Source organism: Saccostrea cucullata, unplaced genomic scaffold (assembly GCF_032062105.1).
Source record: "Saccostrea cucullata isolate Sc308-1 unplaced genomic scaffold, CSIRO_AGI_Scuc_v1 ctg1786, whole genome shotgun sequence".
Taxonomy (NCBI): Eukaryota; Metazoa; Mollusca; class Bivalvia; order Ostreida; family Ostreidae; genus Saccostrea; species Saccostrea cuccullata.
Genome location: NW_026937969.1, coordinates 597 through 72,685, shown reverse-complemented (window position 1 = coordinate 72,685; position 72,089 = coordinate 597). Strand labels below are relative to the sequence as shown.

General features: G+C 36.5%; 1 protein-coding gene across 1 annotated transcript; it reads right to left on the bottom strand.

Moving 5' to 3' along the window:
- Positions 1-31,766: 31,766 nt before the first annotated feature.
- LOC134249201 (plasminogen-like) lies at positions 31,767-70,350 on the bottom strand. The gene is made up of 4 exons (XM_062731577.1): positions 70,226-70,350; positions 69,965-70,129; positions 32,172-32,354; positions 31,767-32,059 (listed from the first exon to the last, which is right to left on the bottom strand). Exons 2-4 carry the CDS (start codon positions 70,062-70,064, stop codon positions 31,932-31,934), a joined length of 411 nt encoding a protein of 136 aa, XP_062587561.1. The 5' UTR covers positions 70,065-70,129; positions 70,226-70,350; the 3' UTR covers positions 31,767-31,931.
- Positions 70,351-72,089: the final 1,739 nt, after the last annotated feature.

Here is a 72,089-nt window from a genome sequence, read left to right as displayed (position 1 = left end):
AAATGTGGAATGAAGTTTCTAGATAAATAATGGAATCAAATTTTCGTGGCATTATACAAATCCAAACATTAATTTGAAGTGGTTTGGGGGGGGGGAGAGAAATTTTTCTTGAATAATAGGCAAAACTCTTTGGGATAAAATAAACTATGTACAACAGTTTCAGAGGAGTGGTGCTGACAAACTGTTCATCTCTATATTCTAAATATGGCCAAAAAGTCTAAGTTGGAAAGTGTGGAAATTCCTGGAAAAATAAAGGAATTGGAATTTCCTGGTAATATGCACATCTACATATTGTGTCCTAAATATCTACAAAGTTTGACGAAATTCTGTGCAGCGGGTTATGAGGAGTTGTGCTGACAAACTGTTCATCTCTATATTCAAGGTATGGTCAAATGCCTTAATTAAAAAGTGCGGAAATTCCCGGAAAAAATAATGGAATCGGAATTTTCTGGTAATATGCACATCTACACATTGTGTCCTAAATATCTGCAGAGTTTGACGAAATTCTGTCCAGCGGTTTATGAGGAGTTGCGCTGACAAACTGTTCATCTCTATATTCAAGGTATGGACAAATGCCTAAGTTAAAAAGTGCAGATATTCCCGGAAAAAATAATGGAATCGGAATTTCCTGGTAATATGCACATCTACACATTGTGTCTTCAATACCTGCAAAGTTTGACGAAATTCTGTCCAGCGGGTTATGAGGAGTTGCGCTGACAAAAAAGAGGACTGACTGACGGACTGACTGACTGACGGACGGGTCAAAAACATTATACCTCCCGCAACTAGTTGCGTGGGATATAAGAATACACAAAGTAGTGTATTTTTATTATACCGAATAGGGTCATTCTTTAAACGTGAGAAAAAGTACAATCTGCTTGCATATAACGATATATAGATGTGTTTGACAGGGAAATTCTATATTTTTGAGATATTAAACACTCTTTCATTTTTTTCAGTGAAATAAAGGGGGGGGTATTATCCATACTTCAGGTGCCTGTGTAAAATATTCATGATTTGGCACCTCTGAAATACCCAGCGGCGGAGGTATTTGGTCCCTTTTGGACAGTTCTAGTTGGTATAGTCTATCTAAGTTGGTAGATAGGAAAAAGGCAAACCTTCATAGATGAGAATAGGGGAAAAAAATGAGAAATTAAACCAACAAAAACTAATATGTCCACTACGAGTCTTTATTTATTTCTTTACTCTTATAACACAATAGTTTATACGGTATTCGTTCATTTTTAATAATCAATCATGAACAGTATCGGTATCAGGTGTCAATTTCCTGAATATCAGCTCTAAAAAATATTTGTTATAACAAAGTCTTGAATTCGTTTTAACGAATTTAATTCATTATAACAAATTAAAGAATTCATTATAAATTTATAGAAATTGTTATAACAGATTAAAATCGTTATAACAAATTCATAGAAATTGTTATAACGAATTTAATTCGTTAAAACAAATTCTACAATTCGTTATATTGGATTCAAAAATATTTTTCGACAGGTCCTAAATGGGCTGAAATCCGACTTATACTAGATTTTTGATTTGATCTGGCTTTCGTAGATCTGTATACATTTCAAATTGTCAAAAAAGTAATTTGTTTTATGAAATTAATAATTTATTTTAACAAATTATTAATCTGTTATATCAAATTAATAATCTATTATAACTCCCCCCCCCATTTTTTTGCAAAGATAGACATATTCTATGCATTGAAAATTGGGGTTTACCTTTTTTTATTGGTTTAGTTCCCCCCATCCCATACACACTTTCAATGCTTCCGACGCCTAACGTGTTATGCTTCGTGTTTTGTCAATATATCCCCCATTTTTGAAATAGCTCCTTTAAAAATTTTATTCTCCATCATCGTCGGAAACTCACAGGTGATCTCGTCTTTACTTATCAAAGACGAGATCACCGTGGGTTTCCGACGATGATTCTCTATATGAAATCATCATTTTACCGCTCAGCGAACTTCTTGTGACAACTAAAGTCAAGATAAAGAAATCACGATTCCAAAAAGTCGCGCCCTCTTGCGGGAGAGTTACCTACCTTATGTATTGATGACGTCAAACGAGGATAAACGTAAGATTCACACATGACACAATGCACACGATTTGTTTTAGAAAACTTGCATTATTATATTTATACCCGATGTACTCAACGTGAATTAAATGAAGATGTTGACAATCGATGGGCAGGTTAAATCTACTTTCATTTTTGCGCTGATTGTTATGTAAACAATGATACATTACATGCACATAGAAAAGTCTTACTTGGTCATGTTTTCGTGTAACAGAATAACAGAACTGCACTCAACACAAGAGAAAGAGAGAGAGAGAGAGAGCAAATTCACAGTCCACATTACAAAAGGACACGCGACCGGAGGCCACAGGGGAACCCGTCCCCGGCTCCCCAAGAACCACCGCACTCCTCCTCATCCCGCAACAGGGCGTCCCAGCCCGCAAGACACACACAACGGGACAAACTATAATATACAAACAATACAAGAGGCCCATGGGCCACATCAGTCACCTGAGAAGCTTTGGCCATTCTGTTCTCTACCAGATTTCCCCCTTGTAATACATATTGTGACCCCACCCTACCTAACTAATAATAATTTACAAAATCTGAAATCTACACTACCCCAGTATGCTTCCATATAAGTTTCAGCTTTTATTTTCAGATTTTTGCTATATATTTCTATGTAAAACATTGAACCCACATTGTGGCCCTGCCCAACCCCCGGGGGTCATGATTTGAACAATTTAGAATCTACACTACCCAAGGATGCCTCCAAATAAGTTTCAGCTTCTCTGGCTCAGTGGTTCTTGAGAAGAAGATTTTCAAAGATTTTTCCTATATATTTCTATGTAAAACTTTGATTCCCCATTGTGGCCCCGCCCTACCCTGGGGGTCATGATTTGAACAATTTAGAATCTATACTACCCCAGGATGCTTCAATATAAGTTTTAGCTTCTCTGGCTCAATGGTTCTTGAGAAAAAGATTTTCAAGGATTTTTTCTATATATTTCTATGTAAAACATTGATTCCACATTGTGGCCCCGCCCAACCCCCGGGGGTCTTGATTTGAACAATTTAGAATCTACACTACCCCAAGATGCTTCAAAATAAGTTTCAGCTTCTGTGGCTCAGTGGTTCTTGAGAAGAAGATATTCAAAAAAATTTTATATATATTTCTATGTAAAAATTTGATTCCCCATTGTGGCCCCGCCCTATCCCTGTGGGTCATGATTTGAACAATTTAGAATTTACACTACCCAAGGATGCTTCCACATAAGTTTCAGCATCTCTGGCCCAGTGGTTCTTGAGAAGAAGATTTTCAAAGATTTTTCCTTTATATTTCTATGTAAAACATTGAACCCACATTGTGGCCCCGCCCAACCCCCGGGGGTCATGATTTGAACAATTTAGAATCTACACTACCCCAGGATGCTTCAAAAAAATGGATGATTCCATATGATCTTCATCTTTCCTGGCTCAGTGGTTCTTGAGAAGAAGATTTTCAAAGAATTTTTCTATATATTTCTATGTAAAACTTTGATTCCCCATTGTGGCCCCGCCCTATCCCCGGGGGTCATGATTTGAACAATTTAGAATCTACACTACCCCATGATGCTTTCACATAAGTTTCAGCTTAACTGGCCCAGTGGTTCTTGAGAGGAGATTTTTTAATGACCCAACCCTATTTTTGTCTTTTCTTGAATATCTCCCCTTGCGAGGAGATATGTCCCTTCATTTAAACAATTTAAATTCCCCTTCACCCAAGGATGCTTTGTACCAAGTTTGGTCGAAATTGGCCCAGTGGTTCTTGAGAAGAAGTCGAAAATGTGAAAGGTTTACAGACGGACGGACGGACGGACAGACAGACAGACGGACAAAATATGATCAGAAAAGCTCACTTGAGCCTGCGGCTCAGGTGAGCTTTACTAGTAAATGTTAACACCCAGCAGGGCCCATCTTTCACACATGCACATGCATTCACACAACAATAAATCTCTAAAAACCGATGTCTCTACAACAACAAAAATCACAGACCCAACAGTTCATAACACAGTCACTCATCCTCAAAGTCGCCTCGGAACACCACGAGGTCCCCCGCTGTCACCGTCCGATTCCTGTCGTCTACCAAGTGGTCCAACGCCGATACATCTAAATAGGCTCTGCATACTACATCAGGTACAACATCTACAGTGCGGCCAAGAAATCAGGATTATCTGTTCCTGATTCAGGTAAGTACAGGTACATTTTCCGGGCTGCACGTCCCGGCTATAGCATAATTAATCCACAAGGACCCCACCAACCAAGGCCCAAAAACACCCTAAAGTTCTAAAAAACCAGACCCGCTAACAAGGCGACGTTCTGTCCCCTCGCAGCGGCAACTCGACGGTAAAATTCTGCGATGCGCCTAGGGCCCATCGGAGTTTCAACTCCACAAGGAAAGTCGGGACTGTCCGACTCGACTAATGGTCGGTCCGTGGGAACAGCTCTGACAGCTGAACTGCAGACATATCTGCAATCTGACCTCCTATCCCAAAGAACACGGACCTGCCAGAATCAACCCAGAGCCTCACCTGCTCCGGTCCACCAGCAAAACCACGTATAAAGACACACCAGGATAGGAACGAACATCCCGTCCATCAATGTAAGACAATCTTGTGTAGGGACGCGGCCCAAAGAGTCGTCCGCAGTTCCCTTCACAACCAAAATCATCCCATTACTGAATGTCGCCTGGCGGAAGAATTCCGCCAGAACAAACCTCTGACACCTCTGGGTGGCTGGACCCGAATAGTCCAGCCCAATCTCCCCCACTAGGTAGTTCTTACTCCTACAAACTCCTACAACGTGGGCCACATCCGCCTGAAAACAAAGTCCGCAGACTCAGGAGAAATCCCCTGAGCTCCTCTCGGAAACCGTATGTCACACAACCCCCAACCAGCTCTCACGTCAACGGGGCGCTGGTCCTCACTCAATAATTCCCCCACAGTCTGTCCCCTACAAGCCGGGATCCTCCTTGGAAACCATAAACAATCAACAACTTGGACCAACGGGACCTGGGGGTCCGCGGACCAGGAAGGCCGCGGCGCTCCTCCGCTGGCGCCTTCCTCCGGCGTAACTACAACAACAACTGGGGGTTGCGGACTCTACGCTACAACGGTCGTAGTCACCAAGCTATCGCTAGAGCTAGGGAGGCTGTCCGGCACAAGAACCACCTCACTGACCATTGACTCGGGAAACAATTCATCCTCCCACGACTCCGCTACATTAGAGCGTGACCGCTCTAAGTAGTTCCACGTCCCCAGATCAGCTCCATTTAGCAAAATGGCTATAACCCTGGGATGTATATAAGCATCGCCACGTGAGGCAATTCCCCCATCCGCACTCTGCGGATTTCCGGCTCCAAGGGCGGCACAATACCCAAATGTGCAGAGAATCGGATCATCAGGTCTCTAACACATGCCGAAAACCCCCGCTCAACTCTCCCCATCCACTGAACTACCCACTGGCAGAGCTGCCCCAGCAACTCAAAATCGCTGGCTTTCTCAGGGGATACCCTGAGCAGTCGGGCTAACTCAAGAAGGAACTCAAGGAACACTTTAGGATCGTCAACCCCCCCTAGTGTGGTATTCCCAAATGTGAGCTAACATTAGGGTGGCCCCCGAGAACTTCATTCTGCATGCGTGAACTGCACATCTGAGGGTGCCCATAGTTCTAATACGGCGGGCTTCCGCCCCTCCGCACCTGTGGGTAATAACCTGAGTCTTGCATTAGATAACAACCCCGCACGCCCGACACCCTGGGGTCGGTGTGCGCTGGCTTCCTGCGACCTTGCAGGCTCCTGCTCTCCAAGACTCAGCTCTACCATCTCCGCCCAAGGGGGCCCGAGCCGAACAGGCTCTCCTCGCCCAGCTGGCGGCAAAGGGCGTGCTGCATCTGGGATCCCTGTAATAATCCCCCGACCTCTGGGCTCTCCGAGGTACCCTTTCGGCACTTCAGCATCACTCGCCGGTGCGGCCACTTCCGAATCCGCGTCGCTTCGTTCCCGCATCTCTTCCTCGTTGAAGCTTCCGCCCTCGAAGACAAACTCATCTTCCTTAGACATCACTTATGAACCTACAAAGACAGGTAATATAATCAAACCTATGTCTAATTTACTATTTCATGTACAAGCCTCCCTTAACCTGATGTAAACCCAACTGAGACTTGCACATGCTTCCGCATCACTGTGGAAACCTACCTTCTTTACCTAGCCATTGTCGACTCCGACGGGACTGCATTCGGGGCAGATATATTGAGGTACTGATTTGGCATAATCCTCACTTATACCTACACACCCAGGATGAAACCAGTCCCACTGCACTGCACTGCACCATCATCCCCTTGGGATTAGACTGTAAGCAAACACAATATTTTCTGGTTTTAGCTCCCTTAGTGGCTCTAGGTCTCTTGGGCGACTGAGGTTGTTTGGATTTATCTAGTCTTTCCCTAACCCGTTTGCGAGTACCAATACAAGGATCTACTGACTCCTCTGACTTGGGGCTAACTTTTGAGTGACCCCCACTCCCCGGGCTCTCAGGACTTATTCCTGACTCTGCGGTCCCCAGCGGTGCCACCACATCTTAAACAGGAGAACTATCCCCATCTCGGGCTACTTACTGTCTGGGCAACTTATTCTTATACCGTATAGCGGGTTATTTTAGCGGGGTGCTAATTTTGGCTTATTTTGGCGTTTTGAGGGCGGTCCGCTAAAATTTTAATCGCTAAAATAGTGAGTCAATATTTAACTTAGTCTTCTTAGTGTTCATCGGTAAAGAGATGAAACCCTGTGTCCGCAAAAATAAATTACGCCAAAATTATTGGGGTACCTTTCAGCAGGCAAAACGCCAAATTTTACACCCACCAAAAAACGCGCTATACGGTAATTAATTAACCATTTGGGGAGTTGCCTGGCCTCGCACCTCTTAAGCTTGTAATGATGCATGACCTTGACCTCGCGCCGAGATTTGACAACAAATATTGTGTCCTATTTGGCTTCGATCATGATCCCAGGACCCCTCCATACTGACTCTACCTTTTTTCCCGCATTGTGGCGCCAGTAAACCAAATCTCCGACCTTGAACATGCTGGTACGGACCTTAATGTCATGCGACTTTTTCATTGCCCTTTGAGCGACTTTTAGTTTCCCGCGGGCAATGTCGTGCGCAGTTTGAACATTTTCTTCTAGGTCACGTACATATTTGTCGACCTCACCCTCGTCCCCATTTTGAAAAGACGTGGAAGGCGGTGGGGCGAACATCAAGGTTGCTAGTATATTTACTTTTCTACCCAGCATGAGACGATTTGGAGTATACCTAATATGGCGGTTTACCGCCGACCGCAACGCTCCAGCCAATGGGCCTAGGTACCTGTCCCCTGACTTGGGCCGGCCATCTACGTAGCAACGAACCGCGTCCCTCAGGGTGCGGTTATAGCGCTCTACCTGGCCGTTCCCTGACGGACGGTAGGGTGTGGTCCTGGCTTTGTGTATCCCTAACATGGCGCAAATCTTACAGAACAGCTCGCTCTCGAAATTACGACCCTGGTCTGTGAAGATTTCGTAAGGATAGCCAAATCGAGAAAAGAAGTCATTGATAGCGGAACGAGCGGTAACTTCCGCTGTTTGAGACGGAAGCGAAATACACTCTACTCACTTGGTAAAGTTGTCTACCATCATAAGAATGTAATCGTTTCCGCTATCAGTTCGGGGAAGCGGCCCAAGAAAGTCAAGATGTACCCTTCCATCGGGCTTCCGGCTTGATAACTCTTGAGCTCGGATCTGTTCGGCAACGAACCTCGCTTATTCCTCGCACATACTTCGCAAGTTTTGACATATAACTTAATGTCCTTTGTCATGCGCCACCAGTAGAACTGTTGTTTAAGGCGTTCTTTAGTTCTCTGAATTCCCTGGTGACCGGAGGACGGTTTGTCGTGACATAAGTGCATGATCTCGGATCGGAGACTCCGCGGCACTAGGAGCCGACGGGACACATCCGAGTCATCTGGTATTCGCCAAATAACACTTGACTCGTCGAGATAGAAACAGTCTCGCTCCAGAAGATAGCACTTCTCTTCCGGACTGCAGATAATTACGTCACTTTCGGTAGGTAAGGTCCCAGACTCTAAGTACTGTCTCAGGTATACTATAGCTAAATCTGCAGAACTGTATGAAGACAGCGAAATTCCTGCAGTGTCACCTGTTAACTGACAGACTTGAGGACTAACTGTCTCAATCTTGGGATTTGAACTCGACATCCCACTGACATTAATCTGAAAACTGGGTAGTGCAGAAGCACTGGCGGTCGAGGGAGTATCTGTTGCAAAAACTAGAAACAATGGCCTGACGGAGAGTGGGATCTAACGATTCATAGTTACCCTCCTCAGCGGACAGACTTTCCGCTGGCACAGGCGTTTCGTCAAAAAGTTGGGAGAAAGGAATTACATCGTCTATTTCGGTGTTAAACTCAGGCCAACGCTCGTGGGCTCGGCGGCAATAATGGCATCCGCCGCAGGGCAAGTCTTCGACCCTAATTCTCTCGTCGAGTACCCCTGGCATGAATCGGGTACAGTATGTCCCGGGACAGAGCGTCGGCATTCACATGCTTCTTCCCCAGGCGGTGTACGATCCGCATGTTGTACTGGGTCAGTCCTTCGAGCCATCGAGCGATTTGGTTCTGCGGATGCTTGAAGTTCATTAGCCAGACCAGGCTATGGTGATCGGTCGGTCCTGACCGTGAACTCGCGACCTAGCAGGTAGTGGCGGAATTGTCTGTTAAACTTAATAACCGCCATTAGCTCTTTACGAGTAGTACAGTACCTGCGCTGTTCTGCGGTTAGCACAGCACTCCCATACCCTGTTGTTCTTTCTTTCCCACCCTGGACTTGGCTTAAGTCCCCGCCTACGGCATAATCCGAGGCATCAGTATCCTGGATGAAATGACCTGTACCGTTCGGTATCGCAAGAACTGGAGGTTTAGTCATTAACTGGATGAGTTCCGCAAAAGCATTATGCTGCCCCTCGCCCCACCGGAAACCGCTTTTTCCGGTAACCGCATACAGCGGAGCCGCAATTCTGGAGAAGTGAGGGATACAACTACGGTGATAATTGGGGAAGCCCAGAAAGCGCTCTACGCCCTTAACATCACGCGGAACTGGCCAGTCACGCACTGACTCAATGTACTGATCCCCCATCTCAACTCCGTGCTCGCTAACGGTTCTACCAAGGAACTCGACCTTAGTCTTAAACAGCTCGCATTTCCGAGGCTAGAATTTAAGACCATACGCTCGGAATCGCTCAAACACTTGTCGTAGGTTATCAAGGTGAGCCTGCACCAAAGATCCTAGGACTAGGATATCGTCTAAGAAAGCTAAGGCGATCTTCCAGTTAAGTCTGTGCAACACCAAATTTATGGCCCTAGCGAAGGTCGCGGGGGCATTACACAGACCAAACCCCATTCTAGTAAATTTGAATAAGCCGTATTGTGTTATAAAGGCAGTCTTTTTCCGGTCTTCCGGAGCTATTTTAACTTGCCAGTAAACCGCGTTAGCGTCGAGCTTGGAAAACCTGCGGTTTCCCGCTAGCGTGTCCATGCACTCCTCGATGAGTGGCAGAGGGTACTTGTCCTTGACTGTCACCTTATTCAGGGCTCTATAATCCATGCACACAACACTGCAGGAAATCGTAAGGTCCCTTTTCCCCTATTACACTATATACTCAATTTTGCTCAGATTGATTCAAGACCCTGTGTTTCGCTTAAGGTCTATGATGTAAGCGATTAGAGCTTCCTCGTCTGACGTCATAGTAAAGAAAAGTAACTTGAGTGCGCGAATTTTTGGAATCGTGTATAGTAATCATATTGTTTTTTCGACTATAAGAACAATCATTTATTAAACTAGGACTTGTGCCACTTAATTGATCTCGGCAGACTTTGGCACAAGAGCGCTTCTAACGGTTTTGAGTGGCGAAAAGGGCCCAATAGACACCTTTTCTAGGCGTCAAGTTTACCCTTATAATGTGAATATTAGTAAATTAGTTGGATTTTGCGCCCCGACGCCCAGAAACAATATCAGTTGGGCTCTTTCTGACACCAAAAATCATCAGGAGCGCCTTTGAGCCCTAGTGTTCAGGGCGCACAATTGGACTAGGCACAGTTCAGTTCAGTTATGGAATTCCCTCCTGTGTATATAAGGAGCACCGGAAAAGGTTGTTTCATAAAAGACAAAAATTAAACGGAATAAAGTGTTGACAGTTAGTAAAATCTATTCTATATAGTGCTATAAAAATAAAATTAGAGGTGATAGACAAACTAAAAAAAAAGCTTTACACACTGTACATCTCTAAAAGTATTTACATACTCAAACTTAATTTAAAAAAAAAACGAAATAAAAAAATAAAAAAAAGACTTAAAAAAAATTAGGGTCTGTTGGTTGTAAACTGTGTAATTTTTTTTAATAGTTTGAGCTCTGTGGCAATGTAGAGCGAATACCATGTTGCGGCTCGGGTTCTCTATAAATCCCTGTATTTTGTTGTCCCTGGAGGCAATCTATGCCCCATAGTAGCAATTAACACTCTGCCTTTCGACTGGCAAAACATTTTATGGATTTTTTGACTAAAAATAAAAGTTTTGAGAGTTTGAAGCGAGGCACCCAGAAATTAATGGCGGCATGTTATATATACATAAATCATTCATATTAAATGTTGTTACATATTTAATTAGAATTCGGGTGGTTTCGCTCCGATTACGTGTTCGCGCCGAGTGGTTTCGCTCCAATCACTTGTTCGCGCCGAGTGGATTCGCCTCGCATGGGTTCGCGCAACTGTATTACTGAAGATACCGCTATAATGAAAATTAACAAAATTCAAATTATTATATAACATATAAATTGTAAATTGTTGATCAAAAAGATTCCAATGGCAGTTATAATTTCCTATAATATCCTTAATATCGGTATTCTTTAATTCACATTTTGAATGAGTATTGTAAGTGGTACCAGTTGCCAATGTGTACCACTTGCCAATGTATCTGGTTTTGTCTATGTCATAGACAAACCCAGTGAATTTAAACTGTTTTGAGATACACACTCATGAAACTTGATGTGACTGGCTCAAAACAGTTTTACCTAGCACATTACTTTTGTATATTTTAAAATGACATTCTAAAGAAAAAGAGGAACCCGGTAGGGGGACATGCATTGCTTAAGCAATACTTTTAGAATGCTTGGTTTTCATTTATGCTGTAGCTGCAAATCAATTAAATTGCTATTTACAAAAGAATATGCACATATGCCTGGGGACAATAACTGAAGTGCTGTTGCTGATGCATCCAATTTACATTCTGTATGAATAGTGTAAGTGGTACCAGTTGCCAATGTCCCTGGTTTTGTCTATTCTATACACAAACCCAGTGGATTCAAACTATTTTGAGCCACTCACTCATACAAATTTATAATGACGTTGATAAAAAAAACTGCACATACATAAAAATCATACTGTCGGCCCCCAGGTTTTGCTCTCAACGCCGCTACAAAACATCACTGAATCCCAAAATCACACAGCAGGGGAAACAGAAGACAGCCAAGTTCACACAGCATGGATTACATAAAAGGTACACCCAAGATCACTCAGCATGGGTAAAGTATAATTCACGGCGTCCAGACCTCATCGGACAAACACTAGCAAACACCCAGCAGTATAAATAACTGACCAGACTATCTAAAACAAACATGTTCGACGAGTTTACGTTGATAAAAATAGAACAAGTACAACCCAGTGACCAATAGTGCGTAAGAAGGATATGGAAATAACGAACAGTATTCAATCTCAACGTCCATTAAACAAATATACAAAATAAGAGCAGAGCAAACACGGACCTCCGAAACATCAGAGGTGGGATCAGGTGCCATGGAGGAGTGAGCATCCCCTGCCGACCGGTCACACCCGCCGTGTGCTCGTTGTCATAATCAGGAAATAACGGAAAAAATCCGTGGTCAATTCAGTGTATAAATAATGGACTAACAATTGGTATGAAAAACGTCAGTCAGCATTTCATTCAATGATAAATTGTATTTGCTGACAAGGTCATTGTATCGACCATAGAATTTACGAAATGATGACTTTAAACGAGACTGTTGATATTCTTGTTTCATCAACTTGCTTGTCAATAATTTACCTCGTTTAAGAAATTGTTCATACGTAGAGCATGCTCTAGCGTATCGAATCAACTGAGATATAAATACTCCGTATGCAGGTGATGAAGGTATATTGCTGCATAAGTAAGGGAAGTTGACGATAGAAAAGTTAAAGTCATCACGTTTATCATATAGCTTGGTTGTTAGATTACCATTGTCTTTTTCAAGTAAAATATCCAAGTATGAAGCAGAAGTGTCGGACTCTGTGGTATCTTTTATCTCAAGCTCACCAGGATATATCGTGTCGACGTAGGAATGGAAATTATCATTATTAATTGACAATACGTCGTCGATATATCTAAATGTCGAGTTGAAGGCCACAGCAAGTGTTTTTTTCTTTTCACGCAAAAGATTTTGCATAAATTCTGCTTCATATGAATATAAAAATAAGTCTGCTAATAACGGAGCGCAATTTGTACCCATGGGAATTCCAATAGATTGTTGGAATACCTGGTCTCCAAAAACCACATAGATATTGTCAATCAGAAACTCAAGCATCTTCTTGATGTCAACTTCAGAGTACTTATGTGTGCAATCAGAATCTGTTTTAACAAAATAATTTTTCAAATGACCAATGACGAGGTAAGTAAACTTACGAGTTCCATTTTTGTTGAAGAAGCAGCTGTCAATGATATCAAAAAGCCTGGATTTTAATTTGTCGTGCGGAATTGTTGTGTATAAAGTTGAAAAGTCGTAAGTTTTTATGCTGTTGATTTTTGTAAAGTCTTGTGATTTCAAATTGTCCAAAAGTTCTTTAGAATTTTTAAGTATCCACATCTGATTTACACCACTTCTTGAATATATAGTTGTACAGTACTCTTGAAGTTTTTCCTTCACTACTGTCAATATTTTAGTGAGAAGTAACGAAAGAGGCTTGGTTGAACATTTACTGGAACCTGCAATGTATCTTTGTTTGTAAGGATTCTTATGAAGTTTCGGAATCCAATATATATAAGGTAGTTCAAATTCATTTTGGCTCTGTGGAATATTAAAAGTATTCAAAACTGACAGGTGATTTTGAAGAATTTCTTCCTTAGAAAGAGTAGTATATGTATAAGTAGGATTACCACTTGTAGAATTAAATCCAAGTTCTTCTAAAATGCAATTAATATAATGAGCCTTACAAACGAAGACAATGTTGTTACCTGCTTTGTCGGCAGGAACCAGTACGTACTGATCGTGTAATCTATCTAATTCTTTTTTCACTTCTGGTTTATTGAACACAGAAGGATAGATGGTTTTCATTTTGCCCCTCAATCTTTTAATACGTGACTTTAACATGGATCTGATACATTTAATCCATTCTGACAAGGTGTCAATGTCTTCTTTTTCATATCTAGCCCATCGTCTGGCGTAATTTTCAACAGAATCCATAATATTTATGAAATTCCGACGCCAGTTGAAGGATCGGGGTTCCCTATATTTAGGACCTTTTAAAATAAGTGATCTAAGGTCCTCATTACGAACTATATTTACGTCACCTGTAATAACGTGTCCAGCAGGACTATAGTTATAGGGGGAAGAAGAACATGAACACGAAAAGGGATTATTTTTCAGATAGTCGATATCCAGGCCATGTAAAGTATTTTTGTAATTGAAAAGTTTGGAAGCAATGGTCGATGTATATTTGTAGGAAATACAAGGCGTAGTCTTTAACTTGAAATATGGTGGAATACAAGACTGGACTCTTTTGTGATTAAGAATATTACTAATATTTACCGCGTCAATTCCTTTATTGGCATATTGAAGTTTAAGGAAAAGACGGATTGTTTTAGCTGCATTTTCTTCCGTGAAACGTGCGGGTTTAAAAAGCCTATGATGTGCAATATTCATAATCACAGAACCGAGCCTATATTCAGGTGTCGAGGAATCTAAATTTGGATGTTCCTTGGTCTTTTCAAGAAGACTATTTAAAAGTTTCAAAGGGACAGAGTAAAGTTTGGTACGAATATGATGTAGACCTAACTGTTGAGTTACATAAGGTAGTAATGAATCAAAAGAGACGTCGTGTATTGCAGGTTTATTGTACGAACGATGTCCATGACTACGCTTACGTCTCTGAGTATTGTTAAAAAGTCCCATCACATTTACATTATTACACTGCGGGCTTGTAAGATTTCCCACACTATCGACATTGTCATTACATCCATAGGGAAAGGCTGTCCCTAGTTTCCTAATCCAAACTTCTTCACGTTGGCTACGGAAAGGTGTACTCAAAGATGGACTATTTGTGTGGTGATAAATCTTTTCCAGAATTCTAACTTTCATTGATAAAATAGAATGATCAGGTGAATTAAAATGTTTATATAAAAGCTGCTGACCACCATGATTTATTTGAAATCGATGACCTGATATTCTTTTGTTAAGCGATCCCTTGGTTTCACCGACATAAATAAGTCCACACAGATTTCATTCTATTCCATAGACAACATTAGAAGATTTGCAGTTCAGATTTTCCCAAGTTTTGGTATAGAAGCTCTGTCCAGTAAGATTACTGGTGAAAGAAGTGTCAGTTATCAAAATGTCACAGGTTTTACAGTTTCGCACAGAACATTTGGAAACCGAAGACACTGGATCGCAAAAGGAATCATCCAATATATTTGTAATAGAAACTTTACACTCTTTCAATTTGGTATATGATGTATTGGTTTTATACCAAAACTGGGAATCTGAAGACTGCACATATGACATATGTTTAATATCCCTGAGGATAATCCGAGGGGCACCAAATGAACTCCTTGATAGCGTAAATGAAATAAACAATAACTCTTATTGCCCAAATAAAGACACCTCTTACCAATACCTGTACAATAAGCTAATACAAAACATTGACACAATGCCACTTGTGACAATACCTCCCTTCTTAAGACACAAAATGCAATTTTGTGACAAAAATGGAAAACTATGTACACAACAAAGTTGTGTACACGAACTTACTCAGGAACAATACGACTGAGAAAATCAGCTCCAATATTATCTACACCTGTAATAACATCGGTTCTAAAGTTGAACGCTTGTAGAAAAAGAGACCATCTCATCAATCTTCCGTTTGAAACTCTAGTCTTTTGTAAATGCAGTAGGGGTTTATGATCTGTCTCCACAACAAACGCTCTACCATACAAGTAAGACTGAAATTTCTGTATAGCCCATACGACTGCAAGACACTCTTTCTCCACAACCGAATAATGTTGTTCTCTGTCTAGCAGCTTCCGGCATACGCAACAGGAAATGTACGTCCATCATGCGTCTGCATGAGCACTGCACCAACTCCATGATTAGATGCATCGGTTCTTAAGATGAATGGCTTCGTCAAATCTGCTAATCTGAGAATTGGACTGTAGAGCAACATGGATTTTAAACTCTTAAACGAATTATCATGTTCTTGTTTCTAGTCAAATTTGTTTGGAACACCTTTCTTGGTTAAATCAGTTAAAGGAGCAGCAATAGTGGAAAAGTTTGGCACAAAATAGCCAATAAAACCAAGGAAAGATCTAACCTGCTTCTTTGTCTCGGGCCTTGGTGCTTCTTTGATAGCTTTCAGCTTCTTGCTGGTTGGCTGTACGGTACCTCCTCCAATAACATGACCCAAGTACTCTAGTCTCGTCTGCGCTAGCTCAAATTTTGAGGGTTTTGCTGTTTATTGCGCTTTCTGTAGTCTCTCCAGCACTTTTCTCAATTCTATAACATGTTCTTCAAAAGCTTCTTATGAATAAGAATGTCATCAACAAAACTATCAGTATGCTCTAAACCTTTGAGAATTTTCCGCATTAGTCTGTTAAAAGTAGCTGGGCTATTTTTCATACCGAAGGGCATTACTTTAAATCTGTAAAATCCATCTGGTGTTAAAAATGATGTTAAGTCTCTGTCTTCTTCTCTCATTGGAATCTCCCAGTATCCCTTACATAAGTCAAGTTTAGAAAAAAAGACTGTTACTTATTTTAGTCATGATATCATCTGGATCTGGCATTGGTTCTGGATCAAAAATCGTTACCTTATTCAAGTTACGAAAGTCCACACATATTCTCTGGCTACCATCGGACTTTGCCACGACAATCGAACAAGCATACGGTGATTCTGATGGTTCGATGATATCCATATCAATCATATGCTGTATTTCTTCTCGGACTGCACTTCTGACTGCATAAGGTATCTGATATGGTGTGTTTCTGATTGGTTCTTTGGTAGTGATGAACTTCATGCTGGATAACATTCGTTATACCAGGCAGATCTGTTAAAACTTCCTGAAATTCATGTAAAACAATATTTATGTTTTCAAGCTGATCTGATGACAGTGAATGATTTACCTTAACATCTGTGAATGATTCTGTTGCCTTCATTGGAAGAAGATGCATCAAATGTTCATTACTTGGGTCCTCTGTTTCTTTCGATTCCAAAACGACATGAGATGCTAGAATTATTGATTCTTCTCGAACATTGTACTTCTTCAATAAATTTGCATGAAACAAACAAATATGTCCATTCATATCTATCTGGTATTCAGTTTGTCCTTTTCTATCAACTACTTTGAAAGGTCCTTTTCACTGCATTAAAAGTTTGTTATGGTCTGTTGGAAGCAAAAGAAGAACGAAATCACCAACCTTGAAAGATCTCGGCTTTATTCTTTTATCATACTGTTTCTTGTGATGATCTTTGGACTTATGAAGAGTTCTCTCTGAGCCAACTCACAGGTCTTCGCCAATCGCTCCTTCAGGTCAAGCACATACTGGAAGGTAGTTTTTACTTCCGGGTCCTTCTCCTCCTTTGTCCACAGTTCTTTCAAAACTGCCATACGTCCCCTAACATTACGTGCATAAACTAAATCAAATAGAGAAAATTTAGTGCTTTCTTGTGGAACTTCTCGATAAGCAAATAACAATGCTGGTAAATATCTATCCCAGTCTTTTGGTCTTTCAGAACTCATTATCCTTAACATTGACTTCAAAGTACCATTGAACTTTTCTACTAGTCCATTACATGCTGGATGGTATGGTGTTGTTACTAATACCTAGTACTGTAATCTACAACTGTCAAAATATATCTATTGCCTTTGTCAGTAATTGGAGAGAGCGGACCTACCAAATCTTCGGCTACCCATTCGAATAAGTGGCATTTTCTCCAACGGCACCTTCGTTACTTTGCCTTTAGGAAATGTTCTTTGGCATATGTTACATGATTGGCAATATCTCGTCACGTCACCCTGGATTCCAGGCCAAAAGAAATTCGACATGATGCGGTCTAAGGTCTTCTTTGTACCAAGATGTCCGCCTAAGGTACTGTCGTGCGCAATCTTCATAACTTTCTGTCGCAAAGGTTCTGGAACAACAAGTTGTTTATACAGTTTTTCATCACTAACCTTTTTTGAATGATAATGTCTGTATAACAGTTCTCTTTCAACACTAAACCATATCTCTATATTTTCATCAATGTTCTTCTTTCTGCCAGTCGCTGCATGCTCAGGATACACTTTCAAGGAAGAATCGTCCATCTGAAGTTGCTTCATCTGATCAATTGTCATATCAGTACACACTAAATCTGTAACTTTTAGCTTTTTCATACCTTTGTCTTCTTTTTTCTGTTGATTCCTTATCTGTACTGCTTGAAGAACTTGACTACACTCTTCTCTAACGTCTTTTTTTTTTTACACCACTGTGGCTCAGGATCCGTCCGATTTCTGGCACCATCGATGTTACCTATAATAAGATCGTAAACAGGTTCTTTCATACATAAGGCATTGATATTACCTGTGAAAGAGGGAGTGTCGACATAGATGGAAGCCTCTTCTACTGTACGAACTGTGCCATCTATCAGAACACATTTCTGCACTTGCCCGGTCAGCTGATCATCTGTAACCAAATCTCTCTTCACAACAACACCAGTACAACCTGAGTCTCCTAACACCTTAACAAAGTTCTTACCGACATAACCCATAGCAACAGGCATCTTTTCACAAACCTTACAGACGTCTCCAATAACAGGTAATACGTGTCCACATGCAAGTTTTACAAGTCCGTCTGTGACACAACACTGCAACAGTTTATGTTGGGGAATGCATGCTGATCCTATGTGAGGCTGATTTTGATGCGATATTGCTTTGTCCATCCTGACTTCAGCAGAATTCTATAAGTTGGAACTAGAATTGTCATGAGATTTTATGCAATTCAACTCACAGTTATGTTGACTCTGCAACATTGCAGCCTTTTGAGCATTGTGTGAAGTAGGTACTGCTCGAGGAATCTTCTGCTTTGAGAAACAGTTTCTTGCCAAATGTCCACTTTTCCCACAGATGTAACATTTTCTCTCACCTTTCTGCTGTAGTGATCCTTGGTATGTCTGTTGCTTTTGAATGGACTCACTTCTGTTACTCTGAACGCTAGAAGTGCTTGATGGTTGCTTCTGAAAAACTTGTAAGTCTTTAGTGAATGAAGTATAACCATGAGCTTCAATAAAGTGGTCTACGAGATTCGACATTTCTTCTACGCTTTTTGGATGTCTTTCTTTAAGACTTATTTCCAACTGCTTACTCACCGTATACAACGGGTAACGCGGGGGAGTCGCTAAAAAGTATGGGGGAGTCGTTTTCAACGTATGGGGGAGTAGAATTTCACCGCTTCGGAGTCAGAAGCGATGTGGGTCACGTCTTTTTTCAGTATTTGTAAGATGTATTTACGAAAAACAACTATCCCATGGAAGGTAGCAATAGTTAAGCTTTGTCTTGGTCATTTGTCTGGCTATCAAATACGTCTTGTTTTCTCAAACACTTCGAAACTACGACATACTTCATATTTACGTTGAGCGAGTGGTTAAAACATGCATAATTTGCACAATCTACAGCTTGTATGGGGACTCTGGCAGTTAAAACAGAAAAAAACAAACGTTTATCTTTTAAGTACAACAATTTAAACTTGTCTAGACATTATCAAAATTAATAAATAAGACATTATCTCTTCAGACAGTAATTGTTACGTAGGGGGGGGGGGGGTCGTTTCTGGAAAAACACAACGCATGGGAGAGACGCACAAATTATTACATTTTAGATTTCGACTTTTCCTTTGCAAATTGCTTCCTTAAATCTTTATTTGATGATTTTATATATTTAGGAATGTAACATGAATAAAAATCAATATAAACAATATGTACAAGTAAGGTGAAATGCATAAGCAAGATGTATATATAGCAGTGCTTCATATTAAACATCAATACACTACATGAATTCCGCACGGACGAGCAGTGGAAAAATCCAAAGCATTTTAAATTAAATATCGTTAGGTAGCTACATGTTATGTCGAAGAAAAAAATTATTAATTTGGAGGAAGTGGGGGGGGACTTCAGTTTTTACAGGCATTTTCCTTCACACATAACATAAAGAATATATTTCAGGAAAGGGCATGATATCTTAATATTTTCCTATGTGAATTTAAAGCTCATTAGAACTTTAGACCCTGCCCCTCTCCTGAATAACAATTATTTTAAAATATATTATACGAAACAGACGTGTTATATGAAGGTGCTTCCAACGTTTTGTTGCAGAATAGTTAAATCATAGTTTTATTTGCTAATGTATTAATAAAAGTTTGGTTAATAAACTCTGTTGTTACCTCCTTTCACTAACCATTATTTCTTGTCAAATTTGTTCAGGTATTTTGTTAATAAATCATTTCTTTCTTTCTTTTTTTTTTTGGTTTTTGGCTATACTTAATAAATCAAATTACTCCGAAGTACAGAGAGCCGGGCTCATTTACAGAGTAGAATCATTATGAATTTCTCTGTCTATAAGATACTGCACCGCTTTACGTCACAGTTTGGGTGGGGTCATCTTTCCGAACTTGACGATATTGACCAAGTTCAAACTGCAGTACGGGTGAACAAAAATGTCATCACGATTATATTATGATAAACAGTAAAAGGTATTTCAAATTATTTATCGATTGTGTTCTCGGACAAATGCGCGTTTTGTCGACAACTCGAAAATACTATATGACTACGGCTTAGCGGTCTACACTAAGGCAAGCAGTGTGGTTCTCCGGTCCGAAAAAGCTTTTTGAATATTTAATGTTTCTTTATTTCAATTTTCAATTTACGTGCCTTAAATTTGATAAATGGTTGTGCATTTGAAATAATACTTTCTAGACATTTACAAGCTTTAGTTTGAATTTCTTACTTTATTGAAATATTTGAATATTTTAAAAACATACTATTTCCCTCTACCGAGTTTGGTACAACAAACCGTCATGTATTGACGAAAGTTCAATAGTAGGGGGGGGGGGGGGTAAAGGGGGTATCGTATTCCGAGGAACTGTATATACCTGCGAAAAGCTAAGGGAGGGTATCATATAATTAAATGTAAACAATAAATTCCCCCTCCCCCCAACATTCAAGGGGCGGGACTAACGCGCCAAAGATTTTCCTTTTTGTAATTAAAAAAAGGTTGATATTATTAAGAAATTTTTCACATCATAAATCTGGTTGTTCTTATTTATATGTAGTCTGTTAATGTTGAAAGTGAGCGTTTATCGTGTTTATTTTTATGATGGAGAAAATTACAAACTGAGAGGAGTGTCCTGTCCCAAAACACATGTGCTCCGAAGATATATATAATTCTTTTGTACATGAATATTGCCATTGATAAAGCAATATGAGCTGCAACTTTGATGTCGGAATTTTTTGTTGCAAAATTGTAAATAAATTATTTCAATGACAGAAAAAAATAACGTTAATAAACTTCTGGGGCCCGTTTCATCAAAGGTCGTAGATTTAAGCCTTTACTTAGGTGTACTTCCGGGACTTACGCCAAAATATAGTCAGGCGTAATTTGCGTTTCACCAAGTGGCGTAAGTCTAGTCGTAAAAGATACGCTTAGTCGCAGGACTAAGTCTTTGACAACGTTGCATTGCGCAGGTGCAAAAAATATAATCATTGTCCACTGCGTTCAAACATGTATATAATTCTAGCACGTAAAAGAGTAGAATAACACAAATTATAGATTAATAAATACTTGCACTGATTTGAACATGCATGGACTAACAGGGTCATGTAGGATACATATACCTTATAACAAAATTCTTATAAATTGAAGGATCGTTCATGTATTTCAGAATTTCATTTAAAAAAGCTAACCTGTTTATTCTGGAATTTTAATTATATACATGCAGCGCCCCCCCCCCTTCTACCCGAAATTTTATACAGCTAGGTTAATGACTCCGCCTTTGATAATCATTTCATTATTCTATAATTACTAACTCTCCTGATAAAATACAAATAAGTTTAAGACAGAATACAATTTTAAAACATTATTTTCGTAAGATATGTATACCTTATTGAAAGCAAAATAATGTATAAAAATGCAGTTTACATATGTACACATTTTAAGTCAAAAAATAAATTTTACATGTTAACTTCTAATGTACATTATGTACATGTAACACAATCGTTTTTAAGCCTATTAAATTTTTGTCAAATGATTTATTATAACTTTTTATTGACTATTAAAATGGCACATTTCATAAAATAATTTCTAATTACTAGACTCTAGGTACAGTCAGTTACAGACAACATTTCTTTACTATCTGAGGCTAAAATTTAATGTACCGTTTTACAAGTATGCAGAGAGAGAGAGAGAGAGAGAGAGAGAGAGAGAGAGAGAGAGAGAGAGAGAGAGTTGACTTCAAAGATATTCTTACAGGAAGTCTCTGCTTGTGTGGCCTCTCTCTTTAAAATTCAGTTACATTTAGTCTTTATTTTTTTCATCAGAATATTTAAGTTATGCAGGAAATCAAAAATACATGTATGCATATTGTTCTCTTACATGTGCTTTATATGCGCTCAGATTATGTTATAGTATGTAAAACATACTCTTTTAGACGAAATCATGAAAAATAAAGATGTCTTCTGCATCATTGTTTGTCTGAGATAAAAAAAATTTTAGGAATAAATCATTTCTTGAACTTAACTGTGTAATTACAGGGACCTATATACTAGTATATAGGTCCCTGGTAATTATGACCGTCTTACATCGATATAATAAAAGTAATATTTTCCCAATTTAGAAATTTTATTGTATAATTTATGAGACCCCTATCCGCGGGTTTCGTCTTTGATTCTAAGGGACTTCACTTGTCTCAGATACACATATACCAAGAAGATTAATTACTTCCGCCCCTTACTCTATACATTAAACGTTAATTAATCTGCAAATTCGGGAAGTTCTGAACCCTCTCTCCGATCCTTTCGAAATCCACGCTTGTGGACGAGGAGTAAACAAAAACAGAACTCTTCGAACATGATAAAAAACTTATCTGGTTTTAAGGTTAATTATATTTTCTTTAAGTTAAATATAGAAAATTACCAGATAGAGGATGACTATGTTACTGAGATTGATTTTTTTTTCTTCAAAAAATATATTTTTGCGATTCTTTTTTTTTTCTCAAAAGAGACGATTTTAATGGATTTCCCACCTCCATATGAAATTAATGGCAGTGTCCATGTTTTGCTATGGTAAACTCAAAATATGAGTCCAACCAAAAAGTAAGATAAGACACAATGTGGCACCCCAAAGCGTAACAGACGGACGGACGGATATACCGATTACTATATACCCTTCCACTTTTCAGACGGGGGTATAAATATATAGTTATATATATAGTCGAGTTACAATACCTTATACATACAATACAATAATCAAATGTGTGTGAATGCTTTGTGAAAACGTAAGACATGGTGGTCGAAGAAATTTCTATTCAGACAATACTGTTACTTCAATCAACTACGCCCCTTAAGTGGTTGTAACACCACCACCCCCTCTTCACAGTATGTATAATTAAATAATATACAATGTTTGTATTTAAAAGACTTCTTAGAACCGTACTTTTTCTTTAGAATTCGCTTACTTGTTTTAAAATTAGTTAAATTACTTAATTTAAACTTTACGCCCAAACTTACGCCTACCCATGAGTAGACGTAGAATTTTGGCCTAAATTTAGTCAGGTGTAACGATACGCTCTTTAATGAAACGCAACTCTTCGTGTTAGTCCTGAATTTACACCGGCGTATCGCTACGGCTGGGCGTACGACCTTTGATGAAACGGGCTCCTGATGTTCATATTTGTGATGGAAGAACTACTAGTATATATAAATTTCGATTGGATCAAAATTACATTATTGTCGTCATGTACAATAATGAATTCTTTTATAAAATCGTATTTAGGATTGAATTTTGAGGTCTTTCTTCTGCTTTATTGATCATAAAGGTTTAAGTTACATACACATTTATCATAGTAACATATTCTAACAGCAAAATGAAATGTTCAAAAATGCAGCTCATATTTGAGGAATAAACCAAATGTCAATTTACTGATATTGACGAGTAAATCAAAAAGGTATTGGAAGTATAAAAAAAACATGAAAACAACACCAAGTATATATTTGACTTCATTTTGCGACTCCCCCATGCGTTGTGTTTTTTCCAGAGACGACTCCCTCCTACGTAACAATCACTGTCTGAAGATAAAATGTCTTAATTGTTAATTTTGATAATGTCTAGACAAGTTCTAATTGTTGTATTTAAAAGAGAAACGTTTGCTTTTCCTGTTTAAACTACCAAACTCCCTATACAAGCTGTAGATTGTGCAAATTATGCATGTTTTAACCACTCGCTCAACGTAAATATGAAGTCTGTCGTATAGTTTCGAAGTGTTTGAGAAAACAAGACGTATTTGATAGCCAGACAAATGACCAAGACAAAGCTGAACTATTGCTACCTTCCATGGGATAGTTGTTTTTTCGTAAATGCATCTTACAAATACTGAAAAAAGACGTGACCCACATCGCTTCTGACTCCGAAGCGGTGAAATTCTACTCCCCCATACGTTGAAAACGACTCCCCCATACTTTTTAGCGACTCCCCCGCGTTACCCGTTGTATACGGTGTTACTACAACTGTTTAAAAACTGTTCTCTTAAACACAAATATTAAGACCGTCATATGTTTTTGGACTATCTGCTAAAGACAATCATTTCTCTACATAATTGTTCAGCCTAGCAAAGAATTGTGATTGATTCTCACCCTGTTCTGGACTGCTGGAACGGAACTTGACACGAAACCCCTCTTCCGTCAGTTGAAAACGCCTTAACAACGCCTGTTTTAAGGAACCATAATTCAGAGCCCCTGAAACAAGAAGCCTAGATTACACCTCAAGAGATTTACCTTTCAGGAGAGCACTAAGATTAATCGCCCATGAAGACTGTTCCCACTTAGCACATGAAGCAAACCTTTCGAATCTCTGTAAATATGAATCAATACAATCTTTAGATTCATCAAACGGAGGTAACTTTGGTAACTTAGCAAGCGATTGAGAAGCAAGACCTAATGGATCCACAGCTAATTCTCCAGCTTTAAATTTTTGCCCTTTCCATCCTTTCATAATATTCTCCCTCTTTTCTGTCAACAAACCCTTGCAAAAATCAGGCCCTTGCAAACCCAACTTTTCTCGTAATTGTATTTACTGCATTGTTACAAAATGCAACGCAACAACAAACAACAAATGTGAAAATAAAAAAAATAACAAAGTACATATGAAAAATATTGTACGAAACCTGCGAGTAAACAATTAAAAAAAAGACTCTTTGTCAACTCAACTTTTTTTTTTTACAAAACGTATGAAAATAATGCAGGTATACTTGGCTAACAGGAAGTCTATCCCACAGCTGCCACCAAAAATGTCACAACTGACCTGAAGTTGTGATGGATTCGTTTTAAATCAGAACTTACAAACCAAATTAAATATTATTTTGTAAGACCTCCTGTATACCAAGAAACAACAGGATTTTTAAAAATTAACAATAAATTTATCTACATATGAAGATACGGTCAAAAGTTCAATCATGGTCATCACTGGACAGATTCACACTTCATACCACGTCAATGGTCCACCATATTGTCAAAGTTGTCCACCATAGTGTCCCGTCCGGTCCACCATATCATAAGTAGCTTTACTACGTAACAAATCCTCACGTCCGAATAAAGCTATACAATTTTGGTCACTGATCTGTGGCATTTTATACATAACAAGAATAGATATGGGTTACCCCGTATCCAAAGATATTCGACTGTTAGATTTAATATGTTTAACAGTGTTTATAATGACGTTAATAAAAAACCAGAAGTCTCTGTCGAGACTGTAGCTCTACTGGTCTGTACTTATCAAAAACCATTTCACTATTTTATGTATCTTTCACTATAATCTTTGTGTAGTTTACTTGTGAGCCAACTTATTTCGAAATCAAACTAAAACTGTAGAAGGAGTAGCGTTTTAAAGGAATTTCACAGATAATTCTATTTTTAGTAACCATGGTAAAACCGTTCATCGAAATCAAAAACCAATGCACTATTCTATGTATCTTAGTGTAGTCTACTTGTGTGCTAAGTTATATTGAAATCAAACTAAAACTGTAGAAGGAGTAGCATTTTAAGGGAATTTCACAGAAAATTCTATTTTTAGTAACCATGGCAACACCATTCATTGAAATCAAAAACCGATGCACTATTCTATGAATCTTAGTATAGACTACTTGTGTGCCAAGTTATACTGAAATCAGACCAAAACTGTAGAAGGAGTAGCGTTTTAAAAGAATTTCACAGAAAATTCTATTTTTAGTAACCATGGCAACACGGTTCATCGAAATCAAAAACCAATGCACTATTCTATGTATCTTAGTGTAGTCTACTTGTGTGCTAAGTTATATTGAAATCAAACTAAAACTGTAGAAGGAGTAGCATTTTAAGGGAATTTCACAAAAAATTCTATTTTTAGTAACCATAGCAACACCATTCATTGTTCAATCAAAAACCGATGCACTATTCTATGAATCTTAGTATAGTCTACTTGTGTGCCAAGTTATACTGAAATCGGACCAAAACTGTAGAAGGAGTAGCGTTTTAAAAAAATTTCACAGAAAATTCTATTTTTAGTAACCATGGCAACACGGTTCATTGAAATCAAAAACCAATGCACTATTCTATTATCTTAGTGTAATCTACTTGTGTGCTAAGTTATATTGAAATAAAACCAAAACTGTAGAAGGAGTAGCGTTTCAAAGGAATTTCACAGAAAATTCTATTTTTAGTAACAATGGCAACATCGTTCATTGAAATTAAGAACCGATGCACTATTCTTTGTATCTTAGTGTAGTCTACTTTTGTGCCAAGTAATATTGAAATCAGACCAAAACTGTAGAAGGAGTAGCATTTTAAAGGAATTTCATAAAAAATTATATTTTTAGTAACCATGGCAACACCGTTCATCGAAATTAAAAACCGATGCACTAATCTATGTAGCTTAGTGTAGTCTACTTGTGTGCCAAGTTATATTGAAATCAGACCAAAACTGTAGGAGGAGTAGCGTTTTGAAAAATTGTTAACAGACAGACAGACAGACGGACGGACGCCGGACGCATTACTATCGCATAAGCTCTTCTGGTCTCTGACCAGTAGAGCTAAAAACTGCACTGTCTAATTATGGAACTGTTGTAAATATCATGAGTCCATAGCATTACGGTCACCCAGTCTCCCAACAAACAGTACACATAGGCCTACATGTACCTGTGTTCGCAAGACCAACATTAGCATTGGTCTAAACACGTGCGATGGAACTGTCAAACGCATCCAGCGAGCTCGGAGAAACACGTTTTGTTTTGCCAAGAAGTTACGATGGCAGACAAAACTTTTCTTTTCTTAATTAGATCATATAAATACGAATTCTGATCAATCCCTACTGAACTATATATAGTTTGTTCTAACATTTGCATCTGCAACGACTTGTGTTTAAAATGGCCGGGTTAGGAAAATCAGGACCGGGTCGGAAAATTCTAAACTGAAAACATGGAAAACCTTTTTTTTAAATAACTGAAATATACTAATGTATTTGTCGCAGAAATTACTTACATTATTCAAGTTCTATTTAAAATGGTATGCTGAACTTCAGCACGAACCCGAATCTCCAACCCAGTTCTCGTTTTGCCACACATACCCTACAGTTTACAAAGTGTACACACGAGCAGGCCAGGGATTGAAAAATCCGTCATTTAATAATACACACACGCAGAATGATGAATTTTTTCTTCAAGAACAAATTGTATGATAATTAACGGACTATAAACATGAACTTAATACAACTGTTGACATAGTATTATCAATTCATCGGTGAAAAGATATGAATCGATGAATGACCTAATTACCGGCCGCCAGGAGGCGGTCGGTTATATGATATGAAAGTTTTAAGTCGCTGTGCTTTTCTGCGGAGTTAACAATTTAAATAAAAATATTCAACATTCATCATATTCATATCGCTGGCGAGTCAATATTTAACAAAGATTGTCTAAATGCTTAGAAAAGGCACAATAATCGTAAAATTAAATTTTATAAATAATGGGGTAAATATTTCATCCAATCCTGATTGACAAACTCTGATATAACTGAAGTGCGGAGAAAATTGGTACGAGTGTTAGGCATAGTCTAAAACAAAGACCGCGTTGCAAATCAACAATTTTACCTTCTCTTTTTAAAACAGGATCTGCTGTATTTATTTGAAATGAAGTGTATATTTAAACATTTCCTATAGATGTTTTTCAAAAATATGATGAAATATTGATTTCTTAAAAGCAAAGAATTTTACGACATGTTCTTCCAGGAGACTAGGATAGAGCGCGTTTTACAATGTGCCAAACACTTTCCCGCCACATCTCAACACCAAAACAAAGAGATTGAAAGAGAAGTTATGTAGTGGTGGATCTAGAAGTAGTTGGGGGGGGGGGTTAATATCCTCTAAGAGAGAGAGAGAGGAGCCCCATATATTATATATTTGTTGCGTTTTTATTAAGGTAAAACTATAGCTAAGTTTAAACTTTAGTTTTGTACGTTTTATGTAAAAACTACTTAAACAGCAAACTCACCAGAGTTCGTTAAGTTGTACCAAACTGAGTGCAGAGACGCAGAGGACTATGCACAGTTCATATTGCCTATACATGTAATATTGTACATACATTATTCATGAAGAAAATCGGCCTTGTCTCATGCATTTTTTTTTGTGTCACGAGGATGTTTTAACAGAAAAATATACATTCAAAAATTAAAAAAGAAAAAAAAAACAAAAAACAAAAAAACCAGCAAATTTCAGTTTCTAAATAAATTTCAACGGTTATATAAATTGGTTTGCGGCCGATTTTTGACGCTTGCGTCAATATGTTTCTTGTTATTCTCTGTTATCAAACAAAAAAGGCTGAGGAGGGAGCCAGCGTAGGAATATTGATATTTTTCATTTGCATTTCGGGGGGAAAGTGATTTTCTAATAATATTTTGACGTTATTTTTGATTTCTTTAACGTATGACATACACAACTTTACTCTTATCATGAACAATAATGTTGTATCTACTTATCATGATGGAACTATTTTGGTCGGACAAATTTGTGTGAGCTGCCTCTGAATACAGTAATATATCTTGCATACATAGTATGCATTGATCGAATATATTAAAAATCATACTGTCGGCCCCCAGGTCTTGCTCTCAACGCCGCTACAAAACATCCCTGAATCCCAAGATCACAAAGCAGGGGAAACAGTAGACACCCAAGTTCACACAGCATGGATTACATAAAAGGCACACCCAAGATCACTATGCATTGGGTAAAGTATAATTCACGGCGTCCAGACCTCATCTGACAAACACTAGCCAACACCCAGCTGTATAAACACCGTATGTATACAACGGGTAACGTGGGTGAGTCGCTAAAAAGTATGGGGGAGTCGTTTTCAACGTATGGGGGAGTAGATTTTCACCGCTTCGGAGTCGGAAGAGATGTGGGTCACGTCTTTTTTTAGTATTTGTAAGATGTATTTACAAAAAACAAATATCCGACGGAAGATGGCAATAGTTAAGGTTTATTTTGGTCATTTGTCCGGCTGTCATATACGTCTAGTTTTCTCAAACACTTTGAAACTATTTGACAGTTTTCATATTTACGTTGATCGGATGGTAAAAACATGCATGATTTGTACAATCTACGGCTTTTGTAGGGATTTTCACAGTTAAAATAGCGAGGGAAAACGTTTATCTTTTAAATGCAACAACTTACTCTTGACTAGACTTAAAAAAAAATAATAATTAAGACATTTTCTCCTTAGACAGTGACGGTTACGTAGAGGGAGTCGTGTATGGGAAAGCACATCGCAGGGGGAGTCGCAAATTCAAGTCAAATGCATAGTTGGTGTTGTTTTCAACTCTTTTATACTGCCAATACCTGTTTAGCTCATCTCAACGAAGGGAGCTTGTGTAATATCTCGGCGTCAATGTCGGTGTCGGCGTCCCAGGTATAGAGGTTAAGTATTTGGGAGCACTTTTCTTTGTACTTCTATGTCCTTTATTGTTTAGACATGAATAGAAGATGGTTCTTGTGTGTTTCATGTACCAGTCAATGTTTCAGATGTTGTAATTTCAGCCAAGGAATGACCAGGTTAATGTTTTTGGAGCAAGTTAACATTTTTGGTGCAGGTTTCATTTCAAAGTAACTATATAAGCCCTACGTTGACCAACTTGCATGGATGATACATCTAAGGATGCATACTACCGGGCTCCTACATTTTGTGAATGAGTGAAAATGTTTGTTATTGATGATGTTTCATTTCCAAATAACTATGAGCCCTATAATGAGCAAACTTGCATGGATGATAAATCTTAGGATGCACATAAATGGACCTGCTTCGGATGCTGAATTTGACTTACATTTTTGTCAGATAATAGATCAGGTAAAAGTTATGAGTGTAGGTCTAATACCAAAAAACTATAAGGCTAACATTGTATAAACCAAAATTATAGTAACTATTATTTGCTAATTTGTGTTAATAAAATATAAAATTTGGTTGTCAAACTGTTGTTACCTCCTTTCAACCACCCATTTTTTGCTTGTTAAAATTCAAAATTTTTTAGGTGAGTTGTATATGTAATTTTTGTTATACCTTTAAAAATTGTTATATAAATTTATACTAAAAAGAATAACCTTTCTACCGTTTTCTTCAGTCAAATAGTCAAATAAAGTGTTTGACCGTGAAGCGAGATGTTGGATCTTTCGATGAGATAATGTACCGTTTATGTCAAAGTGGGTCAGCTGTCAGAACTTTACGATATTGACAGTCTTTAAATGCAGTGAGGATTAACAAATATTTCATAAAAAAAAATACCATTATAAACAGTAAAATGTATAACAAAACATTGATCGAATGTGTTCCCCTGATGTAGCAAAATGTGTTTCGTCGACCCCTCGAACTAACAGTCTCCTGCAAACAGTTTGGTTCTTGGGTCCGACAAAATGCATGTTGCCCTCGAACCCTGTCTATGAATGTATAATATACTGGCTGCCTCAGACTGATTCTGGTACAACAATTCACCATGTGTTCACGCTCCGAAAGGGGGAGAGGTAAAGGGGGTTTCATATTCTGAGGAACTGTATAGTTGGGGAAAGGAAAGGGAGGATATCATGATAATGAAATGTATACAGAGAAGAAATATTTTCGTATTTCCTTTTTTCAAAGTTTCTGATTAATTATTTTTACATTGTCACTTCTCATTTTATATATCATAGATCTAGACATACATTAACCCTCGAATATACACCTCAGATCCAAGAATATGTTTTGTTGTCTTCTTTCATATATTATTGTTATTCTTCTAACACATTTACAATGTTTTCCGTGGGCCAATGGAAAATAAAAAAAAATAACGTAGAATAAACGTAACCAAGTTTTATAACATAGTTACTCTATAAGAGACAACTAATTTTAATTACATCTAGACATGGACACTAAGCATTAATTAGGAAGCTATTATTTAAAGGAAGAAAAACATTGTGAGCTCCTGTATTAAATTTGGTTGCTTATTTTATTATAGCATAGTTGTGAACATGGGCATATTTTTTCACTCGTTCTAGAAATCCAAAGAACAAAAAATATCTAGGATATTAACGACAATTGAAAACATGAGGTAATTTATGCATACCAGATGAGCTAGATTCGTTAGGCAACTAATCCCGCTTTTCCAACTGTCGTAAATGAACTGGTATAGAAAGAAATTCCTAAATTATCTTGCAATGGCTTCTTTGAATTGATGTAAATTTTATTTTCTGTTCACATACTGAAGATTCAGCTCGGCCAATTCCGTAATAGTTCTATCGAATGCCAACGGATGCAAATAAGTTACTAGCATATATGGTTGTATGTGGGTGCCAATAAATCTAACTAAAATTCATCCACATTTCTTTAGACCTTATAAAGCGCATTGAATTTATTTTTAACAGTACATTAAATCTGCTTGTTACGTCCACCTACATGTGCAACATCTTCTGTACAATCGATTTTTGTAATAATGATTTAGCTATGCATCAATGTTTATAGAATTCAAGGCAGAGGACTGATTTATGAAGATATACTGTATATCCTTAATCATAAAATCAAATAACAAACATTACTTACTACTTTTTATTAGATGCATTTATTCATGATTACGTTAACAATTTATTCCTGAGATGTTTGGAAAATATGATGAAGATTGTTACAAAATTTAAATCAATAGTGCACTCAGGTAACTGCATGTAACAATATGTCAAAATGAAAAGGATTCCGAAGATACACTGAATATTATTCAGCAAGGGTTTTTCTGATCCACCGCAGAAGACTTTTGACATTGGCATACACCCCTGGAAAATTTGGAAGCCCACAGCCGTCAGCGTGTCCCCACGAAGTTACACCCAATACAGCGTATTTCCCTAGGAGAAAAGATATACAAAGCATAAAATTACAATTTAAAAAGGGAATTTAAGTCATGGCTAATTTGGACACAAAACATCGCATCAATTGTCACTCTCTTATGTAGCTTACCGTTGATTTCACAGACCAGAGGACCACCGCTGTCTCCATCACAGGTATCAGACCCTCCTGTAATGTTACCGGCACAAAACATGCTGTCCGTTATGTTGTAGCCTCCCTGGTTGTAAAGTCTTTTGCAGGTCCCCTGGTTTACAATAGGAATTTGCGCATATTTCAGGAGATTTGGGTATGTTCCTGAAATATCATTGAAACTTTGCTTCTACAAATGCATTATATATATTACTGCAGTATGTATATTTTTTAATCATGCACTTTAAAACAAGAGTCACAGGGGACTAGACACAGTCTTCTGATAAATTACTGAACAGGAAAACACGTGTATAAAATGTGAAGGTTCAAGACATACATATAAGAAGTATTTCCGATGGAACGCCATAGCTGCCTTAAGGTATGGTACATAATGTTACATGGTGTGTTCTATATAAAAAAGGGTTGAATCAATATAATAAATGGTCACCACTTCTTGTTAAAGGGTAAGCGCACAAAATGCATGGTGTGTTTGATATAATAAAGGGTCGGTTCTTTATGTTAAACTGTCACCATTCCTTGTTAAAGGGCGAAGCGCACATAATACAAGGTGTGTTTAATATAATAAATGGTCACCGCTACTAGTTATAGGGTGAAATATACAAATTAAATGGTGCATTCGATATAATAACGGGTCGATTTAGTTTGTTAAATGGTCGCTGCTACTTGTTATAGGGTGAAGTATACAAATTAAATGGTGCATTCGATATAACAACCGGTCGATTTGATATGTTAAATGGTCGCCGTTACTAGTTATAGGGTGAAATATACAAATGAAATGGTGCATTCGATATAATAACGGGTCGATTTAGTTTGTTAAATGGTCGCTGCTACTTGTTATAGGGTGAAGTATACAAATTGAATGGTGCATTCGATATAACAACGGGTCGATTTGATATGTTAAATGGTCGCCGTTACTAGTTATAGGGTGAAATAAACAAATGAAATGGTGCATTCGATATAATAACAGGTCGGTTTAATATGTTTATTGGTCGCCGCTACTAGTTATTGGGTGAAGTATACAAATTAAATGGTGCATTCGATATAATAACGGGTCAGTTTAATATGTTAAATGGTCGCCGCTACTTGTTATAGGGTGAAGTATATACATGCACAAATTAAATGGTGCAATCAATATAATAAAGGGTCGGTTTGTTATGTTAATTGGTCACTGCTACCTTTTGTAGGGTGAAATATTTTAAAAAAAGGGTAAAGTTGTGTCAATATGTGTAGCTAATTTTACACAGTTTCAAAAGAAAAAAAAAACACACAATAAAAATAGAAAAAAATAAAGAAGCAAACAACGTCCAGCCCCATCACATCTCAGAATTAGTCAATTCAATCTGAAACAATAAAATATCAAGATATCTATGTATGTCTGTGGTACGGGGGGGAAAGCGAACCGATTGGATTTTTTTCATTCCAATGCCCCCCCCCCCACACACACACACATTTTTTGTTGCAGCTTGGTTGAAGTAAAGATTGTCCCACTGTAAAGTATTTAATAAAGAATATTTCGAAAAGTTAGAGAAAGATCCTCCCCCCCAATAGTTTTTTTTTCAAATTTAAACCTGTAAATTATTGACGGCTTTCAATTTTTACCCCCCCCCCCTTTCGTTAAACGTACGGAGAAAAGAGAAGTAACACTCATGAGAGGTGCCCCCCCCCGGAAATAGTTTTTTCACTTTTGAAAAACGGGTTTGCGTTTTTTTTCCTTTTTTTGCTTTTGTTTTTTTTTTAATGCTTGTCAAGAGATGTCAGGAATGAATGTTTCTTTTACTGGGTTAGTCCCCTCCCCTCGAAAAAAAAATCCTGGACCGCATATGCGCCTGACACTTAGCTCTCCTTCCCCTACCATTAGCCGTTTTTATTTTTTTTTTTGCAATCGTACTTGATAGTGATACATATTTAAAAACACGAGACATTTTTGTTCCATCAGCCAGTTCTACAAAGGATTAGTTCGTCCCATTTTCTTTTCAAAATTTCACCCGGCCTACTCATTCTTAATATTTTTCTTCCTTTTTTTTATTAAGGAGAACTGTGTCTTTGAAATCCCTCTCTAACACCAGTTAATTAATTTATCATATCTAAAATTTAATGTGCCTTCTTTGAAACCATGTAAATTAGCTGAACAATGCGTGAAAATTGTACTTGACGCATTTTTTAATGTGTTATTTGACTTATTTCAAATATTTATTATGTGTATTTTATCCTATTACAAGTAGCAGTAACCATTTAACATGATAAACCAATCATTTACTTAGTAGAACACACCATTTATCTACCATTGACTCTAAAACAAGAAGCGGCGACCATTTAACATATTAAACCGACCCGTTATTATATCGAATGCACCATTTCATTTGTATATTTCACCCTATAACTAGTAACAGCGACCATTTAACATTTTAAATCGACCCGTTGTTATATCGAATGCACCATTTAATTTGTATACTTCACCCTATAAAAATTAGCAGCGACCATTTAACAAACTAAATCGACCCGTTATTATATCGAATGCACCATTTAATTTGTATATTTCACCCTATAACTAGTAGAGGTGACCATTTATTATATTTAACACACCTTGTATTATGTGCGCTTCGTCATTTAACAAGGAATGATGACCATTTAACATAAAGAACCGACCCTTTATTATATTAAACACACCATGTATTTTGTGAGCTTCACCCTTTAACAAGAAGTGGTGACCATTTATTATATTGATTCAACCCTTTATTATATAGAACACACCATGTTACATTATGTACCATACCTTAAGGCAGCTATGGCGTTCCATAATTTCCAGTGTTTAGCGTATACTGGACCTTACGAGTAGCACAGACTTCTACAGTTGACGCTATACTTGGAAATTTAAACTTGTATCATGTAAGGAGGAATAGAATTGATAATACATAAGATAACCTTTCTAGTGGTCATAGGTATGGTGATAGGGGCACTTTAATGAGGCCGAGTCTAATTCGAGTGCACATCACTTTGTGCAGCTTTTTAATTTCAAGCTGTCATTTGTGTGACAGTACACCTTTAAAAATAATTTTAATTTTAATACAAAATAGACATTATTTGTAACTCGTACTGATCTGAAAATTTGATTTAACTACAATTATTGGAAAAAGAACGTTGAAATGGATCTAACAACGTCACCGTTTTCGGATTTTGTAAGCAATGCATGACGCCGAAGAATGACGCAGGACTCGTTTGTATGTTCAAGAAGTTCATGGATATTATACTATAAACTCATGACAGAACTTCCCAAGAAACATACTAGCAATCGAAAATTGTTTTTTTTTTTCCGAAAAAAAATTGTATGCACCGAAAATTCATCAGCAAAGATATGTATTTATAGCGTAATATGGCAATTTTAGAGGTATTTGACTTCGAAAAAATAAACTTAGTAATTACTACCTAGACCAATCGAGATGGTGAACTTTTTTGAAAATTCGCTATTTGATGACTTTTTACATTAACTTTCATTTACTTAAATGAATAAGAAATCCCTAGAGCAGAAGTACAAAAAATATGGAAAAAAATGTAAAAATTTGGCGATTTTCCAACAAATTCCCATAGGATCCAAGAGTAAAGTTTGACAACATTTAAGATGGCCCACTTAGAAATCGGAGTGGTAAACATTGATTTCGATTTTTTAATCCTAAAACAATTAATATTACAGTAAAAATGAAAGAAAAAGTGAGCTAGCTCACATACCCCACGCTCCCCCATAACTTGACGGTGAAACACATAATGAAAGGCACAGTGCACTTTAAATACATAGTATAGATCAAAAAGGGCAATAATTGCAAAAAATCTTCTCATCAAAATGTCTTGCATATGAGGACATTTAAATGTGGAATGACGTTTCTAGATATATAATGGATCAAAATTTCTTGGCAATATACAAATCCACACATTAATTTGAAGTGGGGGGGGGGGGGGAATTTTCTTTAATAATAGTCAAAACTCTTTGGGATAAAATAATGGAATATTTTATAAATATCAGCATAGGTTGACGAAACTATGTAAAACAGTTTAAGAGGAGTGGTGCTGACAAACTGTTCATCTCTATATTTAAAATATGGCAAGTGTGGAAATTCCCAGAAAAATAAAGGAATCGGAATTTCCCGGTAATATGCACATCGACACATTGTGTTCTAAATGCCTGCAAAGTTTGACGAAATTGTGTGCAGTAATTTATGAGGAGTTGCGCTGACAAACTGTTTATCTCTATATTAAAGATATGGCCAAAAATCTACGTGTAAAAGTACGGAAATTCCTGGAAAAAGTAAAGGAATCAAAATTCCTGGTAATATGCACATCTACACATTGTGTTCTAAATCCCTGCAAAGTTTGACGAAATTCTGTGCAGTGATTTATGAGGAGTTGCGCTGACAAACTGTTCATCTCTATATTCAAGGTATGGCCAAATGCCCAAATTAAAAGTGCGGAAATTCCCGGTAAAAATAATGGAATCGGAATTTCCCGGTAATATGCACATCTACATATTGTGTCCTAAATATCTGCAAAGTTTGACGAAATTCTGTGCAGCGGTTTATGAGGAGTTGTGCTGACAAACTGTTCATCTATATATTCAAGGTATGGCCAAATGCCTAAGTTAAAAGTGCGGAAATTCCCGGAAAAAATAATGGAATCGGAATTTCCTGGTAATATGCACATCTACACATTGTGTTCTAAATGCCTGCAAAGTTTGACGAAATTCTGTGCAGCGGTTTATGAGGAGTTGCACTTATCATCTCTATATACAAGGTATGGCCAAATCCTAAGTTAAAAGTGCGGAAATTCCCGGAAAAAATAATGGAATCGGAATTTCCTGGTAATATGCATATCTACACATTGTGTCCTAAATACCTGCAAAGTTTCACGAAATTCTGTGCAGCGGTTAATGAGGAGTTGCGCTGACAAAAAAAAAGAGGACTGACTGACTGACGGACTGACTGACTGACTGACTGACGGACCAGTCAAAAACATTATACCTCCCGCAACTAGTTGCGTGGGGTATAATTAATTGTCAAAAAGTTATCAAAATCCCTAGGGCAGAAATAATTAGACTCGGCCTCGTAAAGTTTTTTTTCTCTTTTAATTAAGGAGACTCTAAACACTAACAGAAACTGTTTTTTTTTTTTGGACTTGGAGAAAAATATATCATATAAAGATATGCATATTGAGACTTTTTCATTCATTTACAACATAGGGTACGTACGAAAGCCGGATATATAGGCTCATTTCTGAGAAGATAAAAAAAATTAACTCGTTATAACGAGTTAATTATCTCGTTATAACGAGTTAGTATTTCGTTATAACGAGTTAATTATCTTCGTTATAACGAGTTAGTTATCTCGTTATAACGAGTTAGTTATCTCGTTATAACGAGTTAGTTATCTCGTTATAACGAGTTAGTTATCTCGTTATAATGACTTAGTTATCTCGTCATCAGCAAACATATCAACATTACAATGTTCAACAGATAATGGTAAATCATTGATATATAACAGAAATAACAAGGGACCTAAAATAGAGCCCTGTGGCACACCTGCTGTGACGGGCAGTGATTCAGATGTGTACGCACCAATTTTTACACCTTGAGTTCGATCATTTAAATATGATTGAAACCATTTTATTGATGTGGGATCAAAGTGGTAGCATTTGAGTTTACTAATAAGTATATCATGATTTACAAGATCAAATGCTTTGCTAAAATCCAAATAAGTAATGCCAACGAAATTTCCTTGATCTATTGCATGCAGCCAATTATCAGTTAGTTTTGTGAGAGCTGTCTGACATGAGTGAAATTCTCTAAATCCAGATTGTGCTTTCATTAATAGATCAAAGTGTGAAGTAAAGATGCGTATATTTTCTGCTACATGCTTCTCTAAAACTTTCGATATAGTTGGTAAAATTGAGATTGGGCGATAAATCACTATTGTTTACTTAGATATGGGAATTTCATGAAAATAATTAATTAAATTTCTTACTCTTGGTCTTATATAATGGCAAAAATATTCTAATCTATTATAAATTATGAAATTAACGGTGGAATAGCAATTTCATAAATATTACATATACGGACAGGTCACTCTAATTATAAAACTACCCAATAAATCGAGCTCTTTAGTGTGCAGTGTTTAGAGCATCCTTAAATCTTGCATGTATATCGTAAAAGAACTACCGTACATTGTCTTAGTGTAAAAGTGAGCTGTCAACTGTAAAAGTCAACAAAAGTCCACTAATAGATGGTCGTTGAGGTAGGTACGTTGTTTAATGGATCTATAGGTAAATTGTCAATAAAAAAAACTTCAATAATGTAATACCGTATTCTTTGTAATCAAATAACCCACTGCCTCCTGGCGGCTGGTGTAACGACGAAAAGTGACCCCCGTATAATATTGACCAAGGGTCACTTTTCTTCGTAGAAAAATGACCCAGGGGCAATATTCTACGACAAGTATATGTACGGTAATTTTTCGACCGTAGAAAAACATTCCAAACCAGTAATTCTACGACACCACCCACGTTGAAAAATGACCCCATACAAATTTGACCCCTACTATTTTATAGAAATGATCTTTATATATGTTTTCTTGATATTTTTTTTTTACACTGTCGAATGTAAAGAGGGGGAACTCCGTAAAATAAATTCCCTGCAACTATGTTCTTCCCGTTTTTCGAAATCTAAACTTATGGATAGTGCAACCAGAAGGGTGCATCGCTCATGCAAATATTAAAAATCATGCGTCAAGTTTGATCTACTGCTTCACCAATGCAAGAAATTGCTAAAGGGGAGCCAGAAGTTTACATTCCACTTGAAAGTCTTTGCGGAAATCCTTCTTTGATTGGTCAAAAATTCAATTTATTTGAAAATTTACTTTTAAAAATTACCAGTTAAAGTTAGTGCTAATTCCAAAATCAATCTATCGGATAGTAATACAATGTAATATAAGAATATTAACTTTATTTTACTCAAAAATAATCTCGATATACCATATAGCTTAAGGTAGGTCACGGGTTTACCGCGTCAAAATTCTTGCGAAAAAACATACCCTTAAAATTTGATATAATGTTTCCTAGAATTTATGGCATACTATCTGTAAATTTTGTTGAATTTGCCTACGTAGTTTTGATGCTATATTACTATAAACGCGGTGTCGTTTTTAGTACTATTTTTACGCTTTACCATTGAAATATATGAAAATTGACGTTTTAAGCCAATTTTGCAGAAAGAGTTTCTCTTAAAGAGGTTGCATAACTTTTTAAAGGCATAGACGAATTAGTCAAGAATTTCAAAATGTCAAGATGAGGTTAAATCAAAACTATTGATATAAAAAAATCAATATGTCTTCTCGTTAGATTTTTTGCTAAATAATTTCAAAGTTTAATGTTTTAATGCCAAAACGTTGCGTTTATGACGATATTTATGTCCACAACGTCTTATGTTTACCGTAATCACGTTAACAATACAAAATATAAATATTTTGACATTGGAATATGCAAGATCTAAGGGTGAGATAGATGCAAAATGAAATTTTAATTTTAACTGAAAGCGGATACATATTAGGATGACCAGCAATTTTTTTTACACTAATTCTGCCCACAAAACCAGAATGAACATTCGTCGGGCATGAGAACTAGCACGCAGCGACAATAAAGCGAGTGATAAAATATTATTTCCTGTATTTTAAGGATTTTCATGTTCAGTAAGATTTCAAACATAACACATGCATTTGATCACTTTATTAAAAAACGGTAAAGAAAAACATCCCAGTGAGGAAATGTGAGTGGGGGGGGGGGTAATCTGGCAATGTTCCTTCTTAATTAGTCGCAAGCTAGTAAATGGCCCTTACTCTCAAACATTTGTTAATTTTGAATTCTCCAAATCAAATTTTTATATACGCAATATGTAAAACACTTCCACTTAGCTTATATAAATACACACCTGTGTCAGAGCTTTTTATATGAAAAAATGATACTTGTAAATTGATTACAGTATCATTTAGGACTGATAGTCCGAGTGTTTTTATAAATTTTATTTATTTTTTGAACGCAAATCACAATTGTTAGCCAGCCATTATCAAAAGATGAAAAACACTTGAAAATAACAGGGATTGCCCAATGCACTCGTTGCCTTATTGCATTCAATGACAAACAAGCAAAAAAAAAAAAAAAAAAAATAAAGAAACTATTTTATTTGGCTGAAAGGGCCACGGCCGCTTAAATGAGGGAGCCAAGGCATCAATACATTGCCTTGTAATGACATCCCTAAAATGCAAAGGGAACCCTGGGAACAGATGTTCAGCTTTCGTGACTAGTCCAAAATGCATTTAAAATAGTCAGTTAAATGACAATGAAGTCAGAAGTCCTACTGGTAAGCCTAATAGCCGCAGGTCCATTGACGGTTGGTAAAGGGTTACACAAAAGGGGCAACCGTAACGAAGTGTTCTTCCGTAAAATTGAAGTTAGCTGTACAAACGCTCTGAAAAAATACAATACAAAAAGCAGCAGAAAAAATCAAAATAACAATGCAAACTGAAGAATTTTCAAAATTACCTCTTTAAAAAAAAAAGAAAAGAAAACGCTGGCCCGGATTATTTACATAATTATACATGTAGTTAGGATAAATGCACACCTTTGCATTTTGCCTATTTACATCTTTCAACCATTGCTTGACAGGGATAGGGAGAGAGGGTGAAAGTTTCAGCGTCGACTGATGACACAATGTGCTGTGACGTCAAAAGTTGTATTTAGGTAACACTAATAACCCTGGGAAAGAGTGGAATAATATAGCATCTATCTCGCCCATATGCGAATAAGATGCTTTTATCTTGGCAGCGCAATATTTTTGGCGCAGTTATCTCTCCTTGTTTCGGCACGAGTTATCTAACTTTCAATTGTATAAAGGGAGGTGCTCATGCTGCGAAGTCTCTCTTTGCCGGTTACACGCTAGTTGCAAGGTTGGTGTTAATCAAATTTGAGAAAACAATGGCTAAATGTAGAATTTTATAAATAGATTCTTGCCTTAAAAAGTTTTAATTGCTATTACTATTTTTATGGATTCGTATTGTTTACGTATCGATTCGATAACAAAGGTTTAAGTTAGATCAGGTCAGATGCATTTCAATTTGTCAATTTGCATCACCATGTGCTAGCCGCCATCTTTGTCGCAAGTGAAAAAATTTAAAGTTATAGAATAATATCATGTAGGCCTAATTGATAATAATTTGATAACTCTATTTCATGCAAATCTATGACTATTTGACTCTTTTCAGCTTTATTTCATTGTAACTGATGACTATTTATTTAACTTAAAAAAAAAATGCACAAATTAATAGGAACAATACAGGTAAGCATATTACTAATGTAAAGTGTAAAATGTTAACTTATATCACTTATGTTAACACCAACTTTCGAACTGGTGTCTACAGGTTTCCAGCTTGTAGAATAACAGTCTCGGCTTCCACTCAAACGGTGCGGGGGGGGGGGGACTAACTCTAAGTGCACAGAGAAATTGTAACAAAGGAAAATGTCTCAAAAATATTTCCAATTAAAAAATGGATGGATATCATGCTCAAGTGTGCATCTATTTACATATCTGCCCATCCAGATAAAACAATGGATATCCTATGTCTGTCAATACAGGTCGCTTGGGGTTTGAATAAGTCACGCAGTATCGTCTTCGGAAATCTATAGATCCCCCTATAGTTCTTGGGCCTTGGTTGATTTAGAACTGTGGTTGTTACATGAATCCTAGTTATCGGCTGGAATTTCCCCAGACTCAAGGCGCACTCTCAAACAAATGTGAGTGGATTTCAATTTTAAGGGGTCCTGCAGTTAAATCTTTGTCAGTACATGGGCACTTAAACAAGTTGTCTTGGCATGCACCCAGTCATACAATACAATTGTCAAATTAAGAGCCCAGCTATATAACATACCAGTAGCTCATTCGAACGCACCTATACTCCTATCGAACCCAGCCAATGCAACCACATTAATTTAAGTATACAATGTAGAAATCCATATACAAGACATCAAGCTCCACCAAACTCCTAACAAAAACTTCAGTCCCACACCAAAAAATACAAGGAGAATGGCTAAAAATAATTTGGCTGTAGGAATACCAATTAGAATTCCTATATATAGAGTGACCTTGAACCGAAGCTGATCGTTATCTAAACAAACCTGTAGCAACAAATTGTTGAGTGCATGGTTTTTCTCAGGGGTTCAGACTTTATAGCTCGATCAAGTCCAGTGTTACATATAAACAAGAATAGATATGGGTTACCCCACATCCAAAGATATTCGACTTTTAGATTTAATATGTTTAACAGTGTTTAATGACATTTATAAAAACAAGAATAGATATGGGTTACCCCATATCCAAAGATATTCGACTGTTAGATTTAATATGTTTAACAGTGTTTATAATGACATTAATAAAAAAAAAACTGCACTGTCTAATTATGGAACTGTTGTAAATATCGTGATTCCATAGCTTTATGGTCACCCAGTCTCCTAACAAACAGTACACATAGGCCTACATGTACCTGTAGCCTTGGTCTACACACGTGCAATGGAGCTGTCACACGCATCCAGCGAGCTCGGAGAAACACGTTTTGTTTTGCCGAGAAGTTACGGTGCCAGACAAAACTTTTCTTTTCTTAATTAGATCATATAAATACGAATTCTGATTAATAAAAATTATACAATCCCTGTTGAACTTTATATAGTTTGTTCTAACATTTGCATCTGCAACAACTTGTGTTTAAAATGGCCGTGTTGGGAAAATCAGGACCGGGTCGGAAAATTCTAAACTGAAAACATGGAAAACCTTTTTTGTTTTGAAAATAACTGAAATATACTAATATATTTGTCGCAGAAATTACTTACATTATTCAAGTTCTATATATAATGGTATGCTGAACTTCAACACGAACCCGAATCTCCAACCCATGCAGTTCTCGTTTTGCCACACATACCCTACAGTTTACAAAGTGTACACACGAGCAGGCCAGGGATTGAAAATTCCGTCATTTAATAATACACACACACAGAATGATTAATTTTTTCTTTAAGAACAAATTGTATGATAATTAACGGACTATAAATATGTACTTAATACAATTGTTGATATAGTATTATCAATTCATTGGTGAAAAGATATGAATCGAAGAATGACCTAATTATTCTCTGTTATCAAACACGTAAAAAAAAAAGGCTGAGGAGGGAGCGAGCGTAGGAATATTGATATTTTTTATTTGCATTTCGGGGGGAAAGTGACTTTCTAATGATATTTTGACGTTATTTTTGATTTCTTTAACGTATGATATACACAACTTTACTCTTATCATGAACAATAATGTTGTATCTACTTATCATGATGGAATTATTTTGGTCGGACCAATATGTGTGAGCTGCCGCTGAATACAGTTATATATCTTGCAAAGATAGTATGCATTGATCGAATATATAGATAAAACTGCACTGTCCAGTTAGAACTTGTGTAAATTTCGTGAGTCCGTAGCATTACGGTCACCCAATCTCCTAACCATGCTAACAAACAGTACACATACCTATGTCCGCAAGACCAGTTAGCCAGCTATACACACGTGCGATGGAGTTGTCAAACGGACTCCCGCAAACAGCGAAGTTACGATGGCAGACAGAACTTTTTTTCATAATTAGATCACATGAATACAAATTTTGATTCATAAAAATTAAACGACAGTCAGTTTAGAAATCCCCGGCCAGTTCGGGTTTTGTTACACATTTTACAGGTACTCTCCCGATGTGTAGTTTATCTACACATGTGCAGGAATCTGCTCGGGGATTGAAAATTCCGTCATTTAATATACTACACACACAGAATGATTATTTTTTTCTCTCTTAGATGAAACTATATGATAATTAACGAACAATTAACATGATTTTACTACAGTTGTTGATATTAGTATAATCAATTCATCAGTGAAAAAATATCAACCGAAGAATGACCTATATATTCTCTGTTATCAAACATGTTAAAAAAAAGCTGAGGAGGGAGCGAGCGTAGGAATATTAACATTTTTTATTTTCATTTAGGGGGGAAAGTGATCTTTGGAGGAGAAATTAACATTAATTTTGGTTTCTTTTACGTATGACATACACAACATTATTCTTATCATGAACAATTATGTTGTATCTACTTATTAATGATGGAACTATTTTCGTCGGAACAATTTGTGTGAGTCGCCGCTGAATACAGTAATATATCTTGCACTAATAGTATGCATTGATCGAATATATTAAAAACAAAATAATCATTTAATTTCAGATTATCAATACAGGGATAATAGTAATTATAAAATAATAATGACAAAGAAGGTTAATTAAGGGGGGGGGGTGTTTCCCACATGTAATCTCAGAGTATCTCCTGTGGGAGTGGTACCAAAAAGGGATAACTCTGGGTGGCGATTGATAACACACCTTTCATATCCTGCAGACATCAGTGAAAATCACTGTATAAACCGTAGTAAGTTCCCAGTCATTATTAGGTCTTTCCACCTTTCTGTGGAAAGACCTATTGATTTCCTTCTGTTTCTTCTTTTTTATTATTTTTCCGCCGTGTGATTTTTTGTTTCAAGATTTATCGAAAAGATTTATAGTCCCTAAGAATGTACTCCGTAAAAGATTATTGCAGTTCACCCTGCGTAAATGAACCTTGACCGCTTTCAAAGTTATTGCCCCTTTCGAAAGAAATGCTTGTTATCGCTACTCCTTCGAAACCGTAAACCATAGAAGTATGAAACCTTCACCAGTCTTCAACTAATTAAGGAGATTCTTCAATCTATTCATTGCGAAAGCATTCGGTGACCCCTTCAATGAGTTATTGCCCCTGAAACTTTTTGAATCTAACAAATAATTAATTTTTTTTAAAACGACAAGTTGTAGAGACATGGGACTAACTGCATAAGATTCATTGACCTTTGACCTTAAAATTCATGTAAAGGTCAAAGGTCAAGGTCATTCCAGAAATGAGAAATTTAGCTCTTTTTATATCTCTTTTGTCTTTCAACATATACGTAATGTCTATGCATCGTTAGTATGTACTCTTAAAACTGTTTCAAAGATTTCCTTCTTGTCCCCTAACATTAACCCCTTTAAAAGTTATTTCCCCTTGTGCGAAAAACCTTGTTATCGCTACTCCTCCAAAACCATAGACCGTAGAGACACCAAACCTTCACTAAGATCCTCAGGGTCTTTAGGCCTAACTTCAGTATATAAGTGCAAAAGCATCTGATGACCCCTTATATGAGTTATTGCCCTTTACTTCTTTGTACTTACTTTTAAACCTTCTAACTTGAAAACTATAAGTCATAGAAGCATGGGTTCAATTGCACTGTGACCCTTGACCTTTGACCTTGAATATTTTTTCAAGGTCAAAGGTCAAGGTCATTCCAAAAATGAGAAATTTAGCTCTTTTTGTTTCTCTTTTGTCTTTCAACATATACTTAAAGTCTATGCATCATTACTATGTACTTTTAAAACTATTTCAAAGATTTCATTCGTGTCCTCTAACATTAACCCTTATTAAAGTTATTGCCCCTTGTGTGAAAAACCTATTTTTCCCTACTCCTCCGAAACTATGGACCGTAGAGTCACCAAATCTTCACAAATGTCTTAAGAGTCTTTACGCCTAACTTCACTGTATAAGTGCGAAAGGATCTCATGACCCTTATATGAGTTATTGCCCTTTAACTTCTTTGTACTTACTATTAAACCTTATAACTTGAAAACTATAAGTCATAGAAGCATGGGGTCAATTGCGTTATGACCCTTGACCTTGAATATTTTTTCAAGGTCAAAGGTCAAGGTCATTCCAATTTTTTTCTTAAATTTTATTTTTTCTGTGCTTTAAGACAATTCTGGTTTCTTTTTTATGGAATATAATTTTAAGGAGTCAGATATAAAACAAATTTGAAATTCAAAGAAGGTGGAAAGACCTCTTATTGTTCTGTGAACAATAAGTCTCCTAGTTATTATATACATCCTCTGGTAGTCATAAAAAGGTTGGTGAAGGTGCATATTTTGTAAAAATGGATATTAAATCAGCATTTAGGCTTCTGCATACGTTCCCTTAACTTGGGATTTTGAGCTTTTAGGATACAAAGTTGAGGGTATATATATTACTTATATGATTTCATATTTGCGGGGGAAGAAAGGGGGTCATTCTTAAATTAATGCAAACATTACAAGGGGTTTATATTCAACTGGGGGTTCCCCTTAACTGAGGACAAAACGGTTTATCCCACTCACTGTCTTGTAGGCTTAGAAAAAGACACAATGCAAATGCTGATCAGAATACCTCTTGAAAATGTATCAAATTGACGTCCATACTGTATGAACATTGATTATTAGTTCTACGGCATTCATAGTCATTGTTACGGTAGCTTAATTTTTCTTAAAAATTTGTTAGGAGCTCGTATGATTCAACCCGGGGGTGTCTAAGCCTCACCATCATATTATGTACAACAATGAAAATAATCAATTTAAGATATAGGCGTAAGTTTCCTGGTCAAGTTTATTTCCAAGAAAGTGATTGGTCGTCAAATTGAATTTTAGATCTGTATACAGATAGTGCCGTTTCTGCACATCTGGGTTGTGAAGCATACTTTTGAGGGCAATGGTGCTATTTCCCTTAGCCACGTGAATGGGTGACTACAGTAATTCAGATATATTCCATGACATGACAACACTAAACCTTATCCCAGTAGTTTTGGCTGTCAGTTTAAGTGATAGTCAGCTTGCAAATAGGAGAATACGGTTTTATATGATAATGTGGCATTGGTTATGGATTTGAATAAACAGTCCTCAAAATCTAGTAGAGTAATGAAATTAATTCGTTCATTTGTGTTAAACTGCATTTTAAACAATATATTTTATCGAACAGTTCACGTGCGTACTAATTAATAACATTGTTGCCAATTTCTCCTCAGCAGCTGTGGCACCGTTTCTTGAAGGCTCCACAACATACATCACCAGAACCAGTACTGTATTAATCGAATTGTAGAATCTCATATCTAGCATAAATTAAACAAATTGTTAAGGGCAGAATTTTCTAAAAACAGCAAGGCTTATTAATTAGGCGTTAGGCAAACTTGAGCTGCTGCGTGCAACAAGGATTAAATATCATTTGCCCCCCTTGTTATTTGATTGTTAGATTTGTTGCACACTGGTCAATAATCAAAAGCCTGGGATTTTCGACAGTTCGTCATAACTTAGCTTCCGTTTCCTATCATTGCAAACTTTAAGGTCATAGAGACCTAACAGAAGAGTTCATAGTTTAAATTAAGTTGTTACAGGGGTTAAAAAGCACAGCTCACAGCTTTGACAGTAGGTTGTCAATTTAAAGATCGGATCCATATTAAAGCAGATTCTTAAAATTCTACTCTGCATATGTACAAATTCATATAAGGCATCATTAATCGCTTTCAGCTGCATTTTCTATTGTATATTATAACTTTAAAAAAAAAAAAAATTCTCCGACAAATCCTCAGATAAAGTTATCGCCAATACAGAAATTTGCCCCTGCGCTAATCTTCAAAGGTTTTAGAAATTAGACCGACCCAGGGGTTCAATTCATTTGTCATTATTTCCGTAGCTCCTTTCAAGTCTTCAACATCGAGTTTTGGGACTACAAATCCCACATCTTTCGTATTGGGGCAAGTACGAAATTTGGGATTTTATCTCAAGTTCATCTCAAGTTATCCAATCCTTAGGAAGATGGAAATCGGATTGCTATAAACTTGCAAATGTATTCCAGAATTTTAATTAACCTCAAGTTATATATATAGTTGTTTTGGTAATTAATTACAGAGCTTATGCAGAAGCTAAGAATATGCATGGTAGGTGTGACTTAAATTTGCTAAGACTAGATATTTCAATTTGGTGGCAAGCTTGCAGTGGCATATAATTTAAGGAGATGATATTGGGAAAAACAACATTGAGAAAATTAAAGAATGTTAGGTTTAAATTCTTGTAATTTATTAAGGAGATCCAATTTCCTCTTGTGCACTTAATATGGGCTCATATTCTCCTCGCATTAATTGGCATTAATCTGCATATTATCTGGCCTTGAAGAATACTAGAAAGGAGTTTAATGCATTTGTCTTTAACAAAGTTTGTGATGTTGGGGATTCCGTAATCCACTATCCTGACATAAAAAATAAAAAATCATGCCAAAATTACTTGAAAGGGATGGGGTACATTTATCCAAGTTAAGAAAATAAACTTTTCTTAAAACAACTTAGGGGGTATGTAAGCCAATTATTAGGCATGGATGCAAGTTTTAGCCATCACATTAATGACTGATATCTGGAGAGGAAGGGTCACGGCTGTTTCAGGCCGCTCAGGACCCCCACTATTAAAGTGGCGGCGCCCCCATTCGTAGATGCTTTGTTCAAGCATATACGACTGGGGACTTGTGGCGAACTGAGCGGCATACATCATTTGAACTATGATGTAACATGGGTTCATTATTGCACCGCTGCACCACCCAGGGTCAAAGTTGAATACCATGTAAATATTGTGACACTGTACACAAAACTATTTTATTTTTATTTTCTTCCTTGCCTTCTGCACCTCCCAGAGTCCTGGATGTGTGATTATTATTCTAAATATTTTATTTTCTTCCTTGACTTCTGCACCTCCAGAGTCCTGGATGTGTCAATATTTTTCATTATTTGACCTTGACCTCTGCATCTTCAGGGATCAGGGTCACCTGATATGTTGATGTTGTACTGAAATGTTGTTGACCTTGAACTCTGCATCTCCCAGGGTCAAGGTCACCTGATATGTTGATGTTGTACTGAAATGTTGTTGTTGAACTGAAATGTTGTTGTTGCTGGGTCTACCCGTTGCTTTGGAGACCCGAAAAAATATGTTGTTATATTATTCAGCCGTGCCCAAAAGCGCCAAATAAATATAAAACCCATAAAAAAAAATTGTCTTTGATTTATTGCGTCTATCCAAGATAATATAGCATCTATCTCGCCCATATGCGAATAAGATGCTTTTATCTTGGCAGCGCAATATTTTTGGCGCAGTTATCTCTCCTTGTTTCGGCACGAGTTATCTAACTTTCAATTGTATAAAGGGAGGTGCTCATGCTGCGAAGTCTCTCTTTGCTGGTTACACGCTAGTTGCAAGGTTGGTGTTAATCAAATTTGAGAAAACAATGGCTAAATGTAGAATTTTATAAATCCCTCCCTACCCTTATCCCCCAATTGTACATTGTTGAATAGATACTGCTGGTTTTTGTTTTTGTTTCCTTTCAGTGGAAAATTTTACAAAGCAAATGGTCATCTCTACCTACATATTCGGCATGGCTGTCACTTCTGAAGATGGAATGTGAACTGACATTTCTGAGTTTTACAAAGCAAGTGGCCATTTATACCTACGTATATAGCATGGCTGTTACTCCTGAAGATGGACTGCGAACTGAGTTTTACAAGGAAAGGGGTCATAGGTACCTACATATTCGGAACGACTCTCACTTCTGAAGATGGACTGCGAACGGAGTTTTACATAGCAACTGGTCACCTGTACCTACATATTCGGCACGGCTGTCACTTCTAAAGATGGACTACGAACTGAGCGGCATACGTCATTTGAACTATGACGTAACATGGGTTCATTATTGCACAGCTGCACCACACAGGGTCAAAGTTGAATACCATGTAAATATTGTGACACTGTACACAAAACTATTTTATTTTTATTTTCTTCCTTGCCTTCTGCACCTCCCAGAGTCCTGGATGTGTGATTATTATTCTAAATATTTTATTTTCTTCCTTGACTTCTGCACCTCCCAGAGTCCTGGATGTGTGATTATTATTGTTGCACTGCAACTTTTCATTATTTGACCTTGGCCTCTGCATCTCCAGGGGTCAGGGTCACCTGATATGTTGATGTACTGAAATGTTGTTGACCTTGAACTCTGCATCTCCCAGGGTCAAGGTCACCTGATATGTTGATGTTGTACTGAAATGTTGTTGTTGAACTGAAATGTTGTTGTTGTTGCTGGGTCTACCCGTTGCTTTGGAGACCCGAAAAAATATGTTGTTATATTATTCAGCCGTGCCCAAAAGCGCCAAATAAATATAAAACCCATAAAAAAAATTGTCTTTGATTTATTGCGTCTATCCAAGATAATACCATACGGGTTGGCTAAAAACGTTGACGGCCGAATCCGATCAAAATTAAGAATATTAAAGTGCATGTATTTCCCTTTGATAAATGGCTTTAACCTTAACTGGTTAAATCCAATTATCAAAAGATGAAAAACACGTGAAAATTACAGGGATTGCCCAATACACTCGTTGCCTTATTGCATTCAATGACAAACAAGCAAAGAAAAATAAAGAAACTATTTAATTTGGCTGAATGGGCCACAGCCGCTTAAATGAGGTAGATGAGGCATCAATACATTGCCTTGTAATGGCATCCCTAAAAATGCAAAGGGAACCCTGGGAACAGATGTTCAGCTTTCGTGACTAGTCCAAAATGCACTTAAAATATTCAGTTAAATGACAATGAAGTCAGAAGTCCTACAGGTAAGCGTAATAGCCGCCACGAGAGCATGTCACACATGGTATGCGCCACCAGTCGGGCAAGCAGAAAAGAACTAAAGTACCTCCCCCCTTACTTTCTTAAAACTTACTTTTAACTGTAATATGTCTAAGACAAAATCATAATTAGTCCTAAGTTGCCATTAATATGCAAATATCTTGGGGGCAAAAAAAAAACCTTGTCCAAATAATTGAAATTTTAGCTAACAATGCAATGGGACAAAATCCCGCCCAAGTAAGCAAAAATACATTGCCAATTAAAGGACTAGGCACAAGAAAATGCAAGTTCACAAAATGGCGCCATATTACATGTAAACAAATGACTAGCACTATGACCCCATAACTAGTCGTCATAGCGCAGCCATGGCCGAACTCTCCCCGTGTTGGTGAATCCTTTAATTACCGGCCGCCAGGAGGCGGTCGGTTATATGATATGAAAGTTTTAAGTCGCTGTGCGTTTCTGCGGAGCTAACAATTTAAATAAAAATATTCAACATCATATCGCCGGCGTTTAAATATCAAACAAAATTTTTTAAATGTTTAGGCAAGCACAATAATTGTAAAATTTAATTTTATAAATAGTGCGGTTACTATTTCATCCAATCCTGATTTACAAACTCTGATATAACTGAAGTGCGGAGAATATTAGTAGGAGTGTTAGGCATAGTCTAAAACAAAGACCGCGTTGTAAATCAACACTTTTACTTTCTCTTTTTAAAACAGGATCTGTTGTATTAATTTGAAATGAAGTGTATATTTAAACATTTCCTCTGGGTTTTTTTTCAAAAATATGATGAAATATTGATTATTTAAAAGCAAAGAATATTAGGACATGTTGGTCCAAGAGACTAGGACAGAGCGTGTTTTCAATGTGCCAAACATTTTCCCGCCACATCTCAACATCAAAACAAAGAGATTGGAAGAGAAGAAATGTGGTGGTGGATCATTAAGAAGTTGGGAGGGGGGGGGGTAACATCCTATTAGGGAGAGAGCGAGGATCCCCACAAGTTATATATTTGTTGCAGAGACGCAGAGGACTATGCATAGTTTATTTTGCTTGTACATGTAATTTTGTACATGCATTATGCAATCGGCATTGTTGCATGCATTTTTTTAATGTAACGAGGGTATTTTAACAGATAAATATAAGATTTTTTTTAAAGAAAACAGCAAATTTCAGTTTCTGAAGATTTTTTTTTTTAAAACAGCAAATTTCAGTATCTGAAAGGAACTTAAACAGTTATACAAATTGGTTTGCGGCCGATTTTTGACGCTTGCGTCAATATGTTTCTTGTTCAGGACTTGAAATAAAAACCTGCAACCCTTGCTGTAACCTATATAAAAATAAGTTGTATCCCAATTCTGAGAGGTGTACCTTGTCACCTAAAAACAATTCCGGACAATCGGGGCGGATCTCGAGGTACTTAATGTATCTCCCCCGGCCTTTATTAAGAATGTTGCAACACGGCTATTGAGGCGCTTTCTAATCTTCTCTAGCTTGTTTGTGAATGCCCCCCCCCCCCCTCCAATGTAGCCGAAGTAAAATTTGAAACCATACTATAATTGTTCCAGGCAACTGTTGTGCAAGATTCTACAGGGTCCTAATTATTTGATGCCTTAACTCTACCGACTTACCCCCACCGGGAACAGGTATGTTGTTACCCCCACAATGAATTACTAAGAAGTGTGGAGGGTCTTCAATCTTGAGCAAAATCCTGATCTTTGGACAAATTTCCCTCCATGTCATTCCCCCCCCCCCCTTTCCCTGCCATAGGATGGATGTGTGTTGTCTCCCTAACTCTAAGTTCGCACCAAAACTTGAATTTCTTGCATGGCAAAATGCTCTTTTTATTATTGATGAGCCAACCACCCATATTCTACGCTCAATATAAAAAATAAGACAAATGCGAAATGTTATAAAGCATGCAATGAAAACAAACATATCAGAGTTTATGATGCCCTCTAGACATTGTAACCCTAAAGAATGTACCCATTTCTCTACAAACAACTTGCTTACTTTCTAATGTACCTGAACATACAACGAGAATTCCATCTACCCATGCGCGAGATGTCTTGCGCACTAGTGCCATTAGCCATGCACTGGAGGCTGCCCGTATACGGAAAGAGTGAGTTTTGTAAGATTCCCTATCAAGGCCTAATTGCTGAATGACTCTCATAAATATGGATTCAACTTGGTAACGCGTAGTTGGTAAGCCTGAAATATGATAGAAAAAAGCCCATGGACAATTTAGCCTAGCGTGCATATATGTTTGCAATACTTGAACTGGGCAAATGGGTCTCTGAGAAGGAGTCAATTGAACTGTTGTACCCTTACCTTCCTGATCTGTTTTTGAATGCCTCAATAGTATGACAACTGACTTATTGCTTACTACATGAACGTCACCCATTTGAATAGCATGGCCAGGAATATCCCTAGAGTTCTGAACCAGCTCACCCATTCTGAAGTAGCCAAAAAAGGCTGTTGAAAAAATAGCACTAAACAACATGGAAATGGGTTTGCGAGTACATATCTTAGCATTAGCCTTAATCCACCCCACAAGCATCTTATTAAGAAGGAATGATTTGGTTGTGTCCTGCAGACCATTAATCTAACAACAAAATGATATTCCCGCTATGTAAGATTTAACAGTGCTTGGGGCAAAATTTTTGTATGAGAGATAGGCTACAAAATCAACCAAGTCCTGGGGAACTGAGGGCCAGACCTCCCCACGCTGGTACATACAACGGAACGAATTAAATTGATTAACAGCAGCCATGTACATTTTATTGTGATTTCAAACATTGAACAACCTAACAACTGTTCAACTCTCTGCTGTAGATTATATGGATAAAGGAGGCACGTATTTCTGTTGGTAGTGGATCCGCCTCTGGGACGGAGCGTTGAAATCTGTGTCATTGCTGTCGAGAAAGAGAGTCAGCTTTTATATTTCTTATGCCTTCAATATGTTGACCCTTAAACTGGATATTATGTAAAAGTGCATGAAGTACTAATAACCTTAGTAAATGCATAACCCTGCTTGATTTGGATGTCTTTGAGTTCAGAATGGTGACCAGGGCTTTGTTATCAGTGTGAAGTATGACTCGTTTGCCTGCTAAATCATTACCCAAAATAGTGAGTGCCATAACAATAGGAACAAGCTCCAAGAATGTAACGTCCTTAAATATGTTGGACCCTTTCCACTCGCTTGGTCATGTTAGGAATGACCAATGAGTTTTGAAAACTGCCCCACAACCCAAAATATCAGAGCCAACACTGTCAGTGAATAAATCTAGATCATAATCCTTGAAGGTATGGTGTAACTCTATTGAATGACTTTAAAAACATGAACCATACTTCAATATCTTGCTTCATCTGGGCACTACCCTACTCTTGTGAAATGGCTTGCTGAGACCACATTTGGCGTCATAAAGTCGTCTTACGAATGCTCTCCCAGACGGTATAGCATGTATGCAAAAATTTAACAAACCTATAAGTGCCTGAATTTCCCTAAGGGTTACCTTTTTACGAGATAAAAAATATAATAATTGGAGTCGGAGCTGTTTTAACTTGTCAGAAGATTTCCTGATCGACATGTCAACAGTGTCAATTTCCAAACCATGAAATACTAACTTAGTGGTGGGGCCTAAGGTTTTGTCATGTGCCAGTGGTACGCCTGTTTCTGCAAAAACATGACCAAAGAGCACGTTAACTCCCTTTATTCCTGGGTCACAGCCCTGCCCGCTAGAAGAAAATCATCCAGGTAATGCACCACATTGCTGCAATGACTTTGGCTTCTTATCAACCATTCAAGGAAAGTTGAAAATTTTTCGAATGTGGCACAGCTTATCGAACGTCCAAAAAGGAGACACTTGTCAATAAAAATATTGCCTCTAATTTTGTAACCTAGTAACTCAAAGTCAGATGGGTGGACTAGTAAAAACGAAAAGCATTCTTAGTGTCTAAGCGTGATATGAGAGCCCTCCGACCAAGACAAGCCAACATTTCTAAGGCTTGATCAAAGGAAGTATACTTGACTGAACAATACTTATGATCTATAAAATCATTAACGCTTTCGCCAGAAGGGTATGACAAATGGTGAATAAGCTTAAATGTGCCATCCTTTTTAGGCACCATGCCAACTGGGGATAATCTTAGGTTAGGCAAGGGGGATTTGTCAAAAGGGCCAGCCACTCTTCCCAGGGTTATTTCTTTATTAACTACCTGAATGGCCTCATAAGTAAGTGACCTAAGAGACGTAAGATTCTCGCAATCATATGCTTGTCTAGGGCCCTTGTAGCAGAGCTTAAAACCAAAATGAAAACCTTCGAGTAATTCAGATGCAACTGTGTCGAGAGGATAATTTGTTAAGAATTTTTGCAATGCTAGCAATTTTATTGGGATGTGTGCTACACTATTGACGTCTAAAAGACTGGGTTGACGAGGGTCTGTTATAGATACTTAAGCTGAGTTCCTGAGGGCAAGGAACGCCATGCTGACTGGGTGTTTGCTGACCTGGAATTTGATTGAGGGCGAGTATTATTCTTGTGCTTAGCGTGTGGGTGTGGCTGTGAGCAAAGGATACAGGAGTGACTGTATCTACATTGTTGTCTTGGACATGCACCTTTAAAATTGTAACATTAATCAAAACCTGAATTATTTAAATCGTCAAAATCCCATGACCTAAAGTGACCTTATCATAAAATAAGATAGCCAACCAGTATTAGTTATTTACTGTAGACGTATTTTTTCCACGGGGTCATAATTCTGCGGAATCTCAATTTTTATTTGATCCGCGGGTAGAAAATAACGCGGAGTTTTTAGACAGTCACCATATACCTTACATTTATATTAAAAACCCAATTTTATGTTAACGCCCCCAAAATCTACCTGATTCAAGATCAATAATTTACCGCCTGTCAATCATGAATAAAACAATAGCTTCTGATTTTATTTTCCCCCCTTCGAAACATAACCATGATTACGATGAATGCGTTAAGTTTACAAAAAAAATAATTATATAAATCAATCATTTTACGTTATTTCACTCAAAATCAGACACAGAACACTAAATGATGACAATGATTACCAAACAAAAACTTCCTGTGTAATGCTACGTATACACAGATTTTTGACATCTTGGGTATTGGGGGTCTCCAGGTAAATAACACCACTATTACTTTGACCACTCCCCCTCCTCGGGTAACCGTACGGTAAAAAAAAAAAATGGGTCTTTAGGTTAGGACAAATATCCGCGGAAAATTTGTGACCGTGTACATAGCGTAATTTAATACCACGCGGAAAAATGTACATGTTTAATTTGTTTTTCAAAGTGCGTTGATATCAACCATTTTAACCATTTTAACGCAATTTGAAATAATATAAAGCTTGATAAATATTCTTACAAATAATCAGTATGATACTGTAGAAGTACTTTATGTTTTCAAAGTGCGTAATTTTTCAAAGTGCGTTGTAACAGTGGCGTCATTAAAAAATCTTCTAAAGAACCACTGAGCCAGAAAAGCTAAAACTCATGCGGAAGCATCCAGGGGTAGTATAAATCCTAAATTTTTAAATCATCCCCCGGGGTTGGACGGTGCCACAATAGGGAATTACATTTTTTACATAGAAAAATAAAAAAAAAAAAACTCTCGAATTATTAATCGAGGGAACCAATTAATCTGTGGGAACGAATTGTGTGATTCGAAATTTCAAATCAAATAATTTCTACAAAAACGTTGGTCATTTTTCTACGTAGAATATTGACCAGGGGTCAAATTTCTATGTAGAAAAATGACCCCCGTCAATATTCTACGGGGGTTATTCTTCGTCGTTACACCGGTAATAAATTTATCACAAACTAAATTTTACAAAATTATTTAAAAATGTAACATAATTTAATTTTATAAAAAGAATTATTTTTTGTCCCCCGCTTTCGCGAAAACGAGGGGACATTAAATCTCATTCGTCTGTCCGTCTGTCCGTCACAAAAACTTTTATCTTGCCCATAACTTTTGATTTAGTGAAGCTATGACTTTCATATTTCACATGTGTATTCCTTGTGACAAGACCTTTCTTTGGGTACCACTAAATTTGACCTTTTGACCTTGGAGTTTGACCCACTTTTACACAAAAATTCTTAACTTTTACTTTGGCCATGATAACTTTTGAATAGTAAGAACTAGGACTTTCATATTTCACATATGTATTGTTTGTGACAAGACCTTTCATTGGATAACAACAACCTTGACCTTTTGACCTTGACCTTGGAGATTTACGAACTTATAAAAAAAACTTTAACCTTGACCATAACTTTTGAACAGTGAGGACTAAGGCTTTCTTTCTTCACATATGCAATCTTTGTGAGTAGGCCTTTCATTGGATATCAACATCTTTTACCCTTTGACCTTGACCTTGGAGTTTTAACAACTTAATAAAACTTTAACCTTGGTCACAACTTTTAAACAGTAGATACAAGGACTTTTATATTTCACGTATGTATTGTTTGTGATAAGACCTTTCATTGGATAACAACAACCTTGACCTTTTGACCTTGACCTTGGAGATTTAAGTACTTATGAAAAACTTTAACCTTGACCCTAACTTTTGAACGGTGTGTTCTAAGGCTTTCGTACTTCACATATGTAATCCTTGTGAGAAGACCTTTCATTGGATACCAATAACTTTTACCCTTTGACCTTGACCTTGAAGTTTTAACTACTTTTAAATTTTTTTAACCTTAGTCACAACTTTTAAACAGTAGATACTAGGACTTTTATATTTTACATATGTATTCTTTGTGGCAAGACCTTTCATTGGATACCAACAACCTTGACCTTTTCACCTTGACCATGGAGATTTACGTACTTATGAAAAAAAACTTTAACCTTGACCATAACCTTCAAAAGCAATCAACTTCAATGTTACTTTCTAAATAATGACATATGATAGGATGTTCATATATTATTACACACAATATGTCATAATAAATAGCATCTCACCCACAAAGACATCGAAAGCGGGGGACCACAATTCTTTGAATTTGCTTGTAATGTCTGTTTTTAACATATGTCGAAAATTATTTATCAGTCAATTAATGTTAAGACAGTAAAAAGGAATTTGTCACTCAATATTTATTTAAGGAATTAGTGTCAATCCTCTGCCTCAAAGAGTGTCCGACTTGTATGTGTGATAATTGCGTAAATGTGTTAATTGAAGTTTGAGTGAATGCCGTATGTTGTGTGTGAGAGAGTCAGTTTTAGATCCGCCGTGGACAATCCCGAACGTGAATATTAGATGGACTGGACATTCCGTCATCAAGAAAATATAGTTTTTACTCTGGACTATTCCGAGTTACCAAAACGTTTGGGTGCGTGTCCTTGTGTGAGCGTTACAACTCGTCTTTGTTTTATGTGACTTCATTTGATTAATTTTTCAAAATACAAACTTTAACTTTTTCTTGCTTTACTTTCGTTTCATATATTTTCATCACAAGTTCACTTGTGTTCATTTACTTAAGCTTCACATAAATGCAGTTACATTATTATTGTTTTCCATATAAAGACCACTTTAAATAAATATTGTATACTCCATACAGAGTTGGTGATTTATTGGTATTTATATTAATCGACATCTGAAATGAAAAATAGAAATATCAAAAAAAAATGGCAATAACGTTTAAACAGCTTTATTTTCTGTGAAAAAATTAAACTGAAGAGGGGGCAGTAGCAACGTACTTTGAAAAAAATTTTCAAAGTGCGTTAAAACTGGGTCAGAATCAACGCACTTTGAAAACATATTTCAAAGTGCGTTAAATTTGGGACCAACTCAACACACTTTGAATTTTTTTTTTTCAAAGTGCGTTTACATCAATATATTTTACCTTGGAGACACTTAACACACTTTGAAAAAAAAGATATGTAAAAACAAAAATTCTGGATTAAGATTTTAGTAAAGGAAATATTTTAGTAATGGAAATATTTTATTTCAGTTTATTAAAAAAACCATCCCTTTCAATATTTTGAAAGTGCGTTAGCTTGCTCCCAGATTTAATGCACTGAAATTTTTTTCAAAGTGCGTACTAATTTTTCAGAGTGCGTTGTAACACTATATAAACTGAAGAAGAGGGGCTGGGACAAAATCAACGCACTTTGAAAAAATTACACACTTTTAAAAAAATTTTCAAAGTGCGTTCAATTTCGGACCAACTCAACGCACTTTGATAATTTTTTTCAAATGCGTTAAGAGTCTATATCAATGTATTTTACCATGGAGACACTTAATGCTCTTTGAAAAAGAAATCATATTTTAGTCATATGGAAAGATTTTATTTGTTATTTATCTTTCAAAAAACTATGCCTAACCCTAACCTAAAAATGAATTGATTTACTCCCGTCGAAAAGAGTAGAAGACGGGTATAAGATCCCTCAGTCCGAATCTTTATCTTTCCAATGCATTGGTGTAATAAACCTGAAAAGGGCACGCTACATTTTCAATGCTTTTACGGTGTATATATCTTTCCAAAATAAGTGGGGCGCTTAACCCCCAATCCCCTCCCCTGTCCCTTCGCCCAGTCTCGATGTCTATTCTATACTTAAAGCATTCATATAATTATGTATTTGCCTAACTGGTATGACGTTGAAAACTTTCAATAATGAATGAGTTAATTAAATCAGATAAAAACTAGAAATTTTTAAGTACAGTAAAACGTATGAGAGAGAAAGAATTTTCATAGTTTTGAACAATCAAATTGGTCCCTTTTTACATAGGCACTTGGGGTATGGACCCCCCCCCCCCCTTTCCATTTTTTTCTTTTTAAATCTGGGTTCGAGTCACCTTTTTCCTCTTTTTCTATTCTAATATGCACTATATGTTATAAAAAATGCAACTCTTTTGTCTTTACAAGCTGTTTTTAAAAATGCCGTTTTCCACTGATACATATAAAGAGAGAAGGCTTGCAACTCTTCTAGTCATCCGCCTAACCTCGCTCAAACTTCGCTTGATTATTTATCTAAATCAGAATAAAACATTGGATATGCATACATTAATAATTTTGTTATACATTCCTCTTCCTTTTCATATTTCCAGTTTATTTTTATATGCTCCTGATTTGTAAATATTTCGATGAAATAAGCGTAAATTTTGTTCATGTGCATCAACCGGGACGGAAGTACCCGGTATTTTCGGGCGTCATAATAATGTGTAAATGTCATTCGGAACATTAAATGGTTACAGACTACTAATTTTACCCCTATTTCATTGACCACTCAAGTAGTTCCAGTTTAAAAATAGAGGTTTTTTCTTAAAAATTCTTTGGGGTGTTTATGGAGTAGAATGGGGTTATTTTTGGGCATAAATGGAAAGGAGAGGGTCTGAAAAAAATTATAAAAATGATAATAATGGGAAATTTTGCTTTTAAGTGCGTAGTAGGAAGGGTGTAAAGAGGCCCATATTTACCCTTTCCTCGAAGAGAAAGTGAAAAAAGCAGGGTAGGGGTTATTTGCGAGGCCATAAAAAGACTTGCAGACTATGAATGTTCCTGAGAACTTGGTAAATTTTTGGACTTGAAATGGTCTTACTCTGTGCCAAGTTTCAGGTAAGTTAAGCCGGTGTAATTTTTAAAAAATATTTTTTATGTTATAAAGGAATGTATAGCAAAATAATTGGTAGTCTGTGTCCTATCAGGTCAAAGGTCAAAACTCGTGTTAATCAGTTTATTGGCACTTTTCGGATAATTTGGAACTAATTATGCTAATTGTTGAAAAAATTAATGGATAAAATTATATTTTGGAGAAGTTAAATGGATTTAAATAATTAAAAAAGGGGGAGGGGCACCTGCTCTGGTTGTCAAAGGGTATGACATAATGTGTGCAATTGATGTGTGTCAAGAATTTATGCAATATGAATTTTGATTTTTTATATAATGTTGTAGGTAACATAGAACCCATTCCCCACCTATCCTGTTATCTCAAATGTCAAATGGAGTTCAAAAACCAAGGTATGTTTTTAACATTTGATTGTTCAGATTACACTATAATTGTTAGTAGGAAAGAAATGCCTAATTTCTCAAAACTTAAGCTACTTGGTGTTTGTAATTATAGTTGTCCCAATTACTTATTAATTTGACACAATAACTTATTAATTATGAATGTGAACTGAAGTTAAAATGCTTTTAAAATCATTTTTTTAGTGGCTCATTTTTAGCAGATTGTGGGGATGCATGCAGTTGTAGCCTGGATGGGTGACTTAAAAAAATTCAGGCCAGTTGCCAGTCAGAAGTGAACAATTTTTGTACCAGAAGCAGAGAAAGTGAGTATTCAGAAAACAAGATACAGCTGTCATCAATATTGCAGTCAAAAGCAGCCAAGTTAAAGGTATACAATCAACTGATTCATAGTTTGTATTAATTTTGTTTGTTTTCTTTTTTATATACTGTTTTCATCTGTTCATCATCATCTGTTGCTTTTTAATGTATACTCTCTAAAACTTTCTTTTCTTCCTTCAGCCTTTGGAAATGAACATCTGCTGTCTGATTGCTGGCACTGATCTGTGATTGTTCAAGACAGGGGAGGTCAGTAAGGTGCTCAACATTTCATATGGAATGTTTGGTCCTACTGCCTTTTTCTACTCTTGTGGAATCTTGGACATCATTGTCGGTGGTCGCATATCAGACAAAATCATCATTTTTTGACCAAGACAGGTGTTTAAGAGAATTTGGATAAACTTTGTGCAGAAATAGTGCTCCACAAGACAGACAGAACTTATGTACTCCAGTTTAATAGAACCTTCTCTACCCCCCCCCCCCTTTCCTGTTCTTAATAGTGAACTTCCAAGCAACTCCAGGACTAATTATATGTGACACAGGCATGGTATGTATTTTCTGTGTTAAACAATTGAATGTATGTATAAATGTGTTTTAATTGTTTTGTTCTTTGGTACCTTTACAGTGCAGAGTTGCCTCCCCTTTTTTCAGCAGCCTGAAGAATGTATGTAGGTAAAATGTACATTTAAATTCCTTTTTTTTGTAAATTCAGAATTATAAAATCCAAATTTTCATAGAATTTATGGTATTTGTTGTCTAATCATGCATATTGTTACAAGAAATATCCATCAAAGAAGTTTAAATATGACCAGGGATAATCCAATTAGAGTTGTAAGTACCACTTCCTGACAGAGGCTGAATCGACCAGGTTGGATAATCTGCTTATAACAAAGCTATTAATCTCTTTTCCTTAGCTTTTATACTGATTTTTCATAGCCTAAACATTTTAGAATTTTTTAGTATTAGTTTTACTAAAATTTAAATGTGCTAAATATTTTTATTTTTAATATTTTCAAGAATTTTATGCTTTTTGAAGGTATTTTTTGAAATTTTTAAAAAATATATTTACTAAAGTAATAGGTTAAGTTTTTTTCTTGAAATTTGTGTAGGACATATTTATCTAGTTAACAAAAATATGACAAAAGAAAATTACTGTAATATATGTGAGTTGTGAGCATTTCAAATCTGAGAATTGTATGTCTAATGCTTATTTTACCCTCTGCTTTAAGGTGTTCCAGCACATTATTTAAAGGGCCATAACTCTGTTAAGGGATCATCAATTTCAATGAAACTTCATGGGCCACTTTGTATAAACCAAAAACACCAGCATGTCAAATTTCAGCAAAATCAGACAAGGTTTGTGTCCTTATTAGGTTACAGACTACTAATTTTACCCCTATTTCATTGACCACTCAAGTAGTTCCAGTTTAAAAATAGAGGTTTTTTCTTAAAAATTCTTTGGGGTGTTTATGGAGTAGAATGGGGTTATTTTTGGGCATAAATGGAAAGGAGAGGGTCTGAAAAAAATTCTAAAAATGATTATAATGGGAAATTTTGCTTTTAAGTGCGTAGTAGGAAGGGTGTAAAGAGGCCCATATTTACCCTTTCCTCGAAGAGAAAGTGAAAAAAGCAGGGTAGGGGTTATTTGCGAGGCCATAAAAAGACTTGCAGACTATGAATGTTCCTGAGAACTTGGTAAATTTTTGGACTTGAAATGGTCTTACTCTGTGCCAAGTTTCAGGTAAGTTAAGCCGGTGTAATTTTTAAAAAATATTTTTTATGTTATAAAGGAATGTATAGCAAAATAATTGGTAGTCTGTGTCCAAATTCGAGAGGGATTCAATCCCGAATTTTCTCTTCATGTTACATGTAACGGTAAGTTCGATATATCACAAGAAAGCTGTAACTAGTAGATTCTGATGGATACAGATTCACTTTTAACACACGATATAATCAACCAAATATCACGATATTGTTATTACAAATCCTGAATTTTTTATAATGCAGAACATTTGTAAAATAGAGTTATCGTTCTTTGGTACTTCCGTCCCGGTTGGTGCACATGAAAAAATTTACCCTAGATGCGGATGATTTCATCAAAATATTTACAAATCTGGGGCATATAAAAATTGAATGGAAATGTGAAAAGGAAGAGGAATGTATAACAAATTTATTAATGTATGCATATCCAATGTTTTATACTGATTTAGATAGATGATCAAGCGAAGTTTGAGCGAGGTGAGGCGGATGACTAGAAAAGAGTTGCAAGCCTTCTCTCTTAATATGTATCAGTGGAAAACGGCATTTTTAAAAACAGCTTGTAAAGACAAAAGAGTTGCATTTTGATAACATATAGTGCATATTAGAATAGAAAAAGAGGAAAAAGGTGACTCGAACCCAGATTTAAAAAGAAAAAAAAATGGAAAAGCGGGGGGGGGGGGTCCATACCCCAAGTGCCTATGCCTTTTTATTATGATTAAATGCTAAGTTGCTTGAAGCTGTCCTCTGTTAGTGCCCCCTATACACCTTTACATCTACTTATCAAAGACTAGAATTTTGAAAAAAAAGAAGAAGAAACGAATTAATGAACTTAAACAATAGTCACTCTTTTTTTCAAGACCTTTTAATTTTCCCTTTTATTTTATCAACATTTTTTTCAAAGTGCGTTAATATGGACGATATTAACGCACTTTGAAAAAAAAATATTTTTTCAAAGTGCGTTAGCTTGGTCCTAAATTTTAACGCACTTTGAAATTTTTTTTCAAAGTGCGTTTTAACAATGCTCCGACATCATCAACATGGTGAGTAAGTCGACGCCAGTTGACTTGTCCAAAGTTATCGATGATTTTGCTGTAAAATATTTGCCATACGTACCCACTTTGAGACAAACATAAAGGGCAAATGCTTTTACAAACGGTTCATTCATTCACTTAAAATGTTCAAAATGATTCCGTACGTATTATCCCTTTCTGGGAAAGTACCGGTATATCGAAGCATGAGAAAGTCTGAGTTCCCTCATACTTTTAACTTCGAAGATGACAAAGGCAAAAAAAAAACAATTTCAGAAGCACGTTGCGACTGCAAAGCTGGGTAGATGATAAATTACAGCAACAACCTTCAATTCAATTTGCAATGTAATAAATCTGCAATAATACAAAACACATACGACATTGTCAAGACATGCTTTTAGTTTCTATAGATCTATAAGGGGACGATCATTTGATTCTGAAGGGGGATGGGTGGGTGTCTGGCTGGGAAAGTAGTTAAATCATTTTGATTGATTGATTGATTGTATGTTGTTTAACGTCCCTCTCGAGAATTTTTCACTGATATGGAGACGCCACCACTTGCCGGTGGAGGGCTACAAATTTTGTCCTATGCTCGGCACTCAGGGCCTTTGAGCAGTGAGAGATCTTTTTCGTGCTAACACCTACTGCGACACGGGGCCTCGGTTTATACGGTCTCATCCGAAAGACCGGTCTCCACGTCCCACAGTGGGATTCGAACCCGCGACGTAAGGACTGACTCCTTACTTCGCGACTCTAGAGCAGACGCTCTAACCACTGCGCCACGCGGGCGACAATCTGTCCTCTACTGGAAGGAAATAAACCAGAAGTCTCTGTCGAGACTGTAGCTCTACTGGTTTGTACTTATCAAAAACCATTGCACTTTTTTATGTATCTTTGCGTAGTCTACTTGTGTGCCAACTTATTTTGAAATCAAACTAGAACTATAGAAGGAGTAGCGTTTTTAAGGAATTTCACAGAAAATTCTATTTTTAGTAACCATGGTAATACCGTTAATCGAAATCAGAAACCGATGCAATATTCTATGTATTTAGTGTAGTCTACTTGTGTGCCAAGTTATATTGAAATCAGACCAAAACTGTAGAAGGAGTAGCGTTTTAAAGGAATTTCACAGAAAATTCTATTTTTAGTAACCATGGCAACACCGTTCATCGAAATCAAAAAACGATGCACTATTCTATGTATCTTAGTGTATTCTACTTGTGTGCCAAGTTATATTGAAATCAGACCAAATCTGTAGAAGGAGTGGCGTTTTAAAGGAATTTCACAGAAAATTCTATTTTTAGTAACCATGGCAACATCGTTCATCGAAATCAAAAACCGATGCACTATTCTATGTTTCTTAGTGTAGTCTACATGTGTGCCAAGTTATATTGAAATCAGACCAAAACTGTAGAAGGAGTAGCATTTTTAAAGAATTTCACAGAAAATTCTATCTTTAGTAACCATGGCAACACCGTTCATCGAAATCAAAAACCGATGCACTATTCTATGTATCTTAGTGTATTCTACTTGTGTGCCAAGTTATATTGAAATCAGACCAAAACTGTAGAAGGAGTAGCGTTTTTAAGGAATTTCACAGAAAATTCTATTTATAGTAACCATGGCAACACCGTTCATCGAAATCAGAAACCGATGCACTATTCTATGTATCTTAGTGTATTCTACTTGTGTGCCAAGTTATATTGAAATCAGACCAAAACTGTAGAAGGAGTAGCGTTTTAAAGGAATTTCACAGAAAATTCTATTTTTAGTAACCATGGCAACACCGTTTATCGAAATCAAAAACCGATGCACTATTCTACGTATCTTAGTGTAGTCTACTTGTGTGCCAAGTTATACTGAAATCAGACCGAAACTGTAGAAGGAGTAGCGTTTTAAAGGAATTTCACAGAAAATTCTATTTTTAGTAACCATGGCAACATCGTTCATCGAAATCAAAAACCGATGCACTATTCTATGTTTCTTAGTGTAGTCTACTTGTGTGCCAAGTTATATTGAAATCAGACCAAAACTGTAGAAGGAGTAGCGTTTTTAAAGAATTTCACAAAAAATTCTATTTTTAGTAACCATGGCAACACCGTTCATCGAAATCAAAAACCGATGCACTATTCTATGTATCTTAATGTAGTCTACTTGTGTGCCAAGTAATATTGAAATCAGACTAAAATTGTAGGAGGAGTAGCGTTTTGAAAAATTGTTTACAGACAGACACAGACAGACAGACGGACAGACAGACAGACAGACAGACAGACGGACGGACGCCGGACGCATTACTATCGCATAAGCTCTTCTGGTCTCTGACCAGTAGAGCTAAAAATCTGCCCCCTCCCCATCCCACCAACACGGAATAAGAGTTGTCGATGGTGTTCTCATTTAATTTTTTTTCTGCTTGTTATACTTTTTTTCAATGAAGAGAAGAATAAATATTATGCCATTGGAAATAAATAATCCGTAATCCACCGACATGGTCTTGGAGATAAATAATCTGACTCGAAAAAAGTTGCAAGCCCCCCCCCCCCTTTCCAGAATCAAATGGTCGTACCATTAATCCTTTTGGTAATGTTCACTCTGGAGAACTTTTAAGTTCTGGTGGAAATGTGAACACGTTCTAGCAATAATAGATAGTAGGTGAATGATGAAGATTTTGAATATCTGGTCAGATATATATTATACAAATCTAATAACTTACACAAACTTTCGCGTTTCTCTGGGACAACTATGGAACGCCGTCACTGCCTTATAACAGAACACTATACTATTGCATTGTGTCAACCTTCCATTACATTATGTCAACTCTTCATGACATTAATCCACACTACTATTGCATTGTGTCAACCTTCAATTACATTATGTCAACTCTTTAGCTTTGAGATAATGTAAATGTTTTTTAACATCAGGTAATGAACTTTTGGAATCAACATGATAAAGAGTTAACACAATATAAAGATATTTTTAAATCACATAAGAAAGAGTTGACATAACGTAATTATATATCCACATCACGGAATGGAGTTTTGACACAATGTAATGAAGTATTGATATAATATAAATATATGTTCATATTACTAGTATGTTATACAGTTTTTACACCACGTAATAAAGCACTGACATAAAAGTAAGATGTGTTCACCTCACATCATAATGCCCTCGCCGTGAAATAAAGATAAATCCATATCACGTAATAATGCTTTAATATATAATAGAAATCTACACTCTCAAAAGAAATGGGCTTTTGACTTCATGTAATGATAAGTTTAATTATAAAACACAATTTACTTGACGTAATGCAGTTTTGACCTCACATATTAAAGAAATGAAATGATGTAAAGAAAAATTCATTTCATGCAATAAAGTTTTAACACAATGTCACTTCATATAATGATATTATACAATGATTGCTGGTTTTTGAGGTCAATACAATGATTTAGCCATCTGAGGAGTACAATATTCACCGAGCCCGAAGGGCGAGGTGAATATTGTACTTCGAAGATGGCTAAATCATTGTATTGACCGAAAGAACAGCAATAATTGTTTTATTATATGATTCACCGATAATTGATAAAATGATACAGCTCACTACTTGTTTGCATTTTATTAAGTCCTTGCCAAATACAAGAAAGGAGCAGAATTAAAACGTTAATAAACCTTACCAGGCGTATCAATTTGAATTTTTTTTTAATTCAATGTTTAGAGGACATAAAAGAAATATATAATGTCAGTCTTTGTATAGGATAGATTTTGAAAGGAAGAAGTATTATCAGGGAAAACTGACTGCCAAAAATAAAAAAAAATTAACGTTCAGTAAGTGTTGGAGGGGGGGTGTCCCTGCATAACCTCTTAATTACCACCCTTACCTAAAATATATATTCGCTTATGTTTTGTTCACATGAAAATACAAATCATTTTCGTTTAAATAGCTTTTTAAAACAATTTGTATCAATTTGGAATTCCCCAATCTATTTTTAGATCAATGTAGAGGAAATAAATCCTTGTATTGACCTGGAACGTCACGTGCAGGTCAATACAACGTAATATTTTTCTAACATAGTTGGATCTCAGCCAATCAGAGAGATGGAAATTATTCAATCATATAATAATTTACTTTAATTTATGAAGTGCTGACATAATGAAATGATGTATTTACTCCATGTAATGCAGCATTGACATGATGTCAAGATATATTTACATCATCTCATAAAAAATGGACAAAACGTAAAGATATGTTCACATCACGTAATGATAAATTGAAATATTAAATGCATAGTTGCATGCTATAAGGCAGTCATGGCGTTCCATAGACTTCATTATGTCGAACTAATTCCTGACAAATCCTTGCACTTTCACAAATTTTAACTTTATTCTTAATCCTTAGGTAAAGTGTGAATCTTGTTGTGTATCAATGAAAAATGTAAAACTATAATCCAGAAAATTCAGAGAAGACATGTTCGAAAGCAAAACAAACACTCAATTTATTGCCAGTCCGTGCAGTTGTGGTGAACAGACTTTGGCGAATTAACGCACCCGGTGAATCGTAAACACCAAACAATAACAGAGCTCTAGCCCTGTTTACAAAAACTGTGTACATGTACATAACACAAATTATGTGCTCGATTGGCAATACTTTGTACACAACGGAATGACGATACTTGTAAAGTTTGCTTTCTAACATGTATACTCTGAATGAAATTGTTTTTCTGGATAAGTTTTAATATTTCTCATTAATACACAAGATTGCCACTTTTCCGAAGGGTTAAGAATAAAGTTAAAATTTGTAAAAGTGCGAGGATGTGTCAATCAAACTCACCAAATATTTTTAATTTTTTTATAACTTTTAAATGAAATAAGATATTTAATTAATTTTTGTGTGAAATGCTATTAAAATATATAATTCGTGATATTATACAGAAAAAATGAACTTCAAATCTGTGTCCAAGTACTTTTAATAATACTAGTGGGAGGGGGGGGGGGGGGGGGTAATTAAAAGTTAATTTTTTTGTCATAAAATAGAATCATTTTTAATGGATAGATCAAATCAAATTTAATTTAAAAAAAAAATAAAATAAAAGTGTGTTATAAGACATAATCGTGCAAATGCAATAAAAACTGGAAATAAAAAAACTGCAGTAACTTTCTGACACGTACCAACAATATAAACTTTTGTGAAATTAGAAACTCAAAAAGCGTCTAGTTCTCTTTTAAAATAAATGTGCACGTATTTTGACAATGATTTTGAAGGTAAAACATGCACATATGTAGAGGTGTAATGAACTGATGACGTTTATTTATTCATATGCGCATATAGGCCCTTTATGCATATTTTGAACGATCGAAGACAGTCTGAAAATCTCCAGATTGTGCACTGATTTGTACGAATTTTTTGTGCATCAAACTAAGAAAGTATACATGTATAAACATAAAAAACAAGTAAAAAAGTTTTATTTCATTTCCTGGCCAATAATATATTTAGAAAGTCCGAAACGTCGGCGTCCCAAAACATCCATAATTCCCTTTCGGGATACCTGTCGTCGGTGTTACACGTTCCCAACTGCATCTTTTAAACACAATGGACTTATTTCTTCAATTTGTTTATTGTCGACCACTCAGTCCACTGCGAGTGTTTGTCGGAGCATATGGCGGAGCAAGTGTTTACTGAACGCGCAGAATAAACAGAATTATTTCATTGGTTGAAAATTAGTTGTGATTGACAGCAGGACATGGAAAGGCGATAAGTTAATTCCTAACAATTTAAATTTCTGTTCCAAGATGTAAAAAAGACAATACCGAGTACAGTATCTCTTTAAAATTACTTCAAATTGTACTGTACAAATATAGATTTAAAATGATAGATACATACCGGTATTTGACGCGATATTGTGATATAAAGGATTCAGATTATGAAATATAAAATTATTTTTTCTTTCCAGTTGATTGACTTATTAAACTAACTTTGTATTAATAACAAAAAACTGCATAAATAAATGCAAATTATCACAAACCATATTCTGTTAGGCCCCATCCAGATATGTAACATTCCAGGTTTTCACTGTACACTGTATTTTCTGATGGTAGACAGGCAGGCTGAGCATTAGAATCCATTGATATACCACGGCCACGCTTAGGTTTTACTTTTAGTAAGGCTATGTCATTGTGAAGACTTCCATCTGCAGAAATGCATCGTTTTTTTTTACAATGAAGGTTCAATCATTTTCCATTTCATACATACGAAGATACACATACATATCTATATAAAATCTTACCATCGTATATTATGTATTCCGGTTGGATGTAAATTTCTTCGATTTCAAATGTCCCCTCATATGAATCTGTTACTTTACTGTTCAAGTCACCAACTCTTATCAACAGCTCTGATTTCAAAAAACTTATAAAAAAGATGTTTGAAAATGGTTAGCTTTGGTTAAACTCGATAACATACTTGTAATTTGCGAAAGGAAACGCTCTAAAATCTTCTTCTCAAGAACAGAAAGTGTATTATTGGTCATATTTATATGAAAGCATCTGCAGAGGGTGTAGATTAATGTTTGATCAAATCATAACACTCGGAGGTAGGGAGGGGCCACGACAATCACAGTTTGCATAGAAATATCTAGGGATTTTTAAAACAAAAATCTTCTTCTCAAGAACAGCAAAGCCATGGTCGTATATACATGTATATGGAAGTATCCTCAGATAATGTACATTCAGGGGTAGGGTTAGGCCTCGATGAAAGTTCATACTTGTAGGGAAAAGTCATAATTAATCAAAAAATGCTTAAGCATCCTTAGTTAGTGTAGTTTCAATTTTGTTCAGTTACACCCTCTCCTCTCTTTCGCTGTCAGGGGAAGGTCAGGACAACTTATAAATGTATTTAAACTTTTCAGTTCTAAACCAATTTTTGGCTCTTCTGAGCCAAAGGCTCAAAGGGCTAATGCTATGGCCATTTGTGCAGTGTGCGTCGTGTAGTGCACGTAAACCTTTTAGAATATAGGTCATAACTCAAGAACCCCTTGTCCAATCATTGTAAAATTTGTCACAGGGCATCCTTGACCCAAGGACTACCATTTATAAATACTAAAATAAATTTACAATAAAAGTACGATTTGGACCCTTAAACAAGGGGAGATGATCAAGAAAATAAAACAAAAGTACTGGTTACTAAAACAGTCTTCTTAAAGGCCCTTTCACAATTGGCGCACGGGTACTTTACAAGACTTTGCGATTGGAAAATTTTAGCTTTGCACGAGCTATCGCATACGTTGCACGATGTCTCGCATTCATTGCATGTGTTTTAGTGGTCGCATCAGGTCTCCTCAATATAGTCAACATGCACACTACATTGGCGTCGGAAGCAAATTGAAAGTGGGGGGGCTAAGTGTCAGAAAAAATTTTTTGGTCCACCAAAAAAACCTGACAAGCAAAAAAAAAAAAAAAAAAAAATGGAATGTCTATTTCCCAAACGCCAAAAACCTATTTCGTGGGGGGGGGGGGCAAGGTTCGAAGTCCAGTAACAAAAAATTTTCTTCCAATCATCAACACTTTTACCAATTTTAACCTATACTATACTATATCTATGGAAAGTGGGGGGGGGGGCTAAACTTACGAAGACATGTTCAATTTCTATACTAAGTATATATTGGGAAAAAAAGTGGGGGGGGGGGTAAGCCCCCCCTAGCCCCCCCCGGTTCCGACGCCTATGCACTATTCAGACGCGACCAAATGCGATCCAAATTATCGCAATTCAACGCACGAATATTTGTACGAACGTTTTACAACGTTTTATGTACTCATAAGACTGATGCACGATTTTTAAGGATTTCAAGATGAATCGCAGCTGTCTTTGCGTGTATTTTGCGACCACGAGACTGTTGCTCAACATGCCTCCTGTAATCTTGCAACGTTTTACTACCATTGCTTGATTTATCACCTTCAATTGACATGCTTTGCAACAGGTATATATTATACCGTGTATAATTACAAGCATCTTAACAAGGTCAACTGAAGAGCGTCGGAAACGGGTGGTATTGTAGTGCAATTGTGTATTTGCGTCGGGTTCGGCGTCTCAGTTATTACATTATGTTGTTCTAAAATTAAACTCTGAAGCTCCCGGGTTTTTGGAGCCACGTG

What these genes read in the sequence shown, in the direction of transcription:
- LOC134249201 (XM_062731577.1), bottom strand. Translation starts at nt 70,064, where the DNA reads ATGGATTCTAATGCTCAGCCTGCCTGTCTACCATCAGAAAATACAGTG. An exon ending in ATGGGGCCTAACAGAATATG is followed by an intron (nt 32,355 to 69,964) that starts GTTTGTGATAAT and finishes ATGATATTTCAG; the next exon opens with GAACATACCCAAATCTCCTG. An exon ending in TCTGGTCTGTGAAATCAACG is followed by an intron (nt 32,060 to 32,171) that starts GTAAGCTACATA and finishes CTTTTCTCCTAG; the next exon opens with GGAAATACGCTGTATTGGGT.